Source organism: Stegostoma tigrinum, unplaced genomic scaffold (assembly GCF_030684315.1).
Source record: "Stegostoma tigrinum isolate sSteTig4 unplaced genomic scaffold, sSteTig4.hap1 scaffold_98, whole genome shotgun sequence".
NCBI lineage: Eukaryota > Metazoa > Chordata > Chondrichthyes > Orectolobiformes > Stegostomatidae > Stegostoma > Stegostoma tigrinum.
Window position 1 is genome coordinate 885,998 of NW_026728821.1, and position 72,089 is coordinate 958,086.

Genomic DNA, 72,089 nt, shown 5'->3' on the forward strand with positions numbered 1-72,089 from the left:
TGATATGCAGCCATTTTATTGGCAAATAGCTAAATGATGTTTTCTAAAATTCTATATTAAACCAGGGGAAATCTGTCTCGTGGAAACAAAACGTGAGTTGATGGCTGCACAATTTAACATGCTCAAGATGTTAATTGATCGCTCCATTATGGCCTGCTTCTGGATTGTACTGGTTGTCAACTTCACCTCAAAACGGTAAAGTTCCTTGATTAAAAGCTCTCAGTATGGTTAATAAAGTTCAGGTATCACCTTCCGTGGCACGACAGCTTTGCTGATCACAGAGGGTGACTGAATAAGTGCATTGGCGTTTCTCTATATGTGCTTTATCTATTGTACACAACTCATTGCATTGGAGGTAAGAGAGAAAACTAGCTGATTGCAATTGAAAGTTCACTCCCTCCCGACCTCTTCAACGACCTCCCAAAATTGAGTGAAATTTTCGGAATTTAAATTGAGGCATTCTTTTTTCTAAATCATGATGGTGCTCTTCATCCTAATTACGCTGAGATAAAACAAATTGCTCATATTTCGTAAGGTCAAAGATGACTACTATCATTTATCATTAATTTTCATACCAACCTTTTCTGGTCTTAACGGGCGGGGAGGCACTGAAACACTATCGCATTGAAATGTGAATTTAAACTGCCTGATTTACATTTGTGCTCAATGTTAATTCAAGATGATATCTAACAGAATGATTATATTTAAAGAAGGCATTAAATTGCAGCTAAACTTACGGTCATGTGAAAATGTTAACAGAAATAGAAGTAGCCTCCTAAAGTGGAATTTAATTGCAATCTCATATGCCAGATACATCTTTTTCAGCTGTGCTGATTACATCTGCCGAAAACTACGTAGATGGATCAAAAAAACTGAAAGTACAGAGTCGCTTGACTGTTAAACATTCGAAGGACATCCAATGTGTGGCTTCTTGTGAAGTGTTTTTACACTGTAGAATTGTAATCTTCTGCGTGGGGTTAACGTAGCGGATTTCAGATCCAATGTGAATACCGGACGCATTTCCCAGATTGTTCAAACAAAATTACAGAATCATTGCCATTTGGTGACCATTCGATCCCATGATTTTATGGACGTGCAGTTTTAACATACGAATCCCACAGAATTACCTTTATCCTTCTCCTTGCAGAGTGTGCTCATCTTGTCTCTTCTTGCTTTTCCTCTTGGATAACACACCAGGCACTTCAGTGGATTGGAATGGAGCTGCTGAGACTCCCAGGTAACCCAATAGGAATTCTTTTGAATTCTTGAACAATCGCTTTTCATACAACGCTGTGACATGGAGGAAAAATTGCCCAGCTAATTTCCCTGGTACGTCATCATTGTAACGGGTTTTTTTGTACCAGTTGAAAGGAAAGACGACTGGACACTTCAAAACTCTGGATTTAAGAAAAAAACACCTGACTGGGACCTGAGATCTGGAATCTGAATCACGTGATAAGCAAGCAATAATTCAATTCACTCCTCGAAGTTGCAACACTCTCGTTCTTTCCATCAAGGTGAAACGCCAATCCCACTCAATCCTGAGAGCCCGCATTTAATTTTGAAGCGAAAGAAATTACTGGATTGCCGAAATCAAATTACTCATCTAGTTAGAAATCACTGATCTTGGACCGAAAACTCCACAGGTTCACAACGTGTTGAGTGAAGCATTATCTCCTCATCTCAGTATTAAATGACAAAAAAAGTGAAGAGTATGTGACCATGATTCTTGATGACCTGAGCAGGGTGAACAGTAGATAAATCGGCAACTGTCTCTTAAAGTGAAAGTTTCAAAAAAGATCTAAAGTAGTCAGGAGAACTTTAGATGCAAGGATTATGAACACCTCTGGCTCCGTCAATATTTACCGTCCATCACACAGCAGACTGGAGAAGGTACAGAGCTTAATTATTAAATCAATGCTGTCCTTGGGATTTACTGAACTAACAGTGTAGTGAGAGATATAGTTTCAGGATTGTGCTTCAGTGACAGTGGCGAAGTAACGATGATAACATAGAACATACATCATTACAGCACAGCACAGGCCCTTCAGCCCTCGATGTTGTGCCGGCCTATCATACCGATCTCAAGCCCATCTAACCTACATTATTCCATGTACGTCCATATGCTTATCCAATGACGACTTAAATGTACCTAAAGTTGGCGAATCTACGACCGTTGCAGGCAAAGTGTTCCATTCCCTTACTACTCTCTGAGTAAAGAAATCGCCACTGACATCTGTCCTATACCTTTCTCCCCTCAATTTAAAGCTATGCCCCCTCATGCTCGCCGTCACCATCCGAGGAAAAAGGCTCTCCCATTCCACCCTATCTAACCCTCTGATTATTCTATATGTTTCAATTAAGTCACCTCTCAAACTTCTTCTCTATAATGAAAACAGCCTCAAGTCCCTCAGCCTTTCGTCGTAAGACCTTCCCTCCATACCAGGCAACATCCTAGTAAATCTCCTCTGCACCCTTTCCAAAGCATCCACATCCTTCTTACAATGCGGTGTCCAGAACTGTACACAATACTCCAAGTGCGGCCGCACCAGAGTTTTGTACAGCTTCACCATAACCTCTTGGTTCCGGAACTCGATCCCTCTATTAATAAAAGCTAAAACACTGTATGCCTTCTTAACAGCCCTATCAACCTGGGTGGCAACTTTCAAGGATCTGTATAAATTTCCAAGTTAACCATGTGTATGATGTCACTGGACAGTTGCAAGTGATGGAATTTACACGGATCAGTTATCCTGTTCTTTTAATTGACAGAGGCCATGGGTTGGGGAGGTGGTATCGACACAGCCTTTGGGAGTTGTCGAAGTTCATCATGCAGATAATACACACTGCCACCACATTCAGAGATTGAAGTTGAAAGTTGTAAATGGAGTGTCAATCAAATCGGTTGCATTGGTTTGGAGAACTTTGTTCCATTCTGATCACCAGACAGCATGGAGGCTGCAGTGGCACTCGAGGGCATCCAGAGTAGAATGACCAGGATATGAGAGGTAATGGAGAACTGCAGATGCTGCAGAATCTGAGATATCAAAGTGTGGAGCTGGAAAAACACAGCAGGCCAAGCAGCATCTTAGGAGCACAAAACCTGGCGTTTTGGGCTTCGACCCTTCGGCACAAAAGAGGGATTGGGAGAAGATTTTGAATTAAATAGGGACAGACGGAGAGGCGGATCGAAGATGGATAGAGGAGAAGATAGGTGGAGAGGAGACAGACAAGTTCAAGAGGCAGAGATGGAGCCAGTAGAGGCAAATGTAAGTGGGGTGGTAGTAAGGAGATAGGCCAGTCCAGGGAGCATGTACAGGTGAAGGGGGTGGGATGAGGTTAGTAGGTAGGGAATTGTGGTGCGGCTTGAGATGGGAGGAGGGGATAGGTGAGAGGAAGAACAGGTCAGGGAGGCGAGGACGAGCTGGGCTGGTTTTGGGATGCAGTGGGGGGAGGGGAGATTTTGAAGCTGGTGAAGACCACGTTGATACCATTGGGCTGCAGGGTTCCCAAGCGGAATATGAGTTGCTGTTCCTGCAATCTTCGCGTGGCATCATTGTGGTACTGCGGGAGGCCCAGGATGGACATGTCGTCTCAGGATTGGGAAGGGGAGTTGAAATGTTTCACAACTGGGAGGTGCAGTTGTTTACAACAGAGGGTGATAGAAAGTTCCTTTTCGGACTGAAGGCCTGTGACCAGTGGTGTACTACAAGGATTAATGCTGGGTCCACTGCTTTCTGTCATTTATGTAAATGGTTTGGATGTGAACACAGGAAGTATGGATAGTAGAACTGTGGACGACACCGAAATTGGAGGTGTAGTGGACAGCGAAGAAGGTTACCTGAGAGTACAACAGGACATTGATCAGCTGGGCCAGTGGGCCAAGGAGTGGCAAATGGAGTTTAGTTTAGATAAAGGTGAGGGTCTGCATTTTGGAAAGTCAAATTACAGCAGGGCTTATAAACCTAGCAGTAAGATCCTGGGGAGTGTTGCAGAACAAAGAGACATTGGGGTGCAGGTGCATTGTTCTTTGAAAGTGCAGTCGCAGGTAGATGGGATAGTGAAGAGGGTGATTGGTGTGCTTGCCTTTATTGCTCAGTGCATTGAGCATAGGAGTTGGAAGGTCACGTTGTAGCTGTACAGAACATTGGTTAGCCTGCTTTTGGAATACTGCATCCAATTCTGGTCTCTCTGCCATAAGAAAGATGTGAAACTTGACACGATTCATATACCTGTCATTGCGAGGATTCATTACAAGGATGTTGCCAGGTTTGGAGGGTTTCAGCTATCAGGAGGGGCTAGGGCTATTTTCCATGGAATGTCAAAGACTGAGGGGAGAGATTTTTAAAAATCATGATAGACATGGGGAGGGTGAATAGCCAAGGTTCTTTTTCCCAGGGGAGGGCAGTTGAAAACTACAGCACATAGGTTTAAGGTGAGAGGAGAAAGATTTGAAAAAGACCTAAGGGGTAATGTTTTCACGCAGAGGGTGTTGCATGTATCGAACAAGCTGCCAGAAGAAGTGGTGCAAGTGGGTACAATGACAGTTAAAAGGAATGTGGATGGGTATATAAATAGGAAGATTTAGAGGCATATGGGCCAAATGCTGACAAATCGGACTCGATCAGTTCAGGATATTTGGTTGGCATGGACAGTTGGACCAAACGCTCTGTTTCGGTGCTGTACAGCTCAATGACTCCATGTGTACCAGAGACCAAAGTCCTCCTCACCTCAGGCTTAGGCTGAGGAGTAGGACCTGTCCACTCTGTCCATTTCTTTTCTGCTTCTTCCCTCCTTTTTTTGCTTCTTTCTTCTCAGTAATGTCCTGAATGTCATGCTTCAGTGTGGGTCCGGCAAGGTGGTCTGTTGGCTGACATGCCCTCAGCATGGACTTCTGGCCTTGAGGTGATTCCACAGCAGTCTCCCGGCCTCGAGAGGCTCAACGTGAAGCCTGGCATGGTCGGGTGTCAAAACTCAAACTGGAAGCTCGGTGCCAGCGTGAACTGGGTTAAAATGACTGACATTCTGAACATTACATTTATATTTTAAAATTTATTCGTATGATCTATCATGGTGATTTTTAAAAAAAATTTACTGTTCTCACTTATTCCTCTGATCTATAATCCTGGAACTTTTCTTTCTTTATTTTTCTAATTGTCTTCCTGACCAAGAATTTTTTTGTACTTAAGAATCTTAACCTGGGTACCTCTGTACCTAAAATGGCCCAGTACGTGGCATTTGAGTATATAGGACAATAAAGCTACTTCTCAGATTCAATTCTAACATGGCACCTTATATTTGGGGACTACGCCCTCTGGTCATATAGTCTCCCATGAAGGGAATATCCTTTCAACATTCACCCTGTCAAGCCTCTGAAGAATCCTGTGCAATTCAACAAAATCACATCCTCGTTTTTTTTTAAATTCCAGACAGTAGTGTCCCAATCTGTTTAGCCTTTGCTCATAAGGCCATCCCAACACATTGGAGATCATCTAGTGAACCTTCTTTGTGCTGCCTCCAGTAAAATGATATCCTTTGAATAAGAGAGGAAAAACTGCTGACATAGTCCAAATGTGTCCCACCAGCACACCTCCCTCGTCTGACATTCCAACCCCTTAAAGTAAGGGCCAATATTCGATTCGTCTTCATGTTTACCTGCTGCATCTGTGTGCTAGCTTCCTGTGTTTTGTGCACAAGGAACTCAATTACCTTTGTTGTAGATTTCTGTTTTTTTTTCATTTGAATAAAACAACTCCTTTATTCGTCTTTCCAAATACACCAAATTTGCATTTTCCCACATTATACTCCATTTGCTTTTCGTCTACTCAGATAACAATATTTCATTGTGAACTGTTCGTATCTCTCTCACAACCCACCTTTCTACTTATTTTTATGTTTTCTGCAAATTCGGCCCAGGTACTTACACTTCATTGCTCCAAGTTATTTATATTTGTTGTAAACAGTTGCCGTCCCAGTACTGATCCCTGTGAAACTCCACTGGTCACAGGTCACCAAGTTGAAAAAGAACCTCGAATCCCTGCTCACTGCTTCCTGGCTGTTAGCCAATGCTCCAGCCATGTCAACTTATCACCTCCAACACCATGGTTTTTATTGTAAGGCTGAACCTTTTGTGAGGGACCTTGTTGAACGCCTGCTCGAAGTCAAAATACAACAGATGTACTGGTTCCTCCCTAAGTGCTCGGTTCAGCATTCTTCAAAAAACTAATAGTAAGACATGATTTCTCTTTCATGGAGTCATGATGACTCTGTTTAATTAGATTATTGCTTTCCAAATGCACTGTTATTATTTCCTTAATGATTGATCCCAACGCCTTTTCAACATTACATGTTTGGCCTAAAGTTACCTGCCTTTTGCCTTCCTCTCTTTTTGAATAGGGGTGTCACATTGGCAGTTCTCCAGATACTTCCCCAGAATCCAAAGATGAGGAAAACTACAACAGTACACCCACTATTCCTGAAGCTAATTCATTTATCTGTCCCACCAATGCTTGTGCCAGCACGAGTTGCCCCACAGCGCTGATGTGACAGTCACTGAAAACACCATTATTCAACAGTCTTGCACAGAAACTCTTTGAAAGTGCATCAAGGCCAATGTGGCCTTTGCACTGAAGCTTGCATTTTACAAATGGCATGCGGTCAGTGATGTAAGTGAGTAGATGGATGTCAGAGGCCATTTTTAATGGAGGCACCTTTCCCACATATTGCAAACAAACTGTTCCAATCCTGGCAGAGCCATTATTTGTTCGACCAGTTTCTCCATCAGCTGCCCCCCGCCCCCCAATAGAGATTTCCTGTGTGGTGCCAATGTACCTGCCTTGCTCTCTAGGATTATGACTGTCAATTGCCCCAGATATATGGTTCGTGGAGGTGAGCTCTCAACAGAAATTGCTGATAGGAGGTTATATTTAGTGAAGCAGTGCTAATTAGATATGAACTATACTCCCTCAGCCCAGAATTTGTCTTCTACTTCAAAAGAATGAAACAAAAGATTGCAATTTAAGTTTTTTTTTAATTTAAAACAAATGTACGAACATTGAAAACATTTACTGAACACTATTTTTAGAAACGAAACTTAGATAAAGAACTGAGATGATTTCCTCTTCTACCTGTGGCTGGTATTGTTGGCATAGCCTCGATGTTGAACCATTTTAGTTTTAAAGTGGTTATGTGTAAATGTCGAATTAGTGAATCCTATATCGAGCACCAAGCGATTTACAGAAGGAGAAGGCAATAAAATACATCCTTTCAAAAATCAGGGCGGTGAGCTCCTTAAAGCCCTTCCTCACCAGACCTCATTGATTCACATTGGGAAGGAGGCTTGAACATTGCCTGTGGAAGAAAGGAATGCCAGAAATGTTAAAGTGTTTGTTGTTCCTGGCGTTAATTTATACATAGTGCAAATGTGAATTTGATAGAGACTCAAATACTGTTGAAAATTCCTGATATTTTGCTACTTTGAATGGATTATTGTTTTGGATCCATTTGAAAAGTGAATATACATAACCAACGTCCTGCACGTGAGATGTGATTGCATGAAGATGAAAAGGTCAATGAATGAGTGTCAGATTAGGCTGTTAACCAATGAGACCCACTTGAAACAATGACAGGTCTGAGTAATGGAACATGAGCAGATAAACTAGGAACAACAAGTGTCTTAGAGTATTCATGTCTGAGGTGATCTGGTCCCCTGTGCATCTTTTAAATACCTGTTATCCCCAAAATGGTTCGCACTTTACAAATATATATTCTCTTACACACGCACGCACATCTCACAATATAACCATTCAAAATAAATTCATTATAAAGCTGAGCATTAATTAAAGTCTCAAACAAGTACAATACCACTAGCAATAAGAAACAGTGCTGCTATTTCTTGCAGTTGCAGTGAGTTAAAAACATATCAATGGTCTTTTAATCCAGAATTAGTTAAAACCACTGGAAACAAAAGGTTGGCTGGAGACTTTAAAGGCCGAGCCAAACAGTCCAGCTGAAGTACTCATCATCCTACCTAATGGTCTGGATAAATGGTTAGTTTGTTAGTTTTTTTTCCCTGAGATGGCATGCACTTTACTGATATATCCTCTCATACACACACTCTCTCACTCTTACACTCTGACAGTTTCATTCAGTCTCACACTTACACACACAGTCTCACTCAGCCTGTTATAGTCACTCACACACACTCAGTCAGTCTGACTCACACTTCACGCAGCCTCACTCACACTCAGTTTCACTCACAAATAATCGACTCATTCACACACGTGGACTGACTCACTTCCCACACACTCTCACACAGTCTCATTCACACTCAGTCTCACACAGTCTCAGAAGCACAATCTCACACACTCTCACTCATACAGTGTCACGGTGACTTTGCAGTTTCACTCTCAGAACTAAACGCACACACATCAGTCTCATACGTAGCCTCAATGACTTTTTCACTCACACACATGGTCTCGGTCTCACACATACAGTCCCATACTGGCTTTGCACAGTCTCATTCTCACTTCATACAGTCTCACACACGTAGTTTGACTCACTCCCACACAGACACTGACATTGTGTCACAAGCACAAACTCAGGGTTAAACACACACATGCTCAATCTTGACTCTCTCACACCAACTCAGTCTCACTCACACAGGCTGTCTCTGACACTCTTAGTCAGTCTCACTTTGAGTGCGCAGTCTCACTCGAACACAGTCTCACTCTCTCAAAGTCCCACCCACACACAGGCCCACCCACACACAGTCCCACCCACACACAGCCCCACTCAGACTCTCTCACTCACACACACATTCTTAGTCACACACATGGTCTCACTCTCACAAATGCATGGTCTCATTCACATACAAATCCCGACTCTCTCTCTCTCTCTCTCTCAATCTAACTCTGACTCTCTCTCTCACAGTCTCACTCACACATATGGTCTCACTCACGCACATGCTTTCACTCACAGTCTCACTGACTTCATAGAGTCCCACTCTCTCACACCCACTCACACAGAAACTCTCAGTATTGCTCACACACAGTCTCATACTCACTGTCATTCAGTCTGACTCACACACATGGTCTTACTCTAACTTCACACAGTCTCACTCTTACACATCAGCTCACTCTGACTCTCACTCACACGGTCTCATTAATGCATACCGTCCCACTCTGACTTCCCACAGTCTCACACACTCACACACACAGTTTCACTCACTCTCACTGACTTGGCACTCACTCACACACATGGTCTGACTCGTACTCTCACAATCTCACTCACGTAATCTCACTCTCACACACTTGGTTTCACTACGTAGCCCGTATAATAATTTTATATTAAATTTCTGTAAAACTGAACATTAAGTAAAAACAGTTAAAGTCTCAAACAAGTGCAGTATCACCTGCAGTAATAAACAACTCTATTATTTCTTGTAGTTGCCCTTTGTTGAAGGCATGTCAATGGCATTCTCTCCAAATTAGCTTAAATCACTGGAGAAATAAAAATATTGAAGGCAGGAATGGAGTACTGAAGAGTTTAAAGGCCAAACCAAACACTTCAGTTGAAGTATTCATCATCCTGCCATTGGCTGAACAAATGGCTGGTTTGCTTTGTAACCAAACAACCATTGAGGAACCAAGGAAAATTCAATCACAATTGGTCAACAAGTTTGATACATAAAAGATTCTTTTTCTCATCCAACCGATTGATACATGACTGTGATGTTCATAGAAGACAGGTAGCAAGGTTCAATTCTCCAGCCCTCCAGAAAAAATAGCTGATGTGCAAGATGTTTGAAAAGGACAAACAAGCACTGGACTCAAAAGTTAATGTTAAGCAATTGTCTGAAGTCAAGTCACTCTATCCAAATTGTCCAATAATTTAAAGTAGAAAACTGCCAAAGTAATTTATTCATATATTGCAGGGTTTTTGATACTGAGCAGAGATTTTAGATCCAACAGAGCCCCATGAAACATTATGTTTCTTACAGCTAAAACTTGCATAGACATGAAGATCTGCTTTCAGTGAATCTCAGGATGAAGTCATGATTCACTTTCTTGTTCATTGCGTAATACAGGATGGCATCGGCCGGAAGTATGAGCACTGAAAAAGCAGAGGGAAAGCATATTATTATTCACACATGTTTTCATCATATTGATTGTGCACAGGTCCAACTGCTTCCTGGATATGGAAATATCAATGGCTGGGAGGAACAGAACAAATGTACTGCAAGGATTCAGAATATATTACAAAACACAAGAGAAAATCTTGGAGTTATACCATCCTTAGGTAAACTCAATAACTGAAAACCATTATATATGAGACCCATTCTAAGGATGAGCATTGTTGGCCAAGACTAAAATCCATTTCAAACGCCTCGCTCTCCGATGGCACAGGCCTTCTTCATGACAGTTTGTACAATTGACTGGCTTTATTAGGCCACATATGAGGCTATGAAGAGTCGGCCAAGCATACAGTAGCCCAGGTAAAGATGTCAGATTTTCCTCTCTTTAGAACAATGCAAAACCCCAATTGATTCACGAATGACCCAGCAGCTACAAGGTCACTTCTGCTGATACCAGCAACAAACACAAAAAAGTGCAGTGTGATCAATGCGAAAACACTGAGAAAAGCTATCCTCTCCTTCAGCATTGTGTTGGAATCTTGAAACTAACACCACTGAGGGCACCTAAATCAAACACGAGTTAGTGATCCAGTGTATGGCCATTTTCTGAGGGCAATGATGGATGCAGAATAAATACCAGCTTTGTCAGTGAGACTTGCATCCAGGGGATTGATTTTTCTTTTCTGTGAAAACTGACAGGGATCGCATGCTGCAAAGGCATTGGGACCTTTCATTTTCATAAGGCATTCTGCTTCACACAGCCTGGATGGCACGTTTTAAACCACAGCAGAATTAAACCCATGAGTCCTCGTTTCTACTTTTCACCAGGAAATGGAGTCGGGGGAGGGTTGCGACAGATTAGCAACTTGACAGCAGGGACCCCATCCATGTTTCTGGTCTCTCAGCCACGGGCCAAAAAGAGGGGAAGAACAGATTAATTTCAGCAACAGGAAACATTTATTTTGGAATAACCAGTTAAAATAAGAATGAACAAAGCAATGTGAATACTGCCACAACCAAATCCTGATGTACATCCTTCACTCAATATGGCTTTAAGGAGCTTTACAAAGGACCTACTGGACTCCAAACACTAACCCTGACTTCTCTCTACATGTGCTGCCACTGCTGCTGTGCTTTTCCAGCAGTTTCTGATTTCCAGCATTTGCGGTTCTTTGTTCTGATTTGGCTTTAGGGCAATCTGATGAAATAATTTGCTTTTATTAGGTGCAGATATTAGTTGTTTACTGGCTTTACATTCCTCAGAGTTGAATCCTGCTGAACATGGTTGGATATGTTCAATGATACAAATTTAGCTTTCTTCAGCTTTTTGGTGAAATCAAAAGAAAATATCAATTCCCTTGCAGTGGTTATGCTGTTCAGAAATAGATTTAACTTAAATTGAAGCAATTTCCACTGCTCACCTTTATTTGGTTCAATGATCTGTGCGAGAGCAAATTGCTGAGGATGCTCGGGTTCAAATTTGAGCGTGGTGATGGCTTTGTTGAGAACTTCAGATACACGATCTTGATTAGTCACCTAATTAAAATAACATTCACTTTTCATTAATGCATTATACACACACACACACACCAAATGAAATATGTAAAGCCTTAATTTCCAAAGGGCTTATAAATATAGCTGCTTTCACCCAGAAAACTAATTGGGACATTACACTGAAAGCTGTAAAAGTTACATTAATAAAATAATATCTGGTAGGACTGTTATTGTAAAATCTGCATTCGATGCTCCATAACACAGTTACTGTGAACAGTAAAGGTTGGAATTTGAATGGAAACAGAGCCCAGTGTTCAAGTTTACCTATACACACAGTTTGAAACAAGTAACTAGTGATGAAATTCATAATTTAAATAATCCACTTCCATCCCCTCCCACCCAAAACCCCCATACCATTTGAGATAATGGGAATTGCAGATGTTGGAGAGTCCAAGATAACAAAGTGTGGAGCTGGATGAACACAGCAGGCCAAGCCGCATCTCAGGAGCACAAAAGCTGATGTTTCGGGCACAGACCCTTCAACAGAAAAGCTTTGTTTCAAGGCTGAAGAGATTACAAGAGAGTTGCAGTGGGAAAGAGATCCACTGAGGTTTGTCCGGAGGGAGGAGGGTAACTTCTTCAGGTTAGGCATCCCTGGAAGAGGCTTCCAATGAGGTTAAAATTGTATCAGAGATAATGGGAATTGCAGATGCTGGAGAATCCAAGATAACAAAGTGTGGAGCTGGATGAACACAGCAGGTCAAGAAGCATCTTTGGTGCACAAAAGCTGATGTTTCAGGCCTAGACCCTTCATCAGAAAAGGGTCTAGGCCTGAAACGTCAGATTGTGTGTTCCTAAGATGCTGCTTGGCCTGCTGTGTTCATCCAGCTTCCCACTTTGTTACCCCCATACCATTTGCCTGCTTTTAACATTTATTGTCATGACAGCAAATGGCTCAATGTTGTTTGTGAAGTCTGACATTTCCTAATGCAATGCTTATTCGTATAAATTATTCATAAAATTGCTTTAACAGTTTGAAACATTTAGCAATTTGTGATTTGAAGACAGTGCAAATATTTAATATTCAGTCATAATGTGGCTGTACAGGAATAATATTTGATAGGCAGGATATTGAGAAGACCAACTTTTTGGGGCAATTGTCTGCTTTTGTTTAATTCTGTGTTATGTTTGGAGATTGCTTTTCTCAGCTCAAATTTGAGCAATGACTTGGAAGATGAAATGCACTCGCAAATTTTCTGTTTCTTCTGGAGAACTCCAATGTTTTCTGGTTGAGTAGACTCACACTTAATTCTACTTTAATTGTGCTATAGTTCATGGCGAAAAAAATTACTTTTGCCACCCAGTCAAAAGCAAAGATCATAATAAATATATTAATGGATAACAAATCTGAAAAATCCAACAAATGTAGTGGAGTTAAATTCCTGAGGAAGTGGCAGATGTAGACACAATTACATTGTTTAAATGACATTTGAATAAGTACATACATAGGAAAGGCTTGGAGGGATATTTTGTTCGGTATGTCTCTACAATTCTATAAGTGGCAGAGTCAAATATTACACAACTAGAGATTGGATGAACTACATTATCTTTCTAAAGAAGAGTCTAGGCCCGAAACGTCAGCCTTCCTGCTCCTCTAATGCTGCTTGGCCTGCTGTGTTCATCCAGCTCGACACCTTGTTATCTTACATGAACTAACATCCCCTAAAGTGATCTTTTTTGAATAACCAATACCTTTTCCACTCTGTATGCTCACACTTTAAATGATTAATCGCTAATTCTAGTGATTAATTAGTGATAAATTGGATTTTCTAAATTATGTTCGAAGAAGTGCCACACAAGTGTGCAAGCAAAATTGAAGTCTGTGGAATGAAATGGGCAGTGGTGGTATAGACACAAAATTGGGTGAGGATTAGAACATAGAATCATGAAGAACAGTCATTTGCTCAGGCTAACTAAAGTAAATGAGGGAAACTGTTTACTGGCCCTTCTGACACTATGTACCAAGGTCAAAATCTAAGGTCATTGGTGGGGAGAAAAAGCAAAAACAAAAAAGAATCCTGCTTTTTCCAAACCGCAATATCTGAATAGGTGGTTAAAGCAGATTAAATTACTTTCATAAGACGACTGAATAATTACATGGAGCAAAATTTGCAGGGCAGGGGTAAAAAGGGCAATGGTGGTGGTGGTGGGTGGCGAATTCAGCTACTTCTTACTGAGATTTAGCACAGACACAATAAGTCAAGCTTTTTTTTTGCTTTGTGATAACATTCCACGATTCTCTAGTTGGCCTCTCATGACTGTATTAGTTGGCAACAATTTGTTGCACATTCATCAGGAGACATTATCGTCATTTTGGTTGAGAATTTTGTTTTCTGTGTTTCATAGATGTCCAATTTAAATAGGCTGTTTGCCATTTGCTTATCCAAGTTCTGCTTCAGATCTTAGGCTGGTTCTGCCCCATCTCCAGCTCACTGACAAGCTAACAAATGTTCTCTTCACCAGAGTAAAGAGGCGCTGTTTGTTAACAATATTTAAACACCAGAAGCAATTTCCACGCATCACACCGACCTCTGTGGAGGCACAATCAGAGTATGACTGATCCTTTCAAGGAAAATACATGATCAAACAAAACAACCGATGTGCCTTCTAATTTGGCCAATATTCCTTCGGCTTTCCTGAACTAGCCAGTAGGCAGCTGTTCTCTTTTGGATTGCACTCTTGCTATTGGAACACTTTGCCTGCAACGGTAGTAGATTCGCCAACTTTAAGTACTTTTAAGTCGACATTGAACAAGCATATGGATGTACATGGAATAGTGTAGGTTAGATGGGCTTCAGATTGGTATGACAGGTCGGCACAACATCGAAGGCCGAAGGGCCTGTACTGTGCTGTAATGTTCTATGTTCTTCTCCAACCCATTTTTGATGTGCTTTCTTCCATGTACCAGCCTTTTAAATTTCACATGAGCCAAAACCAGGAAAGAAATACTCAATATCTCTGCTAATATTACTCGATTAGTTTATAGATGGGCCAAAGTGCTTGTGGTCAGCTAACTGAAGATCTGGTACCTCCTTGCTGATTTATTGTACAGTTAATGATACGTGTTAATTTGTGATATTTCCTCTTCAATAGTTATCGGTTCATCCATAAAGTGGGGCAACAGAGTGCTGCACCTTGCCAGGAGAAATGCAAAGAAAATGTGTTCAGGCCTAAAACCTAAACATTGCTAGTGCATTACAAAACAGGATCAAAATGACGGTCAAAGCACTCCTATTGACCAAAAAAGACTTCAGCAATGTGGAAAATACACACTGAATATGACTGCATCGCAACAAATAATTGGGATAAAAATTCCTCTTGCGATACTGGCAGAAAGCAATGGCAATTATTTGGACCGAGCATGACGACAGCAACCAGTCCAGGGACTTACCAAAATCATTTTGAATTGTTGTGCTCTGTCCTCCTCTAATCTGACTCGGATGAGGCAGCTTTTCTCATTCTGGCGGTTGTCCCTCCGACGTGTTGCACACCAGCAGCTGCCCAAACCCGCACGCCTACGAGACTTGGCTGTGTCGTAATTTGGTTTTGCTGGTGCACCACTGTTGGATGAACCTCCAGAGGAGGCAGTATCCACGGATTTTAATGACTGTGGAATAATTATTTTGTTTAAGAAGACGTTTGCAATTGTTGCATATTAGAAACTTCCCCTTTTCCAGTTATATTTATTATTACACAAAATGTGCTCTCCTGCTGCCCATCATGGTGAAGGCATTCTGCGCAGGACAGCTTAATTGCAAGAACATGATGTTGTACATGAATTCTTGGTCGTTGCTGTCTTGTGAAGTGTTTTACTTGCAGTTCTTTCCTCTACCAGTAAAGATCACTTCTGAGGAATTATACTCCTGTTTGTGTTTACTAGCTGTTCAGTCAACATCAACAATTCAGTACTTAGCATGCCCATAAATTACTAATTAGTTTCCTTCAGCACAATAACATTGTGGTCATTTCACTTCACCATGTAAACTGCTGCTTCAATTCTAAGTTTGTCAGATAAACCCTTTGGGGTTTCAGTTTGCACTCAGTATGTGAACATGCTTACATAAATATTTATTTGCCAACTTCACCCTGCTTTGCACAGAAATCTTGAAGACAACTACAATGTTTGAAGTTAAAACACACATTTATGAAGTGTGGGTGACTGCGAATGGGCCAACAAGTGTATGGTGCAGGTCAGAATGTGTGAGGCACAGCACCACTGGCAGAAAGAAAGAGAGAGATAGCAACAGCAAACCACACAGAGATAGAGAACTAAAGAAACCAGAAGCGAAATCATCCAAGTCACTGCAGCTCTTGGTTTATTATTAATATAGAGGCAGTCACAACACTAAACAGGAGAATCTATAAAAAGGAAGAGGGTATTTTAAAACAAAACAAATACCACTCCAAAATACCCAAATGTGACCTAATAATACTTAGCCCAATTCATGGGAGAATACATTGCGAAAACATTCCTGGGACAAGTCCTAGACATATTCTATAAACAATAACCATAACACAACTCTGAAAATCATCCAGAATACAATGGTGTTTGGAAGAGAACACACTAATCAACAGCTAAAAGCCCAAATATTGAAGAAAAACAAAACATGCAGTCACGAGGACTCCATGCAGAGAGCTGCATTACTTTGTTGCAATTGCTGGATCAAGACCTGTCCAACATACTCTAAATACTGTTTTTGTGGGCAGTGCGCTTCAAGCTGCGACAGATGTACCCCATGCACTAAAATTTACTGTGTAGAAATTAAACATGCTGTGAATAATTAAAGATGAAATATTTTGGTTGTTGATATGGCGATCTTTAAAAAAAAACACGTACAGCTTCCTTTGTACATTTTTAAAACCATATAAAATATCTAAACAAAACAAAGCAAACCACATCTGACAAAAAAAAAATCAGCTCTCACTTCGTGAGCGAATAATATCTTTTCTGGAACCAAATGCTTCAGTAAACAGCACTAAGGTTGAATTTTGCTGGGAATTGCACAGCTGTCTTGCCTTCGTTCTGAAAGCAAGTAACCCAACTTTGGCAAGTGGGACCTGGGATGGAAAATTGCTGGCAGCAGCCATTTATAAAGATGCTTGATGGAACGGCATTCAAATTAAGGATTTCAGTCTGGCTGAAACATCAAAATGGCTATTAGGCTAATAGCTCTTAAAAGAAGAAGGAGATTGGCCAGGCAGTCATCCAGCTCCAGTGGCTGGGACGGTATCACTGAGTACCCTTGTGTTCTCTTGACTGCCAAAGTGTAGTCAGGATAATAGACGGCAGGAAGACAGAAGAAAGGAAGGAAAGAAGAAAAAAAGTGTCTGGACATTATTAAACAAACCAGTGTCTCCAAGAACAACATATTTTATGTGATGAGTGCCTCACTGTCTCACCTTTTCCAGCGCTTTTTGCGAGGTGCTTGGCTGTTCCATTTCCAAGTGTCTGGCTGAGGTAATGCTCTCGTCTGAATCCTCATTCCGAAGGGATGCTGGCTGCTCAGAGCTTTTAGTTGGAGCGCTGTGTACTTTAACACCTCTCCTTGAAAACAGGCTGCACAAGGGAAAGGGGACACAACAAAAATATGGAAACGTCATTGCATTCTAGACAAACTGTCAAAAAATTAAACTAGAATGAAGGTATATTGATGATGAGAGTACCAGGAGTTTGATGTTCGCCACATTTGACCTGTGAGAAATTAATAGTGGCACACTCATACCAAGAGCTCGCATTACTAGTACTGAACACCGTTACATTGTCTAATAGTTAGGGAGTATATGAATAGGTGATAATGTTTGCATATTCAGATGGCACGAAAATCTGGACTTCTTGTAATGTTATTCAACCTAGATCTGATGAAAGCCAAAATGTGGACTTGAATACCCAGAGAGTGGAAAATTTCCCCCAACCTGGCCACATGCTAGTGTGTACATAATTTCTTCCCGAAAGCTGAAGTTTATTAAAAATAAAACATAAAATGTAAAACAAAGTAACACCATTGATAATTGATAGTAAACTGTACACAGCACTTTGTAAGGTAGGACAGTGAACTCTGAATTTGGCCTTCAGTATATTGGTACTGCAAACATTAGGATTTCTATTCAGTAACTTTCATTTATATTGCACGTTTAACATAGAAAATTTTCGAAAACTCTCAAAAGAAGTACAGCAGATGGTATGATAAAAAATTCCTACACTGAAAATCCTGATTGTTGGTATATTGGGCATTAAATAGTACAGGGAGCAAGAGCAGATGGCTGCTGAAATGTGAGATTGCACACTAATGCTGCAATGTTGATTGCCTGCACTTCGAGAATCACAATTAAGCCATGGAAGCCTAAATCACATTCATGTAACATCCACATTGATGTAAAGAGAAGATATCCCAGGAAGTGAATAAGTGTTTCCCTTCTCTTTCTTGGTTTCTGTATAACAATAGTCACATGTCACAGTCCAGATTGCTGCAAGGCACAACACAGCAACAAGGCATGGTTTTTTCTCTGAAACTCTACACGGGTCGGTGGGGGAAAAACCTGACTTTGCTGAGTTCTGGTTCGTCCTTGCCTATTGAACAGCAATATAAGATAATATCTCCAACTCAGGAACATTACTGAAAACAATAACTTTGAAGTCTTTACACATGTATGCACAACGACACAAACACATAATTTCATGTCAACTTCCACATGGAAAGAGATTTGAGTTTTGAGGTGGAGTTTCAAATGTGAGAAGCATGGCTGATAATTTTTCAACAGAAGATATTTCTGCTGCCTGCTGACCCACAAAGTAGCACACAAATCTGATTTTTCACTCAAAATTGTTAAACATTGCTAGTTTTCATTATAAAGGCCCACAAATATGAAAATTTAATTCACTGTAACACCGTTTTTGCTTACTTAGCTCTCATAAACAAATTCATAAATTTAGCCATGGTGCAGAAACTTCTCAGTGGATAAATGAGAATCGTGAGGCAATACCAAGCTCATCACAGGTCCACATATTACATTCATGGCCATAGCAAAGAATCTGTATCAATCAGTCTACACTAGACACATGCACGAGGTGAGAATAACACCACCACTCCTTGCATCGTCTCAAATTACTCGACCAGTTACTAAAAACATCCCACTCCAATGAAACAACAATGACCACGCATCAAATGTCTCTATTTGTCAAGGAACAGATGTACTTATCTTTCTGAACAATCATCCCGATAAAAAAGGAAATAATGAGATATCTGAGGTGCTTAACATGGGATACTTACCAGCTGAGGCGCTTCAACACACTCTTTTTGGGCTTTGGCGATTTCTCGAGTTCAGAGGAGCTGCAGGACAGCAGATAAACATGTTCAGACAAGATTCATTTAAAAAGAATCAGGTGCCTTTGTTCAATACTCTGAATATTTTTGGCAAAATGAATCATTTACAGAGAATTGAAACTGCATGAATGATAATTTTGTTTGCAAAAGGCACGTGTTTTCAGGCAAGAGAACACTGAACATTACTTTGACTAATGAGCAACAAAATCTCTTCTGTGGGCACATCAATCTTTTCTGCTTTATGAACAGCAGATCAAGACAACAAGAATTCTGAAGAAGTGTCACCAGACCCGAAAGTTAACTCTGCTTTCTTTCCACAGATGCTGCCAGACCTGCTTAATTTTTTTCAGCAATTTCTCTTTGTGTTTCTGATTTCCAGCATCTGCAGTTCCTTTTGGTATTTTTTTTTACCAAGACGATAACCGTCTTAGTCTTTTTGCAGAACACATGGAATTGAAAAAAATTTGATACAACACGACAGAATTGATTCATTGAGCAACTGGCTTTATCCTCATAGGTCAGAATTCATTGTCAAAACTTTGAAACCAAGGAAAAGGAAGACAGTAAGTAAACTGGCAGCTCACTAGCATTAAACAGCAATTATAACTAGAGAAGATTTCACACACAACCCTTAACTGTTTTACCTGCACACTCCTACAATACCAGTTACATACTCGCTATCCTCACTTAAGTATTGTTGCATAAAGAACAAGTCTAGAAAATTCTCGTTTGGACGAAGGGTGTAAGATGAGCAAGCAAACTGCAGGGATTTGATACCCAAAATTATTTCATATTCCTGAAAGAACACAACTAAATAATGAGCTGTTAAAGAAAGTTTAAACTGCTATAATTGTTCCTGCTAAATCCTAGTCCGTGGTATTTTGAACAGCATCGATAACTTTATTCAAAGTGCACAGTACATCATGTCACAAAAATATTTCTGCTTTGGAAATAAATGACACAAACGTGATTTTTGAAGGAGATATTTCTGCACAAATTATCCAGGATGGTTTCAGGACACTAATTCCCAAAACAGTGCTTCAAAGATGGATTTTTTTTTAAATGATTCACTTAAGAACAATACGCTGATTTCGGGTGAAGACAAGAAATGTTATGAAAGATCATTCATCGACGCAAAAGGAAGTCTGCCAAGTACAAAATAAGTGGCTGATCTATAGTAACTGGTACCAAGACAGACGGTGAAAATGTTGAGTTAATTTTTCAAAGTTGCACCACCACGAAATTGAATGGACCATGAGCAGCTTGAAGTTACAGGACGATTTTCCTTCAACCACAGTGGCTTCTTGGTTGAATCTTGTCACAGTTTGACATGTAAAAAGGGGCAGGCCTCTCTAAGTCAAACTCTGACAACATGTTAGAACATAGAACAGTACAGCACAGAACAGGCCCTTCAGCCCACAATGTTGTGCCGACCATTGATCCTCATGGATGCACCCTCAAATTTCTGTGACCATATGCATGTCCAGCAGTCTCTTAAATGACCCCAATGACCTTGCTTCCACAACTGCTGCTGGCAACGCATTCCATGCTCTCACAACTCTCTGCGTAAAGAACCTGCCTCTGACATCCCCTCTATACTTTCCACCAACCAGCTTAAAACTATGACCCCTCGTGCTAGCCATTTCTGCCCTGGGAAATAGTCTCTGGCTATCAACTCTATCTATGCCTCTCATTATCTTGTATACCTCAATTAGGTCCCCTCTCCTCCTCCTTTTCTCCAATGAAAAGAGACCGAGCTCAGTCAACCTCTCTTCATAAGATAAGCCCTCCAGTCCAGGCAGCATCCTGGTAAACCTCCTCTGAACCCTCTCCAAAGCATCCACATCTTTCCTATAATAGGGCGCCCAGAACTGGACGCAGTATTCCAAGTGCGGTCTAACCAAAGTTTTATAGAGCTGCAACAAGATCTCACGACTCTTAAACTCAATCCCCCTGTTAATGAAAGCCAAAACACCATATGCTTTCTTAACAACCCTGTCCACTTGGGTGGCCATTTTAAGGGATCTATGTATCTGCACACCAAGATCCCTCTGTTCCTCCACGCTGCCAAGAATCCTATCCTTAATCCTGTACTCAGTTTTCAAATTCGACCTTCCGAAATGCATCACCTCGCATTTATCCAGGTTGAACTCCATCTGCCACCTCTCAGCCCATCTCTGCATCCTGTCAATGTCCCGCTGCAGCCTACAACAGCCCTCTACACTGTCAGCGACACCTCCGACCTTTGTGTCGTCTGCAAACTTGCTGACCCATCCTTCAATTCCCTCGTCCAAGTCATTAATAAAAATTACAAACAGTAGAGGCCCAAGGACAGAGCCCTGTGGAACCCCACTCACCACTGACTTCCAGGCAGAATATTTTCCTTCTACTACCACTCGCTGTCTTCTGTTGGCCAGCCAATTCTGTATCCAAGCAGCTAAGTTCCCCTGTATCCCATTCCTCCTGACCTTCTGAATGAGCCTTCCATGGGGAACCTTATCAAATGCCTTACTGAAGTCCATATACACCACATCCACAGCTTGACCCTCATCAACCTTACTAGTCACATCCTCAAAAAACTCGATAAGGTTTGTAAGGCATGACCTACCCCTCACAAAGCCGTGTTGACTGTATTTGATCAAGCCATGCTCTTCCAGATGGTCATAAATCTTATCCCTCAGAATCCTTTCTAACACCTTGCAGACGACAGACGTGAGACTTACCGGTCTATAATTGCCGGGGATTTCCCTATTTCCTTTCTTGAAGAGAGGAATTACATTTGCCTCTCTCCAGTCCTCAGGTACGACTCCAGTGGAGAGCGAGGATGCAAAGATCTTCGCAAGTGGCGAAGCAATTGCATTTCTCGCTTCCCAAAGCAGCCGAGGACAAATCTGATCCGGGCCTGGCGACTTGTCAATCTTAATGTTTGACAAAATTTTCAGTACATCAGCTTCCTCTATCTCTATCCATTCCAGCATGCACACCTGCTCTTCAAAGGTTTCATTCACTACACAGGTCGTTTCTTTCGTAAAGACAGAAGCAAAAAACTCATTTAGGGCTTCCCCTACCTCCTCAGGCTCCACACACAAGTTCCCTATGCTATCCCTGATCGGCCCTACTCTTTCTTTGACCATTCTCTTATTCCTCTGTGCGTACATTAATGTTACTGCCAAGTTGTAAAGTGCCAGCCAGTTTTCAACAGGTCAGTGAAAAGAAACACTTGACTACATCCACATCAGCCACTACAAATGGCGGGCCATTTGACAGATTACATTCCAAGCTGGTGAATTGGAGTCACACAGCGTTGGATGCCTATTTTGCCACCCAGCTGATTTTACATCACATGGCCCAGTTTGGCAAATTCAGCATCAGCTGCTTCTGATCGGAACCTATTCTATTCATAGGGATCTCAAGTTACAGCTTTGTTTGTCATAAGGTCAAATTCCTCTCAAATTAATATTCCCAGGTTGCCTGCTGAATGTTGCAGTACAAGATGAAAATACAATCTGTGTGGGTTTCCTCTGGGTGCTCTGGTTTCTTCCCAAGGTCCAAAGATGTGCAGGTTAGGTGGGTTGCCCATGCTAAATTGCCTGTCATTCCCAGGGATATTTACGTTCAGTGGGTTAGACGTGGGGAATGGGTCTGGGTGGGATGCACTTCAGAGTGGCCATGTGAACTTGTTGGGCCGCATGGCCTGTTTCCACACTGTGGGGATTTGATGATACCTTCAACAGTAACCATGGCAACAGGGATGTTTGAGAATTTGGTATTACCAAATTCAGAAATATGGAGTAAAAAATACTGCCCAGTCAGTGAGAACCCCAACAGCTGCAATCCCTCAATTTTTGACATCCCATGACGAAATGATGCCTCTCATATAAAGGAAAATACTAATTTTGAGGGGCTTTTCGGCAACTTGATGCTTTCATCCAGCAGCATACCAGAGGGTACAGTAATAGTTCTTACTGTGCGTACATTAATGTTGAAGACACAAAAGCTCCAAGTATGAACAGCCGGTTCACAGATGACACAAGAATTGGACGGTTGTAAACAGCAAAAAGCCTTAGTCTCTCGGGTTACACATATGGGCTGGTTAGAAGGCTTGAACAGAGGCAAATAGAATTCAATCCAGAAAAGTGTGAGGTGAAGCATTTTGGGAGTCTAATAAGTCAGGAGAATATATGTTCAATGAGATAATAAGGTGTGGAGCTGGATGAACACAGCAGGCCAGGCAGCATCAGAGGAGCAGGAATGTTGATGTTTTGGGTCTGTATGACAGAGGATCAGAAGGACCTTGGTGTGTGCATAAACATATTCTTGAAGGCAGGAGGACCTGTGGATAAGTTAATAAAATATTGGATACTTGCCTGAATATAAGAGTAAAGGGGTAATGATGGAACTGTAAACAACATTAGTTGAGCCACAGCTGGAACAATGTGTGCCGAGAAACTAAGGCATTTTGCTACTTACTACCGCTCCAATTCTTGTGTCATCTGTGAACCTGCTGTTCATACTTGGAGCTTGAACATTAACGTACACACAGCAAGAACTACTGCGGTGCCCTGCACCACTGCCGAAGCACATTTGTGTAAGATGCTGAAAGATTAGCAAACCATGCACTGTAATTCACTGCATAATCTGGGAGAAAGCTTTATGGAAGTTATACAAATGTCCAATCATGAACTCACATTTTCCCCTATATACTTACAGAATTTTGCACCACAAAAACAATCATCATGCAGAGCACACATTTTTGATTATAAAAGCAAACCTACTTTTAGATTCAATCTAGATCAGAAAAATATGTTGAAATTCAGCACAGTGCACCAATCACAACACACAATAAACAAAGTGTGACAGCAGGGCGGTAGAAATTCTGGGGCAAACATCTGGAAAGCAATGTAAAAAGATAGTTCACTGCAACTAGAACATTGAGCAGTTTGAAACATGGAGTGTCTGTCAAACTGACAACATGCTAGCATGATTACTGCATTTCTCCCTCTTCAAACACCAGCTTAAAAATGCTTCAATTCCATCTATGAATGATTTACAGAATAAGAAAACTTTGACTATTTTCTGAGCTGGACAACTAGTTTGGTAAAGTGGCACCAAAATATTTATATCTGACCAATTATTTTGTTATTTTGTCAAATTCAGGAGCAAAATGAGTGGACAAAGAGCATGATAAAAGGAGTGAGGAGGAATGGCTAGAAACTTGTCAGTTTTGGTCCAAGCTAGTTGAAACGAGACAGTTGATGTCTGAAATACTGAACAAACAAAGAGATATGAATATCTCTCCATTCCTACGCAGCAAATAGTTCTTACTGCAGAGAACAATAAAAGGAAGACATGCTAATTGAGTAAAAACACTTATGAGAACCAGTTAAATCTCTTAACGTTTGCCTTGGCCTTTATTAATTACAAGGCCCTTGAAGTGTACAAAGCAAAAGAAAAAGAAATTGGCACATATTGCACTTTAGACATTGCTTCAGTTCAAATTTCCAAGATAATGAACACTGAGAAAGATAATCTATGAAGGCTGCATCACTGCATCATAGACATCGCTTCAGTTCAAATTTCCAAGATAATGAACACTGAGAAAGATAATCTATGAAGGCTGCATCACTGCAGTATAACCAAATTAGATGTTGATTAAAATGTTTACTGCAATATCATCAGCAATTATAAGAATCATAGCAAAACAATCTTGGAAGACTTGAGCCAAGCTAGACCACCTGGACTGCAATACATATATTCCTGTTGCAGTATTGATTGACAGAATCTGTAAGCATTCAGTCACCAACTGAGTTCATTGCAGATATTTTACTTGAAACTATTGATCATGCCCTGAATATAGTCACACTGGGCCAAGTGCAACGCCTTACCTCCATTAGCAGCTCTCTACTTGCTATAAAGTTATCTTCTTCATTATTTGAAAGGTCTTCAAATGTTATCTTACTGCTCCTAGTCAAGAGAATGAGACACATTACTCTTGGCAGAATAGAGTCAAGATAACAAACAGCTGATACGGAATCTGACAAATAAGCAAGTAATACAGACAGTGAACAGCAGTGAAGCATTTTTACAATAAGTATAGTTATTTTAACCAAATTGTTCAGAAATGTTTTGGCAATCTCTGGGGCAGGTAGAACTTGAACCCTGATTGTTGAAACCCAGGGATGGGGATACTGCCATTGTGCCGCAAAAGCTCTTGTGTGCAGTCGTTTTGGTGAATCTCATTGCAGCAAGAGAGATTTCATTCCCAAGCTGCCTACAAAAACACAACCATGATCAAATGGTCTGAGGCACACAAACATAAACTACAGGTGTGCACTTCAAAGTGTTATAGAGTGCTTTCTTGGGAGATTAAAATAATTGTTGTCTTTGTATTTTAGTATCCCACACAAACCTCTGGCTTATATCACCCCATCACAGCATATCCACAGGAAACTGTGTTACGTTCCATCCAACAGCAGATCAGTTTTGGAACACGATAGTTAAATATTTCAAGTTGCCAAACAGTTTTCTTTTTCCACTTAAACAAATTAACTCTTCGCTCCTTCGTGAAAGAATGAAAGATTCTGCCAATTAGCCAATTGTTAGGATTGCACTGTAGTGCCTCTGGTAATCCTGTTAATGCACCGAGCGTGTGAAGATCACTTGTGCAAGTAAACCTGGAGGTCAAACCTGCAATTTCCTCCCTCATATTTATTAAATAAAAATTACATGGCTCTTTCTGAACAATGACTCACTTTGATACGGCTGCCCAAGTCTTCTTCAAATTGAACACACTATTCGATTGCAATGCCGTGGTAATTGCATGCACTGACGAGAAATTCTGCAAAGTCCTACATTCCTGTCAGAGAAAAAAAGCCGTGAGTTCTGTGGAAAAAGCAGTGACTCCCCATTACCCAACACCTCAGACTTTTTAAAAAGGTTCTATCAGAAAAATGTTCGCTGATAAAATAACAGCATGAACAAACAAACTTTTTGACGGAAAGAATTCCATGATACTTGGCAACTCAAACCTTGATATTCATTTTGTATCCCTCTGAGACAACCTCTTCAGTTCACTTGCTGCCAGCCTGTGACTGATTGGATATGGTGACCGACAGCAAAGGAGAGCTTAAAATGAGTAGGATTGAGACATGGACATCTGAGTGGTAGAAGTCGCGAAGGTAGGGGGGTGGAGGCGGGGTAATCATCTTTGTTATATCCATCACATTTAGCTCATAAATGAATGATAGGTTGTATTATCTGACAGAACAGGAGGGCAGGACCAGTCACGTGAGATACTCATTCGAGGGAAAACAGACAAACCAGGAAATTGGGTCTACTTTTATGAATCACTACGTTATTGATACTGAGTTAACTAATCTTACCTAGATTAGCAGCTGAATGTCCTTCATCTGTTTCCACCACCCACCCCCCCAACCTGTTGGAGGCAGGGAGAAAACTGGATCAAATCAAACCTCCCAAATGAGTACTTTGGGGTGTGGTGGAGACGAGGAGGAAGCCTGCGAGTGTTTGTTATCAGGTCTCAAAGCCACTTCTGCTTGGGGAGGAAGGCCAGGGAGGGGCAGGGTGATCACACCATTTGGGATTTCTTTGAAGGTGCATCAATTGGCATAATCATAAGAGCCTTATCTGATTAAGGCCAGCAGGTAGGTTCTCAAGCCCAGAGTCTTCTGGCTTCAGGGAAATAAAGCTGCTGCAGTAAAATGGAAGTAATGGAGGGCATTTCAACATGGAAGCCACTCCTTGTCAACTATTGTAAAAACTCAAAATCAGAACTAGAAAAGTCAGCCAAGTGATCAAAGTAAGGTGGTGATTCCTCTTCAGAATAGCCTTTGATAGCACCAGTGTATATGTCAGGAACTCTTTCATCCATGTCTACTACTGGGTTTCAGCCTACATTCGGTTGAACTTCTCCATATTGTGAAACTGGAGACAGACTTTCAAATCCCCATCAAGGTCCCATTAATACCTCAAGACTCTTAACAAGTCAAAACTGATGCAGGCAGTGTTGCCAAGACCCAAACCAGACTTCTCGAAATTAGCTGGCAACAGAATCATTGTGAACTTTCATTCCAAACCTTACGAATGAATGAATATTTTGTTGTCACGTGTATACGGGAAAATACATTGAAAGTACAGTTTTGTTGCAAAATCCAGTGCAATTTTGGATTATAAAATCAGTAAGAATCAATTACTTCCTTTACTTAAATAGTTAATTACTCAGTTCCTATCCTGATCCTTTCCAAATGTACGAGTGGGAATGCCACATGTTGGCGACAAGTACAAACCTGGTATCAGATCTGACAGCCCTTCCTCACTCTTTTCCCGATTGCTGAATAACATGCTGAGACAAATTCCTTTGGCAAACACATAGGAAACAGACAACCAGGCAAGTTACTGGAGGGCCATCATGTGGGCACACAGAATGCAGAACATTGGGAACAAAATGTACACTGTTTAGTGGCCAGTAAAAACCTGAAATCAGTTTGCCTTTTTTATCCACATAAATATTTTTGATTAGAAAAAAAACATTAATATTTCAATGCAACTGTAAACTGAGGCAAGAACTATTAGCAGCCAGCACTACAGAAATTATGAATGCTCGGATTTTCCATGAAGCATTCAACTCTTATTCAGAAAAGTATTCTGCTCGCCAATTCAAGAGGCTTTCAAACCTTGGACATATCAACACATAGTATTAATGGCTTGCTCTCTTCCACCATGGTTGTTTCATGCACTGTGGACTTTAACATGTCACAAAGGCTAAAAACCAATAAAGAATAATTGAGGTATACAAGATAATGAGAGGCATAGATAGAGTTGATAGCCAGAGACTATTTCCCAGGGCAGAAATGGCTAGCACGAGGGGTCATAGTTTTAAGCTGGTTGGTGGAAAGTATAGAGGGGATGTCAGAGGCAGGTTCTTTACGCAGAGAGTTGTGAGAGCATGGAATGCGTTGCCAGCAGCAGTTGTGGAAGCAAGGTCATTGGGGTCATTTAAGAGACTGCTGGACGTGTATATGGTCACAGAAATTTGAGGGTGCATACATGAGGATCAATGGTCGGCACAACATTGTGGGCTAAGGGCCTGTTCTGTGCTGTACTGTTCTATGTTCTATGTTCTAATAGTGTACCTGGGCAACATCAATCCATTTCTCAATGATTTTAGCCCTCTGCCGTGGTTTCAGCTGTTGAGGTCTTAATATGGTGCTGGTGACACATTTTGTAACATTATTGAACTGTGTAATGGTGGCCTGGACGGTTGATACCAGATGCTGTTTTTCTTCCTTCCCTCGTTGAGACCAGATGGACCCTAAACATTGGCTGGGCACAAGTTTCCGAAAAAGATCCTGATCAAAAATAAAAAGGAAACAAAGGTTAAAGGTGTCAGTCGTGCCATGTTTTTAGCAATGAACGACAAACAAGATTTGTCCGTCCATGGGTACATTCGTCCTGCTAGTTTGCAATCGTACATTAAAACTGCATGCTATATTGTCAACGACTGGCTACATAATACTCACATTGATGCACAAGGGCACATTGGCTATTCAGACAGATCAAAACCCTCGAATTTTCAGTCATCTGCTTCCTATTTGTAGGTTAGATTTAAAATCACTGGTTATCTCCACCCAACTCCGACTGTTGGCTCCACGCACACCATCAATGCATGGCTCTGCTGGCAATAGTCACTGCTACAGATGCTCAGCCCTGGTGGCCCACAGGCTAGACAGGCTGGGCATCAGTATAGTGGCCCTGCATCATGTCTACTTCTCGCACCAAGGCAGGTTGACAGACACAATGGCAGCCCAGCCCTCTGTTGGTTCAACAGATCTCAATGTCAACACTTCCCCACTGTTGGTTTCATGCTGAACACGAATATTGCCAAACGTCCAAGCTTGTCAACTGGCCATTCAGATTGCATAATGTGCTTCTGTCTCCCTCTTCAAGATGAGCAACTCTCATCAACAATTATGCCCCAACAGTGAAAGTTAACACAACCGGCAAATAGTTCCTTCAGATCCCCATAAACTCATTCAGAATGGAGAAATTTGTCAGTCTCGTCTCTTTCAAAGCCACAGTTGGCTGTGACAGGTTGGAATAGAATGGAATGCTCAGAAACCATCGAGTGGGAAACTGTTGCATGTTTATGCAAGCATGGTGGGCTCTCACTTTTAACAGTCTGATCACGTCACAATGATGTCATCGATCATTTCCGGCAAGGAATAGCTTAGGCTAACCCTGCTGCCTCGACAGTAAACTACATAATAAAACTCCTGCTGTTTAATGCTTCAGCCCCCTGGACCTGTGCGGTAAAGGGAAAAAAAAGAACTGGCAATGAGGATCAAAAAAACCGCTTTGAGATTCATCAGGTCAAACCACTGATTTGAAAAAAGACTCACAGCCCTCACTGCAGATCTCTATGATTCAACAAAAGAAAAGCAGCTACATTCCTCGACAGACACCCAACGAGGTTGCTTCCCACCAAAAATGGTTGTTGTCATCATTATGTCACATGATTAGACTCTAAGTGCCAGTCGGTATATACATACACATACGCAACAGAAACTGCAGTGAAAACAGACAGTTACCTTTGGAACTCTGTGCAGAAAAGCAGCTGCCCCTTAACAAACTGAGATAACAAAGTGTGGAGTTGGAGGAACACAGCAGGCCAAGCAGCATCTTAGGAGCAACTGTGCTCACCCAGCTCTGCACTTTGTTATCTCGGGTTCTTCAGCATCTGCAGTTCCCATTATCTCTTATCCCATAACCAAAACCGACTTTTGACAAAGTGGTCACTTCCAGATGAGATCGCTGCACCCCTGTTCTGAACACTAACATATGCTTGGGATTTTTGAGACCTAGAGGACTACTTACATTCTAGAGTCACACCCAATGCTGACATACAGACCACTGAACTTCCACTTCAAGCCTAAGCCTCTGACCAGACTTTGACATCACTCAAATTTTGATTCAGCAACTACGAGTCTCATTTTTTAGAGGTAGACATCAAGCCACCTTGCAGACGAGACTGGAATACCCCGTGGCTGCTTCCCCTCCAGAAGATTCTGGGAAAACAACAAAATTGCCATACTGGATACTTCAAACAAAATCAGTGGACTCTTGAAGAAACAGTGACTGTTATGATGAAACAATTAAACTTTTACCCTGAAATACTATTCATTTTGTAAAGGTTCAACACTAAGTTACAAAGGATTTTCAGTGCTCTCTCAGGTCACTTATTTCACATGACGTTCATTCAAAACAAATGACAAGTGCTGAAGTTTTAGTTGGCAGGTATTTCAAGCGAGATACTGAAGTTACACGTCAAACAACACATTTTAACATCTTGGAAGACTGCATTTTGAAGGGAATTCAGTTATAACGACTGGTGGAGCAGTAATAGCATTAAACAATACAGAGAGATTCAGATGCCTACTGCTGACTGAAATATCTTATTCAGAATGACTGGGCCCCAGATTCCTGTTTACTCACAGCATCCATAAAAGTCAGCTGCTCTGCAATGAAGCGTGATGGGTAGGACAGGAGCTTTTCGTCAACTTGTTCAATGGTTTGGTCGTGTTCTTCTCCAATATAGAATCTAACTCTTCTACGGTAGCCTTCTGTGCAAGTGAAGATAGACATTTATTTTGTGCCCAAAGTTCACATTGCTCTAAAATATCTCACAAACATGCATTGGTTTACAATAGTTATCTAATATTCATACTTCTAAATCTAGATTTGGTGAAATTAATATGATATTGCACTGAAATCCTCTTGTTGGGAGCATCTCAATTGCAAAAGAAATTGTATTTAATGACAGATTCCCATCCCAATTTCCAGCTTTAGGAGATCTTCCGAATCACAATCTATTGTTTCACAATAACTTGCAAACTTATTACATCAGATTATAAAATAAAATGTCATTGACGGCAACAGTTCAAAAGGAAATTGTCCAGAAAGTCGCATTACATGCTGCTGGGTCTTATCGGACCATATTAGAGTATCAATTCTATGCAGAATTTGGTCTTGTACATCATGTAGTACAGGGGTAATCACTCAGCAATAATTTTAATTAACTTCGTTTACCCAAAAATTTGGGAGTAATTTTGAAGCTTGTCAAAGGAAACCAAAATGAACTAAATCCTGAGACAGAAGGCCAAGCCGCACACAAACTTGTAGGGAGGCACCCTGAATTAAAGCCACATTTTTGCAACATAATTATAAATCTTACTGAACATCTCTTTCTCCGCTGTTTCCTCCGCCAAAAACCGACTCAGGAGTTTCTGGGCCCGATGTTCAGCATCTGACCCCGGCACTGTCTGGTTCAAGTAGGAAAGCACCTTCCGGAGACAAGAGTAAGTTGGAACTTGACGAAAGTCTTCGGCAGACTCCTCCAGCCAGATTTCGAGAATTTCAGGTATAGCACTGGAAATAAAGTCAGAGTTTATATCTGTTCATCAGGGAAGCAAAACATGTGGGAAAAAAGCTTCTAATTCTACAAATGTAAATGCAATAGATTAAAGTTGGAATATGGGGTCATCGTGCTCGCACAGGAGATGAGCTGCCATCTTGAACTGCTGCAGTGCACATGGCAATGGTGATCCTGCTGTGCCATCAGAGGGGGGCTGTGTGGCACTTTGACCCAATGATGAAGAAATGACTGTCCAAGTTTGAATTACGCTGGCCATGGATGGAAACTGCAAGTTGGTCATGTTTCCAAGTTTTCTTCTATGTAGATTGCACAAGTAAGCTTAAGGCTCACATATAAAGTGATTTCACATGTGTCTGAGGTTACTTATTACACCAGCAGGACCTCTTGGTGTTTAGAGTTTGCTAGTAGAGAGAAAGTGAGCTTTAACAAAAAATCTTCTTTATAAAAGTCAAATGGGAGAAATCAGATGAACAAAGAAAAACACAAGGATAATGATGATTTGTTTGGCTTTGTTCTGGGAGTTGCATTGCCAGTACTTGGATACCTCGGTAACATGGATAAATTGGGTCCAGCTGAGGATGAATAATGAAATACTCCAACATAGTCAGCTTTCAATTCACTTATTTTAACTGCCTGGCTAATACTGAGAGGCCACGTAGCATTATTTCACAGGTAAATTATTGGTTACTTTTTTGCAACAAGACGTCAGCGGCACAGCGAAGTCATCACACCACTGAAATCGAACCCTTTGCACAGAAAAACTCCCCAGGGCACCTCACAGCAGATTAACCATACAAAAACTGACAAAGGAGGAGATATTCAAACAGGTGTCCAAACATTTGGTCATAGTGACTCTTCATGAGTTTCTTAAAGGCGAGAGATGGTGATGTCTAGAGGAAGAAACTATACATCTGCAGGAAGTAGCACTAATGGTGGTGGGCTGATGAAAAAAATAAGAAGTACACAGCACACTGGACGTGGCAGAACAGTAATGTACCAGGCAAAGTTTGGGACCTAAAATAATTCCAGACAAAAGCAAAATAAGAACATGAAAGGATGTGAACACAAGAATTGAAAGTTTTTTCGAAAAAAAATCTAAAGTTCAGACATTGGTCAACCGAGAGACAACGTGGGCCAGCAAACATCAGAATGATGAGTCTTGTTGTGAATTGGGAGATTGACTGAGTTGCAGCTATGGTCTATGATGCAATAGGCAGAAGAAACCTTTGACGTTCCAAAGACTCCAAAAAGTAAACATTTGTTTGATTAGCATCCCCAATTTACATGGAATATTTTACACTGAAAGTGCTGTTCTAGTTTTTAATTTGGAATTTCCTTATCTGCAGCCCTACACTGAAACAGATGATCACTTATTTGAGTCCGTTCATAATAGATCATTACTGCACAGAAATTATATGATGTGAAACATTACACACAGACATTGGGGCTTGACTCAGACTTTACCAGCTCCATTCCTGTTAAACAGTGGTTGGTATAGGAAGTGCGAGGCAGCCATAGTGCCATATGCAGCCTCTTGTTGTTTGAGAAAGATATACGACTTAGAAATAGTTTACACTGGAGGGACTATTTTCACTTCATCTGCTTTCAGGTCAGTTGCCATAGGTCATACTCTTTTGCAATGATTCAAAAACACAGCTGTCCCACACTGCTAAGGTGCTGAATGATATTAACTAGTGAACATGGCAAATTAGGAAATGAAGTGACTCATTTTTGGAAATGTCAAGAGATTGTTTTTCAGTGAGGTCAGAAGAATTATGAAAAGCTTGATAAAAGGTGAAGTTTTTAATCAGCTTTTTAAAAAATGGAGAAAAGCATACTGTGCATTTCAGATTTTAGACTCTAAACAGCTGAAGCCATGGCTGGTAACAACAGGACAAACATAATCTGGGATAGGCAAAAAAGTGTAACTGGACAGGAAAAAAGAGAAACGTCTGAAGTGGACACAAGGAAATTGCAGAGATGGAGGGACAAGGCTGTGGAAATCTTATTTGTTATGTTACCTCTCGGAAACAGTGACTAACTGAAACACACTGGTAACGTGACCTAAGGAAGTTGCCTGGGCTCATTTGGTCCTGAATCTTTCAGAAATGCTTCGATCACATTACAAACACTCGAACAGTAACCCTCCAAAAATATATATAAAGAAAAATCAATTCAAAAGATCACAAAACCAAAAAATTCCATATCCTACTGAAAGCCTTCGTGGCTGGGAAATAAGTTGCTGAGCTGAAGAGCCTCCACCCTGCTGACAATATGGTAGAACTTAATTAGTACTGTGCAGAGTCCAAAATTTGACCTTAAACTCTTTTCTGTCATCCCACTAGAATTAAAGTCTCTGTTTCCAATAGATTCATTAACAAGTTACGACATCCCTAACGAGTAATCTGAAACCTCTAATCAGCTGCAGTGTACAACATCATTTCATTTAATTACTCATTATCATCCTTCCACCATCTAAAAGGATCATTTCCTAAAGCGAGCACAACATAAACTTAGATTGCAATGGCACTGGAGAGAAGTGTACTCTTAAAGTATGAGAGTATTCCAGAATTGAAATAATTATGTACAGGTGCACTTTTGTCTTCCTTTTCAATTCTGGCCACTTGCGCATCTGAGATTAATTGTTTCATCGATGACAACTTCACTGGATATATTCCTGCCTCTTCTGCCCTCACTCAAGATGTTCCTTTAAAACCATGTTTTGACCATGCTCTTACTCAACCCCCAAAATATCTGTGTTTTCTTCAATGTCAAACTGACAGGTTGTAAGCTACTATCCTGGCGAAAACAAAAATGATAATTTTCTACTTTACTCAACCCAAAAAACTTGAATTCAAAAGGAGATTAACATACCAAATAACATGCCAAACCAGCACATTACTTTCATGAGGATTAGACTGTCCTCAATCAGGGATCAGGATAATTTAGGTTCCTTCATACACTTCATCCCTATATGACTCTTGAGACATTAGTACAGGAATATTGTGAAATTAATCAGGACCAATTTGGGATCCACAATTAGCTGTGTTCATCCAAACATGAATAGCTCGGTGTTGGAGAAAAATGTCCAGATAACCACTAATCCCTGTGGCTTAGATTTCTAAAACTTTGTTTCATTTACCCAAAAAGACAACTGGGTGGGTTAGAGTGAATAGCAATGCACAAGGCATCCCAACTGTGTTCTGAGTTAGTAGGTCCTGCTGATGCTGGAGTCTGAGATAACAAGGTGTGGAACTGGATGAACACAGCAGGCTAGCAGGCTAGGGGCTCAGGAAATCTGGCATTTCAGGTCTGGACCGTTCTTTAGAAAATTTCTGGTGGAGGGCCCAGACCCGAAACATCAGTTTTCCTGCTCCTCTGATGCTGCCTGGCCAACTGTGTCCTATTTGTTTGATTAACAAGAGGGATTTTTCCTTTGCTGCATTTTTCATAAATTGTTTGAGCTTTCTTTCAAACTTCAGTGCAGCCCAGTTGTGAACGCTTGCTATTGCATCTGAAGTAAAAATATTCCCTGAAAATCCTCACTCCCTCAAATTGACCATTTTTCTCAATGCAATACTGCAAAAATTTGCCTTTGTATTTACTCACAAGTAATTTATCTGTGCTGGGCCCTTCAGGCATTGGCTTTCTTGGTTATAAAAATGACAAACAATATCAACTCAAGAAAACAAAATAAATGAATAAGCAAACCATGTACAAAAGAAAATAAATCACTGTATATATAAAGATTAGAATTTCAAACTTTAAAGTCCCCAAGTCCAGTCCAGCACTCAAATCTATTGGATAAATGTTCTTTTGTCTTAATCAAAAAGCACAGAGTTTAATCGAACGGCCAGACAAACCAGAATAATCCCATCTTTAATCCCATGCTGCCAAAGTGTCATGCAGGGCAGCATGGCGGCTCAGTGGTTAGCACTGCCACCTCACAGCTCCAGGGTCCCGGGTTTGATTCCAGCCTTGGGCGACTGTCTGTGAGGAGTTTGCACATTCTCCCCATGTCTGAGTGAGTTTCCTCCAAGTGATCCAGTTTCCTCCCACAGTCCAAAGATGTGCAGGCTGGGTGGATCAGCCGTGTGCTAAATTGCCCTTCGTGTTCGGGGAATGGGTCTGAGTGGGATGCTTCAAGGGACAATGTGGACCTGTTGGGCCGAAGGGCCTGTTTACACACTGTAGGTAATCTAATCTTATTCAGAGCAGTAAAACAACCTCAGCAATCTGGTATAGCTCAAAAATAACTAGAATTCCAGCTAGAGATGCATTTGTGCGATGCTTTCTACAGTCAAATATCTTTGAAAGCACTTCGTTGACAAACTTCAAACATGAAAAATGATTTCACGAGATTATTTGGATTTCATAGATTCAGGAAGTATTAATTCAAGATCGATTATGTGCAAAACGTACAACAGCAGCATGGAGTCAGAGGGCTACCAAAGTCAGGACACCACAAACAAACCACGTGCCAAGTATCTGACTGCTCTAGATAGCGGTATCATTCGGTTTCAACTATTCACAGGAAGTTTGCAGGATAACTACTAATAAAGTGGTGTGAAGAGGAAAACCATTCCTGCAATAATGCATCATTATCACAAACTAGACGAATGACAATCTGAGATAAACAACCCCAAAAGCGTGATAATGTAGGACAAACAATTCCAAAAGACAAAGAATTTTGGATGATTGACACTGAAAAATATTAACAAGCCAATCTCTAGGAATAATGCAATCATTGGACATGCAAGGCAAGCAGCTTCTTTAATGCAAAAACAGAGTTAACATTTTGGGTCCAGCGACCCTCCCTCAGAACTGGAAGGGTCACCCAGACCTGAAACATTAACTCCGTTCTTACCTTCACAGATGTTGCCAGAAATGCTGAGCTTTTCCAACAACTTTGTTTTTGTCCCTGAGTTGCAGTGTCCGTGATTCTTTCAGTTATTATTTAGCTTCTTGAATGTGATTGTTATGGGTTGGAGTGCTGTTTGCCATCCTGTTCTGGGTGCCTTATATCTTCATGACAAAGGCTCTACATTATTTTACAGGTCTTTCTGGCTCTCCAGCAATTCTTCTCACATTCTTAAATTTCACATTGAAAATACAATTTCACTACATGTCAAATCAAACTTACATTTTCATTAGTGTTTCCTTTTCTGCAGGACTGAAATTATATTCTTCTAGAAAGCTTGATCTGTTGAAGTCTATGCTTCTGCAATTGATCATAAACCACAAAAGAAAAAGCAAATTAAAATGGTGTTTAGGTCTACAATTGCTTGCCAGCCGTAAAATAAAAAAATGAAGTCTCAAAATTCAGCATCCCAAACTGTGATCAGCTAACTTTATGAAACAAGGTCACACTCTAAATGTAAAACTGCATAAAATAGTGAATACGTTCTTTAAATTTCCTCAGGAAGTTTACCAGAAATGCCCTTGAGGGCCAAAGCAGCTCACCAGCAGTGGTGGCGGCTGGTGGTAACAGGGGAAAGGAGCAGGTGCAAGGAGTGAAGCCACTTCTTCAATAGCTTACATTTGCTACTAGTCCAGAAATTTCAGTCTGAGATAAACTCAACACCTTCACACGCAACTGCTGCTTGTGCTTTGTATTGCTTGTTCCTCAGAATTAGGGAGAGAATAGGAAAAGAACTCAGAAGCTGTTTCTTCATCAATGTGCCATGATCTGGAATGATATCCGTGTTTTTGTTTCTGTGGTATGTGTTACAGAGTCAGACAGCATGGAAACATCTCTGCCTTCATGAAGAGATTTCTGATTATCCAACCTATGGCCACCAGCTCTCCAGCCATTCCCTTTATACACTACTGTATTGCAAATGAAGCATAACATGGTCACATTTTGGATCAAACTCACTTCTTGACTGTTGCTCCCTTTTCTGGTGAACTTAAATTCTGAATTTCATCAGTATTCGGACAGTGTTCAGACTCAACGCTTTCACAGCTGCAAATGAACATGAAGAACAATTTAAAACACCTCAAGCAAACCCTTTCATCTTCAGTTAAATCCAGTAAAATACCCATGAAAATTGAAGATTCAGAATTACAAGCCTCCATCAGATGGTTTTATTAAACAAGTTACACACCAGATGGTGAAGATTTCTGAGTCAGCATAAAATGTTAGCCCATATGCTCCCCAAGTATTCTTGCTTGAGACTGGGATTACAGTTCCTGTGATGCTGTCCCACCAATAAGATGAATCTAGTTGCTGGATTTATCCACACACTTCTGAACATAAACATAGTACATGTTGTAATCCTCCAGTCCTCTGATACCACCCCTGCATTCAAACAGCATTAGGTTGTTGTGCAAAGTGCCACTGCAGCCTCAAGCTATTTTTTTCTTTCTCAGTATCCTCAGTTGTCTACAATTCACTTCCTTCTGAGTTACCAACACCAGGGACAACCAGCCGTTCTAATCAAAGCAGAAATTGCTGTAAAAGCTCAGTGGTTCAAATTACTCAAAAATGTTAACTCTGCTTTCTCGCCACAGATGCTGCCAGACCTGCTTAGCTTTTCCAGCAATTTCCATTTTCGTTTCAGTTTTCCAGCATCTGCAGTTGTTTTATTTTCACATTTCTAAAATGCTGTTTAACTTCAGCTCATCCTTGTCTCAACTATTTACTTTTCATCGTGAATTGGACATCAACTTCTTCTGACTAGTATCTCAGCCAGGCCCTTACATCTGTGAAGATTAAACAGTGATTTATGACCATTAGCCCCACTTTTGCGACCCTTTCACTGCTCACAAAGGAGGACGACATTCGGATTCCCTGTTAACATTAGCTGCCAGCATCATTTAGTTCAACACTTCCCTTCTGAACTACTTATAATTAACTCGGTACACATTGGGGTCATCAATAATCCTCATCATTTGTACCATTTGTCACTCTTTCCTGCTTGTGGAAACACTCTGAGACTGTCACTAAACAACCTCCTGCTGTAAGACAGACTATTGTTTCATTACAGTTTTGCCTGAACTTGTGTTCAACCTTACTTGCTGCAAACGCCTTCTTGCTCCTTTTGAAGTTGGACCTCCTCCAAATCAAAATTATTCTGGATTGTTCCTTCCTCTTTTCTGTAGCCAAAATAAATATCTTATGATATGGTGCTTCCTGAAATGATCCATGTCTGATATTTGATCGATAGTGTGTGTGTATGTGTGTGCACAATAATTATAGAAGTGGTAGTGCAGGTTGAAGATATCATCAGGATTCTGAACTTTAAAAATTGGAGCATTGTATGAAAAACAAATATGTTCTGACTAATCATGATTAAACAAAAACCTCCTGATTTCCCCTCAACTCTGGTATTTACCAACCACACTTCAGGAAGGGATTTGAGAGGGTGCACAAAACATCCACAAAAATATTACCAGAGATGACAAACTAGACAGCCCTGTGGAGAGGCTGAAGGAGCTTGGGCTGCTCTTGGAGAAGACTAAGAAGTGATTTTAAAAGTGTTCAAAATTATAAGGGATTTGGTTGGAATGGATAAGAACAATCGGTTCCTTGTGACAGAAGGCTTAAGAAGAAAAGGACACTGATTTAAGATGATCAGCAAAAAGAACCAATGGTGACAAGGATTTTTTTTTAAAAATAGCATCATTAGAAATTGGAAAGTTCTGCCTAAAAGTGTGGTGGATGCAGCTTCAAATGAGGTCTTCAAAAGTGAGCTACAATTTTCTAAAGGAGAGGTTTCGCAGTATTACACAGTAAAAGGACTTAGGAGTGAACGTAGGCAAGTCCCTCTTTGAGAGCTGGTACAAACATTATCAAATCATTGTCTCTGGGCTATTACCATTTGATGGCTGTACAACATTGCACAAACTGCTAGCTCCCCAGCTATTTCCTACCGCTTTGTCATATTCTGAATAATGATTCATTTTGTCATGCATGCAATTAAACTTACTGAGCAATTATTTCGCTGGATCCTGAAGAAACACAACTTCCATTTTCCTCACCATTTGCACTGTCAACATTTCCAGAACTGCAATTGATCAAAGAGCACAAATTAAGTCATTTAGAACAGGCAAACTCATCCAGAATCAAATCCAACTCAATTCAACACAAAAAAATCACAGTCGAGAGAGATGGATTGTTTTGACTTCCACAGGATGCCCACAGGCCTTCATACTGAGGCAGTGCTGGGGTGGGGTTTGGAAGAGACAGAGCAGGGCGATAAGGAGAGAAAACCATTTCTTCAGTATTTCACCCTTGTTGAAAGCCGTTCCTGCGCTGTGCAAGAACTTGACACTGAAAGACAAGCAAAATTCAATCGACCATTGAAAAGCTTTGAAAGCTTTATGCTAATTCAACATTATCTCACCTCCCAAAATAAGCCAAACATTGCAGAAGCAGTCAAGCAGTTGCTTCATGTGATTGCTATTGTCTGGATTGGTGCTCACTGCACTGCCAATTGGGGTATCTTCCTGAGGCAACCCTGACATAATCTTACAGCAAATCCCAACAGTTTGCTTTCACAGTATTAGATCCCAAATACCATACAACAGGTTTAATCTGTCGTCACATCAAATTTACTTGTCAATTACTCCTTCAGTTTCTGACAAACTTAGGTTTCTACCCACCACACAGTGTGACATGTCAATATTTTCACAGCTGCAACTGGTCACAAAACACCAAATAAATCATTTTACTTGTGCACATGATCACATTTTTAATTTCTGGCACTCTTATCTTATTTTGGCTGTGAGGGGGAGCCAGTGGGTAGATGAGGTGTAAAGATGTCAAATAAAGAACCTCTGCACTGGGACAGACAATAAACATCCCAAAAGAAAGGATTTAAGTTTAACTTCCTCATCTCTGAAAAAGAAACACAAGCTCTTTACAGACTATTGACAATTCAACCCTCACAAGCACAGCTTGTAACTCAAAGTTTGATTCGGAGCACTGATGTAGGAATTTGTCTTTGCTCAAATTCACTGAAGCTTAAGGTCAGATTAGTCACCATTGGCTGTTTTGCTGAAAAAAAAATCATTTTTCTATCCTAGATAATAAAATGTGAGGCTGGATGAACACAGCAGGCCAAGCAGCATCTCAGGAGCACAAAAGCTGACGTTTCGGGCCTGGACCCTTCATCAGAGAGGGGGATGGGGGGAGGGAACTGGAATAAATAGGGAGAGAGGGGGAGGCGGACCGAAGATGGAGAGTAAAGAAGATAGGTGGAGAGGGTATAGGTGGGGAGGTAGGGAGGGGATAGGTCAGTCCAGGGAAGACGGACAGGTCAAGGAGGTGGGATGAGGTTAGTAGGTAGCTGGGGGTGCGGCTTGGGGTGGGAGGAAGGGATGGGTGAGAGGAAGAACCGGTTAGGGAGGCAGAGACAGGTTGGACTGGTTTTGGGATGCAGTGGGTGGGGGGGAAGGGCTGGGCTGGTTGTGTGGTGCAGTGGGGGGAGGGGATGAACTGGGCTGGTTTAGGGATGCAGTGGGGGAAGGGGAGATTTTGAAACTGGTGAAGTCCACATTGATACCATATGGCTGCAGGGTTCCCAGGCGGAATATGAGTTGCTGTTCCTGCAACCTTCGGGTGGCATCATTGTGGCAGTGCAGGAGGCCCATGATGGACATGTCATCAAGAGAATGGGAGGGGGAGTGGAAATGGTTTGCGACTGGGAGGTGCAGTTGTTTGTTGCGAACTGAGCGGAGGTGTTCTGCAAAGCGGTCCCCAAGCCTCCGCTTGGTTTCCCCAATGTTTCAAAATCTCCCCTTCCCCCACTGCATCCCTAAACCAGCCCAGTTCATCCCCTCCCCCCACTGCACCACACAACCAGCCCAGCCCTTCCCCCCCACCCACTGCATCCCAAAACCAGTCCAACCTGTCTCTGCCTCCCTAACCGGTTCTTCCTCTCACCCATCCCTTCCTCCCACCCCAAGCCGCACCCCCAGCTACCTACTAACCTCATCCCACCTCCTTGACCTGTCCGTCTTCCCTGGACTGACCTATCCCCTCCCTACCTCCCCACCTACACCCTCTCCACCTATCTTCTTTACTCTCCATCTTCGGTCCGCCTCCCCCTCTCTCCCTATTTATTCCAGTTCCCTCCCCCCATCCCCCTCTCTGATGAAGGGTCCAGGCCCGAAACGTCAGCTTTTGTGCTCCTGAGATGCTGCTTGGCCTGCTGTGTTCATCCAGCCTCACATTTTATTATCTTGGAATCTCCAGCATCTGCAGTTCCCATTATCTCTCATTTTTCTATCCTGCTCCTTTAACAGTTCTGAGTTTAGTTAAAGATCTGGACAGAATAAGCTCAGGATTAATTCCAGGTCTCTGACTTGGGAAAGTGCCTGACTCCATGGATACACATGGCAAATGGCCAAATTAGATAATTCAAAATGCAAATTATTCAATGGCAATATTGTATGGGAGAAATACCAAGGCTCGGACACGGGGAGCAGGTTACATTCTTAATTGACGACATATTTCTTCAAATGTTACGGACATTTGGAGGACACTTCAATGAACTTGGAGGAAGTTTGTGGGGAGGGTGCAGCTGAAGCAGGAAGGAGGAACACAGAGAAGTGCTGAGGTGGGGTAGAGGAGATTAACTCATTTCTTTAGCAATTTGACCATAGCCACATTGTCCAGAAATATAACCTCAATATTGATCTGAAAACAATTTCCCATCTCAGTGTTTTGGATGCTTCAATGGTGATGCTATCATTTCAGACAACTGTCTCTGTTATAAATTTTCGAGGGAGGCAGCCCAGCAGACACTTTATTGTGACTGCTATAGTCTGGAGTGGCACTCATCACATTGCACTAAAAATTTTGAAGAAATCAATGGTTCCCCATCATTCCCTTTTCACACTGCTGCATTCCAAATGAAGTATAATTAAAACACATCAAAATTATTTCTGATCAACCTTGCTTCCTCATGGTTACACAGATGCCTGGCAAACTTTGATTCCCACCCACCCGACAATCTATACGGCCAAAATATCTGCAGCTGCAAGTGCTCATGAAGCACAAATTAAGAAAAGGATTTGCATCTACAACTGACTTGTAAACACTGAAAATAAATTTTGAAGCCCAAAATGCTCAGTATTTCAAGTCCTCATTCGGTTAAAGTCCAGATGAATGACTACACCAGATGGTTTGCTTTCCAAATTTTCAGAGAAAATATGTAGTTCACTCCAGTTACATCGGCTGGTGCATTTGACGGGAGGTGGGAGGTTTCGCAGTTTAGCATTGTTGCAAGTTAGACCACCAAGGTCTGGATGTTGAGGGCCAATCAAATTTTCACTGAACATTTTTGAATGTTTTCTATAGATCAAAGGCTGAAATGTGTCATTGATTTAATTACTGGCAATGGCCTCGGAGGGAATAAAGCTGTTTCTTTAATGTGATTTTTATCGTCTCGAATGGCGACATAATCTTTCAAGAGCTACTATATTCACAGCAATTTCTTTTCATGTTATGTATTACGAATGAAGCACAGAAGGATCAAACTTACTTTGAAATTTCTGCAGTTGCTTTCGGTGAACTTGGTTCTTCAACTTTATCAGAGTTTGGGCTGTCAAAGGTTTTGGACCTGCAATTCATTAAGACCATAAGACCATCAGACATTGGAGCAGAAATTAGGCCATTCGGCCCATTGAGTCTGTTCTGCCATTCAGTCATGTGTGATAAGTTCCTCAACACCATTCTCCTGCTTTCTCCCCATAACCCTTAATCCCCTTGATAATCTGTCTCAGTTTTAAATGTACTCAATGACCTGGCCCCCACAGCCTTCTGTGGCAGTGACTTTCACAGATTCAACACTCTCTGGCTGAAGAAGTTTCTCCAAATCTCCAATTGAAAAGATCTCCTCTTTATTCTAAATGTGGGCCCTTGGGTCCTAGTCTCTCCTACCAATGAAAGCATCTTTCCAACATCCACTCTGTCCACGCCATTCAGTATTCTGAAAGTTTCAATTAGATACCCCTCATCCATCTAATCTCCAATGAGTGTAGTCTCAGAGTCCTCAAATGTTCCTCATATTTTAAGCTTTCCATTCCCTGGACCTTTCTCATGAACCTCCTCTGAACCCGTTCCAGGGACAGTGCATACTTCCTGAGATACGGGGCCCAAGTCTGTACGCAGTACTCCAAGTATGGCCTGACCAGAGCCTCATAAAGCCTCAGAGGTACAGCCCTGCTGTTACATTCAAGTCCTTTCAAAATAAATGCCAACATTACATTTGCCTTCCTGACTATATAAGGCAAAAATTAAAGACATTGTAAACAAGCACTTGCACCCAGAAATGGCTTCCTTACAAAACGAACATTGAAAAATTTCATGTGGAATCCATAAGACCATAAGATATGGGGGCAGAAATAGCTCATTCGGCCTACTGAGTCTGTTTTGCCATTCGATTCTGGCTGAGATCTTTCTCAAGCCCAATTTCCAGCCTTCTTCTCAAAACCTTGATCCTCTTATTAATCAAGAACGCTTCTCTCTCTCTATCTTAAATAGACCTAATGACTTGGCCTCCATGGCTTTCTGCAATATTTTCCTCAGATTAGCCACTCCTTGACTGAAGAAATTCTTTCTGACCTGAGTTCTAATGGTTGGTCTCTTCACTCCACGACTGTGCCCGCATGTCCTAATCTCTCCTACTCGTGGAAGCATCTTCTCCGTTCCACGTGCAATCCTTCCAGGCCTCTCAGTATGCTGTAAGTTTCAATGAAATTCCAACCCATCCTTCTAAACTCCATCCTGTACAGAACCAAAACCCTCAACCACTCTTCAAATGAGAAGCCCTCTCAAGTTTTCAAGTACTTATCAACTGGATTTGTTAAACAGGCAACATTTCTGATGTATGTAACTACAATAGATCGAGATTTATTTTTCCCCTCCAAGCTTTAACTGGTGGTATACAATTGATTGTGATTGAGTCTGGAAGAGTAGCTGGGGGGAAGCTGCAAGGAAGAAGGAATTTCACCTTTCACACAAGTTTTCAGAACACCACCGTCTGTTTATTTTTGGGCAATGGGGGGAGGTGGGGCATGTAATAACATTGGAAAGCAGAGAGTTAGAGAGTCAAGTTTTTCAAGACTTTTACCTGCATTGCATAGTCCAATGTTTGGAAAAGAAACATTCCATTAAAGACCGTGTGTTAATGCATGCCCAATTATTCACTGGCAATTAAATTGGAGGTGAGAGGATTAGGATAATGGCAGGGAGGGAGTTTGCCACCAACACATTGCAAAGCTATGTTGAGATGGGTCAGTTCTCTTTGACACCTGGACTCTCCTTGACTTCTAAGGACTGCCTCCCTCATTTCCCTGATGGCGTCCACATACACAACCTCAGTGACAATCAGCATTAACAGTTGGGCTGAGAAAGATGCTGATCTGCCATCCCCTTCACTGGACCAGCAGCTGTCAAAACTGAGCCAAACCGTCAACTGGTGAGTAACACCGGCAGCAATCTCTGTATTGGTTCCTGCTGGAATCGGCCAAGGCCTCCAGGTTGCAGTTCCAGCAGAAGGCCTGCAGCAAGAACCACAAGCTTCCATCTAAAATTTCTTTTTACAACACTAGGAACAGAGCAAATATTAGAACAACAGCCAATTGTTTCTTTAATGTAAAAAAAACAAACTACGGACACCGACAACCTGAAAGAAAAGCAGATGTTTCTGGAGAAACTCTACAGGTTTTGCAGCATCTACAGACAGAAAACAGAGTTCAAGTGAAGCCAGGTGACACTTCTTCAGAGATGTGAAGTTCTGAACAGGGGAACCTTAACTCAAAGCGCCCACTCTGCTTTCTCTCCACAGATGCTGCTCAGTTTCGGGAGATAGCCTCTACGTAATGCTCCTGAAAATGCCAGACCTCCAGCAGCTGCCCTTCACATAGTTGTATTCTGATTAAAGCATCATTTCCTCACACATTGGATCAATACTTACTTTCTGATCTCTGCAACTGTCTCTGGAGGAATTGGATTTTCAAGCTCCTCACAGCTCGGAATGTTAGCATTGTTCCCGCTGCTGAAATTAGTTGTGAAGAATGTCATTTTAAACAAATACTTGTACCCAGTAATTCTTAGCTCATCGGCAGTTTCCTTTGTATTCCTTGTACTCTGAATAAAGCAAAACCTTAACCACTTATTGTATTCAAACTTACTCTTTCATGACAGATTTTAGAGTGCAAGGTTTCCCATCTACCTTGTAGTTTGCACTTTCAGGTGATCTGCAAATGGTCCTAAAATTGTTATCAAGTAAATTTGAGCAAACATCCACATCCACAAGAAAATTATCTCCATACACCTGAAAGACATTGAGTCGGCATTTTGCGCCATTGACAGCTAATTTTCGAACAACGGGTCAAGACGCAACTACAGAATATGGTCATTGGTCTCCCCGAAACCCTCAACGGTAGTTTGCAAGATAAGACCGTGAGACTGGAGTAAAGAGAGAGAGAGAGAGAGAGGGAGAAGGATGTAACAAATCCATTTCTTCAACATTTTATATTTGTTGCAAAGTCTAAAAATATCTCAAACAATGAGCTCCAGGCCCAAATATAGAAAGGCAACCAACTTTCCAGTGAAGAACTTCAGACAGCGTCTCTACATACAGGGCTGAATGTCCCAAGTCAACTGGCCTTGGCCTGAGACATGAAATTCTTGGCAAAGTGGAGGGGAGTTCAGGAGGAAAGCTGAACTCTCTTCTGCACCATTATACTGTATTGTCAGCGGTGGGAAAAGTAGCTGGTTTAATGACTCACTGGGCATGAATCACGTCACCAGCTGACAGTCACTTGTGTCTGTCTGTCTCTCTGGTAAATATTAGAGTTCCTCAACTCCCGCAGTGGACATTGGCCTGCAAATCTCTTTTCTATAAGCTCGGCAATGACAATTGTAATGACAGCAAAGAAAAGATTGCAGCTCTGCCTCTATTTCATCCTTTTGTCAATTGTTTTTATGAAAAAAGATCACCCTCCAGATTTAGTGTGTTCATGGACAGCAGTAGGTTTTTCTTCAAAACCTTCACAGGAGATTTGAAAGACACCAAAGGCAGACTGAGGGTAGGGGATGAGGTAGGAACCTCAATTCTTCAACATGTTGTATCCTTAATTCAGAGTTCAGCTATCTAAATGTTTGGCGACAAATGAAGATCTGAATAGTGAATGGATGAGCAATTTTTTTCACTGAACACTTTTGGATCTTTTCTGTTGATACAGCTTTTCTTTTCAAACAAACAAAATCTTGTAGATTTTTGATACAATCAAGCAACTTTGTTAATGTGACTGCTGCTGTCTAGTGTTTGCTGCATTGCTGTGGGAGGAAGGCCCTCCACAGATCTTACAGGAAGTGCCAGCAGGTTTTTTAACATTGTTGTATTTTGGATAAAACTTAATTAAGTCACACATTAGAGTAAAGCTTACTTTGTGCTCACTGAATCGATTACTGGAATCTCTTCTGCCTCTGAGGTGTCAAAGCTTCCATATCTGCAATTGGTCAGACAGCACAAACTAAGTGATTTTAAACAAGCTTGAATCTACAATTTGCATTCAGCCACTGAAAAACATCTTAAGGTTCGGGATTTCGGCATTTGACGCCTTGATTACCGAGTTTGTTAAAACATTACATTGAAACTCCAATTTGGCATTTTACAGCATACCTGCCGCATCCCATGCAACAGAGAAGAGTAAAACATTCAATGTGGTTCTGCCTCATCTGATCGTAACTTCAAAAATACATTCCTGCCTATCTGAGTGACCTTTCACTCCCTTGCTCTCAACAAGTATCTATTTATCTTTGCATTTACAGTATTCCAGTGCTCTCCTTTTACCATCTTTTCAGGAAGAAAACTTAAAAGAATACCCACATTTTGAGATATTTTTAAAAACCACTGTTTTAAGTTGACAACCACTGAATTTTAGACACTCGCCCTTCATTCTAGTCTCTTCTGTAAGGGGAAACACCGTCTGCATATCTACCCTGTACAAATGCTCAGGTTTTTTTCTTTCAATCACATTGCGCCTTCCGCCCTAAACACCGACTGATGCAAGCCTTGTCTGTACAAATTTTCCTTGTGAGGCAAGTCACTTAGTCTCGGTATTATTCTGGTAAACCTGTTCTGAACTGCCTCTCATATATTTACTTCCATCCTTAAATAAGGCTGACCACCACAAAGAAAAACATTCAAGATATGGGCTCACCAGTGATCCCGAATTTTGTGTTTAAGTTCCTTCATGATAAAATGAAAACATTTATTTGCTTTCCTAATTACTTCATGTGTCTGTACATAAGCAATTTGTGATTCATGCATGAGGATACCCAGAATCCACTGTATCTCAGAGCTATGCAATCTCCTTCAACAAAAAAAAACTGCTATGCTTCCTGCCAAAATGGACTTCAAATTTACCCATGTACAACTGTCTTTGTCAGATCTTTGACTACTTGCTCAACCTCTCTTTCTCTGCAGTATTCCAATGTCCTCTGAGGTTAATTTTTAAATGCATCTTTGTCTCTTCAGCACATCTGTCAGCCATAAATTCATTCCTTCGTAAGTCATCGACTGTTCGTCAATACTTCGAAAACTTGGCCAGAAACAGATTATTAAAATTATATTGAAATTATGTGATCCGAACAATTTTGAGCTCCAGTTAATTCTCTGTCTCAAATAAACACCTAAGTAAATGAGAACACTCATGCAAAAAGGGATGAATTCCTTGGATCTAATTACAGAAAACTAAAATAACTGTAGCATCTAGTCAGCCTGTTTCTCCCTTTCACTACGGATACAGGAAAATCTTGAAATGTAGGATGTGTGTCAGGTGAATGGATACTATTAGCATCCATTGAATTATGATGATCTTTTAGCCGAATTCAAATGGTTGACTCAAACACGAATCTTAAACACAACATCTGTCCAATTAGTAAAATGGATTTGAAATTTCGAATGGCATGGAAGCCATTTTGTTGTTGACTTTTTAAAATCTCGCAAGGATCTCCCTGCAAATGGAAACATTCACCAAAAGACAATAGACAAGTCAGTGATCTAAGCAGCCAAAGTAATAAACAGTTACACTGTGAAAGGAGGAGACAGTAAATATAACAGATGATTGTCTTAACCAGAACTATCTCAGAGCTTAATGAGAACCAACATCCTCAAATTTCAACAAACCACATTTTGCTGAGATTCCTTCGTTTTACAAATTTTTCGCTTGACCTTTAAAAGAATACCATCATCTAAGACGACTACAGGCACAACACAAAAGCAAATAAGAAAGTAATTACCTGCGAAGAATTGCACTATTGAACCTCTGAGAGATAATGTGAGACACATGAGTGAGCTGTCATGTTTAAAATTCGAGGGCAAGTATGGGTCATCTTTTTCTTTAAAACTCAAAAGCTTATTGCTGGAATTATTCTGCTGGAACATTTATTTACTTGGGCAAAGAAAGAGAATATTTTGGCCACAGGCAAAAAGAGAAACCCAAATTCACTTTTGAAAGGACCAGCTGGATCATTCCTGCAATCCATTGGGTTCATGCAAGCCAGCTCATTAGCTTACTGCTTTGAAGAAAAATCTAATCACCTCTGGTTATTTGCTGATCTTCTCAAATTTTATAAGCATAGCACATTTGTGAAACTTTTCATCCCCGGGGTGTCCCTATAATGTCAGAGGCACATCAATTGAAGGTCAGCAGCGGTGAGAATCGCTTTGTCTCTGAACTGAGTTTTGATCAGTTACCCCAAAAAACCATTTGTGATTGCATAAACTGTTAAATACTCACCAACATTCAGAAAACTAATGTATTAAAAAAAACTAAGGTGACAAGAGAAACCATCACTGATGTCATTTGAAAAATATGCAACCCATTATTACAGAATTGCGGTACTCCTGCATATTTCAGTGGTAAACAGACATTCATTTGACCAACATTTCAGTTTTGCAACAAGGCTCCTCATGCTGCATTCAGCTTCCAAACTTTTATTGTTATGCCCAACACAGACTTACAGAAATTGATAGATTTTTTTCAATTAAAATAGCACTCTTCCATTCACTACATGCAGAAACCTAGACATCCCAAACATTGTTTCAGGAAGCTCCAAACTACATAAAAAGCATTGAAGGAAGTCAACGTTACATTTTATCCTTAATCTCAAGGTCTAGTCATTGTCCTAACACATTCACCGCACTTATTAAACTTTGTGTTGTACTGGGTCAAAATCACTTCATTATTGCGAAAAATTAATCAAAAATACTTTGCCACCTGTCTCTGTATTATGTTTTGTGAGTATGTTTTATTCACTTTTGTCCCAAACCACTAGCGGGGTGCTTAATCATGATTTGTGCCACCATTTGGGATCAGGGATATTGGAAGGGGATAGGGGCACAAAACAGGAGAACTGAAGGACTGCTTTGCCTTGTTGTAAACAAACAAGTTCATCACAGGATGTTGTCAAGGATTCCTGCAGGAAATGGGAGAGCCCAAAATAGTTACAAGTTCATCTTCGAGAAAATAAAATCTAATGTAAATGTCGGGGAAGCAGAATGAACGTCACACACTGGATTCCACATCTCTTTTCTTTTCATTTTGAAAATTAGAACAGTTGTGTATTGCCCGTGAAATCATTCTGACTGCATTAATATGGCACAATATTTTGTGGGTCCTTTAAATCTCTTATGCATGCAAATCCACATTTAGCAAGAGATTACTGAATGCTGCAAGGCACCTGAAAATGTTTGCCAGTCTCCTTTCCTTCTACACTTCCCTTCTGAAGTACCTATATTTAACTCTGTACACATTGGGGTCATCAATAATCCTCATCATTTGTACCATTTGCTACTCTCTCCTGCTTGTGGGAACATTCTGAGACTGTCACTAAGCAACCTCCTGCTGTAAGACAGACTGCTGTTTCATTGCAGTTTTGCCTAAACTTGTGTTGAAATTTACTTGCTGCAAACGCCTTCTTGCTCCTTTTGAAGTTGGTCCTCCTCCAAATCAAAATTATTCTGGATTGTTCCTTCCTCTCTTCTGGAGCCAAAATAAATACCTTATGATATGGTGCTTCCTGAAATGATCCATGTCTGATATTTGATCGATAGTGTGTGTGTATGTGTGTGCACAATAATTATAGAAGTGGTAGTGCAGGTTGAAGATATCATCAGGATTCTGAACTTTAAAAATTGGAGCATTGTATGAAAAACAAATATGTTCTGACAAATCATTATAAAAAAAACTCCTGATATGCCCTCAACTCTGGTATTTACCAACCACACTTCAGGAAGGGATTTGACAGGGTGCACAAAACATTCCCAAAAAATATTACCAGAGATGACAAACTAGACAGCCCTGTGGAGAGCCTGAAGAAGCTCAGGCTGCTCTTGGAGAAGACTAAGAAGTGATTTTAAAAGTGCTCAAAATCATAAGGGATTTGGTTAGAATGGATAAGAACAATCGGTGCCTTGTGACAGAAGACTTAAGGAGAAAAGGACACTGATTTAAGATGATCAGCAAAAAGAATCAATGGTGACAAGGAATTTTTTTTTTCAATAGCCTATTCAGGAACTGGAAAGCTCTGCCGAATAGTGTGGTGGATGCAGCTTCAATTGCGGTCTTCAAAAGTGAACTACAATTTTCGAAAGAAGAAGTTTCGCAGTATTACACAGTAAAAGGACTTAGGAGTGAACGTAGGCAAATCCCTCTTTGAGAGCTGGTACAAACATCAAATCATTGTCTCTGGGTTATTACCATTTGATGGCTGTATAACATTGCACAAACTGCTAGCTCCCCAGCTATTTCCTACTGCTTTGTCATATTCTGAATAATGATTCATTTTGTCATGCATGCAATTAAACTTACTCAGCAATTATTTCGCTGGATCCTGAAGAACCACAACTTCCATTTTCCTCACCATTTGCACTGTCAACATTTCCAGAACTGCAATTGATCAAAGAGAACAAATTAAGTCATTTAGAACAGGCAAACTCGTCCAGAATTAAATCCAACCCAATTCAACAACAAAAAATCACAGTCTTGAGAGAGGGGTTCTTTTGACTTCCACAGGATGCCCACAGGCCTTCATACTGAGGCAGTGCTGGGGTGGGGGTTGGAAGAGATAGAGCAGGGCAATAAGGAGAGAAAACCATTTCTTCAGTATTTCAAGATAATAAAATGTGAGGCTGGATGAACACAGCAGGCCAAGCAGCATCTCAGGAGCACAAAAGCTGACGTTTCGGGCCTAGACCCTTCATCAGAGAGGATGCGCTCCTGAGATGCTGCTTGGCCTGCTGTGTTCATCCAGCCTCACATTTTATTATCTTGGAATCTCCAGCATCTGCAGTTCCCATTATCTCTTCAGTATTTCACCCTTGTTGAAAGCCGTTCCTGCGCTGTGCAAGAACTTGATACTGAAAGACAAGCAAAATTCAGTCTACCATTGAAAAGCTTTGAAAGCTTTATGCTAATTCAACATTATCTCACCTCCCAAAATAAGCCAAACATTGCAGAAGCAGTCAAGCAGTTGCTTCATGTGATTGCTATTGTCTGGATTGGTGCTCACTGCACTGCCAATTGGGGTATCTTCCTGAGGCAACCCTGACATAATCTTACAGCAAATCCCAACAGTTTCCTTTCACAGTATTAGATCCCAAATACTGAACAACAGGTTTAATCTGTCGTCACATCAAATTTACTTGTCAATTACTCCTTCAGTTTCTGACAAACTTAGGTTTCTACCCACCACACAGTGTGACATGTCAACATTTTCACAGCTGCAACTGGTCACAAAACACCAAATAAATCATTTTACTTGTGCACATGATCACATTTTTAATTTCTGGCACTCTTATCTTATTTTGGCTGTGAGGGGGAGCCAGTGGGTAGATGAGGAGTAAAGAGGTCAAATAAAGAACCTCTGCACTGGGACAGACAATAAACATCCCAAAAGAGAGGATTTAAGTTTAACTTCCTCATCTCTGACAAAGAAACTCAAGCTCTTTACAGACTATTGACAATTCAACCCTCACAAGCACAGCTTGTAACTCATAGTTTGATTCGGAGCACTGATGTAGGAATTTGTCATTGCTCAAATTCACTGAAGCTTCAGGTCAGATTAGTCACCATTGGCTGTTTTGCTGAAAAAAAAATCATTTTTCTTTCCTGCTCCTTTAACAGTTCTGAGTTTCCTTAAAGACCTGGACAGAATAAACTCAGGATTAATTCCAGGTCTCTGCCTGACTCCATGGATACAAATGGCAGATGGCCAACTTAGATAATTCAAAATGCAAATTATTCAATGGCAATATTGTATGGGAGAAATACCAAGGCTCGGACACGGGGAGCAGGTCACATTCTTAATTGAAGAAATATTTCTTCAAATGTCACAGATGTTTGGAGGACACTTCAATGAACTTGGAGGACGTTTGTGGGGAGGGTGCAGCTGAAGCAGGAAGGAGGAACACAGAGAAGTGCTGAGGTGGGGTAGAGGAGATTAACCCATTGCTTTAGTATTTTTACCAGAGCCACATTGTCCAGAAATATAACCTCAATATTGATCTGAAAACAATTTCCCATCTCAGTGTTTTGGATGCTTCAATGGTGATGCTATCATTAAAGGCAAATGTCTCTACCATGAATTTTCTCGGAAAGCAGTCCAGCAGACACTTTAATGTGACTGCCATAGTCTGGAGTGGCATTCATTACATTGCACAAAAAGTTTTGAAATCAATGATTCTCCATCATTCCCTTTTCACGCTGCTCCATTCCAAATGTTGCAGAATTAAAACATATCAAAAGTATTTCTGATCAAACTTGCTTCCTCATGGTTACACAGATGCCTGGCAAACTTTGATTCCCATCCACCCGACAATCTATACGGCCAAAATATCTGCAGCTGCAAGTGCACATTAAGCACAAATTAAGGAAAGGATTTGCATCTACAAATGACTTGTAAACATTGAAAATAAATTTTGAATCCCAAAATGCTCTGTATTTCAAGTCCTCATTTGGTCAAAGTCCACATGAATGACTACACTAGATGGTTTGCTTTCCAAATTTTCAGAGAATATATGTAGGTCACTCCAGTTACATCGGCTGGTGCATTTGAGGGGAGGTGGGAGGTTTCGCAGTTTAGCATTGTTGCAAGTTAGACCACCAAGGTCTGGATGTTGAGGGCCAATCAAATTTTCACTGAACATTTTAAAATGTTTTCTATCGATCAAAGGCTGAAATGTGTCATTGATTTACTTACTGGCAATGGCCTCGGAGGGATTAAAGCTGTTTCTTTAATGTGATTTTTATTGTCTCGAATGGCGATATAATCTTTCAAGAGCTACTATATTCACAGCAATTTCTTTTCATGGTATGTATTATGAATGAAACACAGAAGGATGAAACTTACTTTGAAATTGTTGCTGTCTCTTTTGGTGAACTTGGTTCTTCATCTTTCTCAGAGTTTGGGCTGTCAAAGGTTTTAGACCTGCAGTTATTTAAGACCACAAAACCGTAAGACATAGGTGCAGAAATTAGGCCATTCGGCCCATTGAGTCTGTTCTGCCATTTAGACATGGCTGATAAGTTCCTCAACACCATTCTCCTGCTCTCTCCCCATAGCCCTTAATCCCCGTGATAATCAGGAACCTATCTGTCTCAGTTTTAAATTTCCTGGCCTCCGCAGCCTTCTGTGGCAGTGAATTTCACAGATTCAAAACTCTCTGGCTGAAGAAGTTTCTGCAAATCTCCAATTTAAAAGGTCTTGCCTTCATTCTAAGGCTGTGCCCTCGGGGCCTCATCTCTCCTACCAATGGAAGCATCTTCCCAACAACCATTCTGTCCAGGCCATTCAGTGTTCTGAAAGTTTCAATTAGATCACCCCTCATCCTTCTAAACTCCAATGAGTATAGTCTCAGAGTCATCAACCGTTCCTCATATTTTAAGGTTTCCATTCCCTGGACCATTCTCATGAACCTCCTCTGAACCCGTTCCAGGGACATTACATCCTTCCTGAGATATGGGACACAACTCTGCATGCAGTACTCCAAGTATGGCCAGACCAGAGCCTTATAAAGCCTCAGAGATACAGCCCTGTTTTTAGATTCATGTCTTTTCACAATAAATGCCAACATTGCATTTGCCTTCCTGACTATATAAGGCAAAAATTAAAGACATTTTAAACAAGCACTTGCACCCAGAAGTGGCTTCATCACAAAAGGACCAATGAAATATTTAGTGTCAAATCCATAAGACCATAAGATATAGGGGCAGAATTAGCTCATTCGACCTCCTCAGTCTGCTTTGCCATTCAATTCTGGCTGTGATGTTTCTGAAGCCCAATCGCCAGCCTTCTTCTGAAACCCTTGATCCCCTTATTAATCAAGAACCCATCTCTCTCTCTATCTTAAATAGTCCTAATGACGTCGGCTTCCTGCAATGTTTTCCTCAGATTAACCACTCGCTGACTGAAGAAATTCTTTCTTACCTTAGTTCTAAAGGTTGGCCTCTTCACTCCGCGACTGTGCCCGCATGTCCTAATCTCTCCTCCTAGTGGAAACATCTTCTCTGTTCCATGTACAATCCTTCCAGGCCTCTCAGTATTCTGTAAGTGCCAATGAAATTCCCTCCCATCCTTCTAAACTCCATCCTAAACTGAACCAAAACCCTCAACCACTCTTCAGATGACAAGCCCTCTCAAGTTTTCAAGTCCTATTCAACTGGATTTGTTAAACAGGCAACATTTCTGATGTATGTAACTACAATAGATCGAGATTTGTTTTTCCCTTCCAAGCTCTAACAGGTGGTTTGCAAGTGACAGGAGTTGAGTCTGGAAGAGAAGCTGGGGGAGTTGCAAGGAAGAAGGAATTTCAACTTTCACACAAGTTCTCAAAGCACAATGGTCTGGATTTTTTTGGGCGATGCGGGGAGGTGGGACATGTAATAACACTGCAAACAGAGTTAGAGAGTCAAGTTTTTCAGTATATTTACCGGCAGTGCACAGTCCAATGTTTGGAAAAGAAATATTCCATTAAAGACTGTGTGTTAATGCATGGCCAATCATTCGCTGACAATTAAATTGGAGGTGGGAGGATTAGGAAAATGGCAGGGAGGGAGTTTACCACCTACACATTGCAAAGCTATGTGACATGGGCCAGTTCTCTTTTTCACCTGGGCTCTCCCTGACTTCTAAGGACTGCCTCCCTCATTTCCCTGATGGCGCCCACTTAAACAACCTCAGTGACAATCAGCATTAACAGTAGGGCTGAGAAAGGTGCTGATCTGCCATCCCTTTCACTGGACTAGCAGCTGTCAAAACTGAGCCAAACCGTCAACTGGTGAGTAACCCGGCAATAATCTCTTTATTGGTCACCGCTGGAATCCGCCAAGGCCTCTAGGTTGCAGTTCCAGCAGAAGGCCTGCAGCATGAACCACAATCTTCCATCTAAAATTTCTTTTTACAACACTAAGAACAGAGCAAATATTAGAACAACAGCCAACTGTTTCTTTTATGTAAAAGAACAAACTACAGAAGCCGACAAGCTGAAAGAAAAGCAGACATTGCTGGAGAAACTCAACAGGTTTTGCAGCATCTACAGACAGAAAACAGAGTTCAAGTTGAGCCAAGCGACACGTCTTCAGAGATGCGAAGTTCTGAACAGGGGAACCTTAACTCAAAATGCCCACTCTGCTTTCTCTCCACAGATGCTGCTAAGTTTCAGGAGAAAGTCTCTAAATAATGTTCCTGAAAATGGCGGCCTCCAGCGGTTGCCCTTCACATAGTTGTATTCTGATTAAAGCATCATTTCCTCACACATTGGATCAATACTTACTTTTTGATCTCTGCAACTGTCTCTAGAGGAATTGCATTTTCAAGCTCCTCACAGCTCGGAATGTTAGCATTGTTTCCGCTGCTGAAATTAGTTGTGAAGAATGTCATTTTAAACAAACACTTGTACCCAGTAATTCTTAGCTCATCGGTAGTTTCCTTTGTATTCCTTGTACTCTGAATAAAGCAAACCTTAACCACATATTGTATTCAAATTTACTCTTTCATGACAGATTTTAGAGTGCATGGTTTCCCATCTACCTTGTAGTTTGCACCGTCAGGTGATCTGCAAATGGTCCTAAAAGTGTTATCAAGTAAATTTGAGCAAACATCCACATCCACAAGAAAATTATCTCCATACACCTGAAAGACATTGAGTCGGCATTTCGTGCCATTGAGAGCTAATTTTCTAACAACGGGTCAAGATGCAACTACAGAATATGATGATTGGTCTCCCCAAAACCCTGAATGATAGTTTACAGGATAAGACCGTGAGACTGGAGTGTGGTAGTAAAGAGAGAGAGAGAGAGAGACAGAAGGATGTAACAGATTCATTTCTTCAACATTTTATATTTGTTGCAAAGTCTAAAAATATCTCAAACAAAGAGCTCCTAGCCCAAATATAGAAGAACTTCAGATAGTGTCTCTACATACAGGGCTGAATGTCCCAAGTCAACTGGCCTTGGCCTGAGACATGACATTCTTCGCAAAGTGGAGGGGAGTTCAGGAGGAAAGCTGAAGTCTCTTCTGCACCATTATACTGTATTGTCAGCGGTGGGCAAAGTAGCCGGCTTAACGACACACTGGGCATGAATTAAGTCACCAGCTGAGAGGTGCACATGTCTGTCTCTCTGGCAAATATTGGAGCTCCTCAACTCCTACAGTGGACATTGGCCTGCAGATCTCTTTTGTATAAGCTCAGCAATACCAACCGGAATAACAGCAAAGAAAAGATTGCAGTTCTGCCTCTATTTCATTCTTGGTCAACTGTTTTTATAAAATAGATCACCCTTCAGATGTACTAGGAGTAGGTTTTTCTTCAAAACCTTCACAGGAGATTTGAAAGACACCACAGGCAGACTGAGGGGAGGGGAGGAGGTAGGAACCTCAATTCTTCGACATGTTGTATCCTTAATTCAGAGTTCAGCTATCTAAATGTTTGGCGACAAATGGAGATCTGAATAGTGAATGGATGAGCAATTTTTCACTGAACACTTCTGGATCTTTTCTGTTGATACAACTTTTCTTTTTAAACAAACAAAATCTGTGTAGATTTTTGATGTAATCAAGCAACTTTGTTAATGTAGTATCAGAGATAATGGGAACTGCAGATGCTGGAGAATTCCAAGATAATAAAATGTGAGGCTGGATGAACACAGCAGGCCAAGCAGCATCTCAGGAGCACAAAAGCTGACGTTTCGGGCCTAGACCCTTCATGTGCTTGGCCTGCTGTGTTCATCCAGCCTCACATTTTATTAACTTTGTTAATGTGACTGCTGCTGTCTAGTGTTTGCTGCATTGGCCCTCCACAGATCTTACAGGAAGTGCCAGCAGGTTTTTTAACATTGTTGTATTTTGGATGAAACTTAATTAAGTCACACATAAGATTAAATCTTACTTTGTGCTGACTGAATCGATTACTGGAATCTCTTCTGCCTCTGAGGTGTCAAAGCTTCCATATCTGCAATTGGTCAGACAGCACAAACTAAGTGATTTTAAACAAGCTTGAATCTACAATTTGCATTCAGCCACTGAAAAACATCTGAAGGTTCAGGATTTCGGCATTTGAAGCCTTGATTACCGAGTTTGTTAATACTTTGCATTGAAACTCCAATTTGGCATTTTACAGCATACCTGCCACATCCCATACAAACAGGGAAGAGTAAAGCATTCAATGTGGTTCTGTCTCATCTGATCGTAACTTCAAATCTACATTCCTGCCTCTCCTAATGACCTTTCACCTCCTCTCCCTCAACAAGTATCTGTTTATCTTTGCATTTACAATATTCCAGAGCTCTGCTTTTACCATCTTTTCTGGAAGAAAACTCCAAAGAATACCTACATTGTGAGAGATTTAAAAAAATCACTGTTTTAAATTGACAACCACTGCCCTTTAGACACTCACCCTTCATTCTAGTCTCTTCTACAGGAGGAAACATTGTCTCCATGTCTACCCTGTCCAAATCGTCAGTTTTTTTTTGTTTCAAACACGTTGCCTCTTCCTTCCCTAAACACCAACTGACGCAAGCCTTGCCTGTGCAAATTTTCCTTGTAAGACAAGTCACTTAGTCTCGGTGTTATTCTGGTAAACCTGCTCTGAACTGTGTCTAATATATTTACTTCCATCCTTGAAATACACTTCCCAATACAGAGAAAATCATTCAAGATATTGGCTCACCAGTGATCCCTAATTTTGTGCTTAAATTCCCTCATGATAAATTTAATTGCTTTCCAAATTACTTAACGTGTCTGTACATAATCATTTTGTGATTCAGGCACGAGGATACCCAGATTCCACTGTATCTCAGAGCAATGCAATCTCCCTCAATAAAAACAAAACTGCTATTCTTTCTGCCAAAATGGACTTCAAATTTACCCATATACAACTCTATTTGTCAGATCGTTGACTACTTGCTAAACCTATATTTCTCTGCAGTATTCTGAAGTCCTCTAAGGTTAATATTTTAGCGCATCTTTGTCACGTCACCAAATCTGTCAGTCATAAATTCATTCCTTCAGAAGTCATGGACTGATCATCAACACTTGGAAAACTTGGGCAGGAACAGATTTTTAAAATTATACTCATACTATACGATCCTAACCATTTTGAACTCAAGTTAATTCTCACGTATAAAAGCACACGTAAAAAGGGATGAATTCCCTGGATCTAATTACAGAACACCAAAATAACTGTAGCAACTAGTCAGACTGTTTCTCCCTTTCACCATGGATAAAGGAAAATTTTGAAATGTAGGGTGCCTGTAAGGTGAACGGATGCTATAAACATCCGTTGAATTATGATGATCTTTTCGCCGAATTAAAATGGTTGGCTCAAACACTAATCTTAAACACAAAATCTGACCAATTGGTAAAATGGGTTTGAACTTTTGAATGGCATGGAAGCCATTTTGTTGTTGACTTTTTAAAAACTCCAAGAATCTCCCTGCAGTTGGAGACTTTCACCAAAAGACAATGGACAAGTTAGAGATCTAAGCAGCCAAAGTAATAAACAGCTACATTGTGAAAGGAGGAGACAGTAAATATAACAGATGATTGTCTTAACCACAGCTACCTTAGAGTTTAATGAGAACCAAACTCCTCAAATTTCAACAAACCACAGTTTGCTGAGATTCCTTGGTTTTACGAAATTTTCGCTTTACCTTTAAAAGAATACCATCATCTAAGATGACCACCGGCCTAACACAAAAGCAAATAAGAAAGTAATAACCTGCGAAGAATCGTTGTCCACTATCTCACCTCTGAGAGATAACATGAGACATGAGTGAGCTGTGATGTTTCAAATTCTACGGCAAGTATGGGTCACCTTTTTTTAAAAACTCAGAAGCTTATTGCTGGAATTATTCTGCTGGAACATTTATTTAGTTGGGCAAAGAAAGAGAATATTTTGGCAACAGGCAAAAAGAGAAACCCAAATTCACTTTTGAAAGGTCCAGCTGGATCGATTTCTGCAACCCATTGGGTTCATGAAAGCCAGCTCATGAGCTTACTGCTTTGAAGAAAAAACTAATCATCTCTGGTTATTTGCTGATTTTCTCAAATTTTATAACCATAGCACATGTGGGAAACTTTTCCTACCCAGGGATATCCCTCCAATGTCAGAGGCACATCAATTGAAGGTCAGCAGTGGTGAGAATCGCTTTGTCCCCGAACTGAGTTTTTATAAGTTACCCCAAAACACCATTTGTGAAGTACATAAACTGTTCAATCCTCACCCAACATGCAAAAAAACTAATGTATAAAAACTGAGGTGACAAGAGAAACCATCACTGATGTCATTTGAAAAACATTTCACCCATTATTACAAAATTGTGGTATTCCTGCATATTTCAGTTGGAAGCAGACATTCATTTGACCAACATTTCAGTTTTGCAATGAAGGTTCCTCACCCTGAACTCAGCTTCCAAACTTTGATTGTTATGCCCAACACAGACTTACAGACAATTGATCAGAGATAATGGGAACTGCAGATGCTGGAGAATCGAATTAACAAAGTGTGGAGCTGGATGAACACAGCAGGCCAAGCAGCATCTTCGGAGCACAAAAGCTGGGTCTCGGCCTGACACTCAGCGTGTGTGCTCCTAAGATGCTGCTTAGCCTGCTGTGTTCATCCAGCTCCACACTTTGTTACTACAGACAACTGATAGGCTTCTTTCAATTAAAATAACATTTTTCCATTCACTACATGCAGAAACTTAAACATTCCAAACATAGTTGTAGGAAGCTCCAAACTACATAAAAAGCATTGAAGGAAGTCAACGTCACTGTTTATCTTTAATACCAAGGTCTAGACATTGTCCTAACACATTCACCACACTTTTTAATCGTTGTATTGTACTGGTTCTCGATCGCTTCATTATTGCGAAAAAATAATCAAAAATACATTGGCACCTGTCTCAGCATTATGTTTTGTGAGTATGTTTTATTCACTTCTGTCCCAAATCACTAGTGCGGAGCTTAAACATGATTTGTGCTACCATTTGGGATCAGGGATATTGGAAGGGGATGGGGGCACAAAACAGGAGAACTGAAGGACTGCTTTGCCTTGTTGTAAACAAACAAGCTCATCAGTCCCACTGCAGTCTCTCTTTATGAAGGACTTCAAGTCTAATTACTTTTAATCAAGTTATTCAAACTTATTTTGACACATGACATAGGAGATAGAATTTGAATCTGGACCTTTTAGGCAGAAGGTGGAGGATAAAACCATCTGTGTGGAGGATAAAATCTTCCAGAATACTTTAAAAAATGTGGACTTTTCTGATGAAACTGGATGAAAGTTAAAGCCCAAATTTGCAGAGCTTAACGTCCAAGGGATTGGGGTGCAGGTAAGTTCGTGTCTTCAATGAACAAAAAATCGTCTCCCTTACTGAGGGTTGGATGGAGATTCTCAGTTTCCTGAGAGTTGTTTCCATATGGCTAGTTTCAGCGATTCATTGCCAGAAGGATTAATAACAAAAATTACTCGACAGAACATACTTTTCTATCATTACCATTAAACAAAGGAGATGCTCATTAGATTTATGCTCACTTGTCCAGGAGGATGTACAACACACTTTCAGCAGTGGTATATGCTTTGTATGTCGAAAAGAACGTGCGGATGTAGAAACGCTCCTTGTTCATGAGAGCGATTACAAAATTTTCGACAAGTTTTTTTGAGGTCTCAGAGTTAAGAATTTGAACGTTGGAGGTATCGACAGTGAGATGGGATGGAAGCTCATCTCCTGATGCCTGCAGAGAGTACGAATTTAAAAAGTAAATGTGATGCAGGAACAACGTTTATTTGTATAGATCTCTGACATGGTAGAAATATTTCAAAATGCTTCACATTTACATAATCATTTAAAAATCGCTCCAAGATTCATGAAGCTAAAACTAGGGCAGGTCACCAAAAGCTTGGTCAGAAAGATTGGTTTTGAGGACAAAGAGGAGATGTTTTGGAACAGTGTCCCAGAACTGGGTAGCTGAACACACCAATGACAGGATAAAGAAGATCAAGCATGCAGGCAAGATCAAAGTGGCCGGGATTAGAAGTGCAAAGATATGAGCATTGAAGGGTTGGAGGGGAATACCATTGATGAGGAGATACAATATGTTCAATCCAATGATAAAGCAGCTGGTAACTTCATGTATTGCTTGAACCATTAAAAAAAAACACAAAGTTAAAGTCAAAACATCACAGAAACATGGCCAGCTAGATTCATACAAAACAGAAATTTGAGCCTTGGAGTTATTTTGTATCGATCTCAAGAATATTAAACCATCATTTTAAGTAAATAAACATTTAATATTAAATCCCTTCAGCTGACTACCCACTATTTCTCAATTTCTACTTTAATCCAGTCATCAGACGGGCCAGAAAGTTTCCACAACAGACAAAATGTGGAATTATGTGCAGCAACTTCTGTCTACAGCTCGAGGCCACAGCAAGCAACAGGAAACATGACAGTCTGGCTTCAATCCTGTTTGAATTCTCTGCTAACAATATCACTGACTTCACATTTCTGAACAATATTGTTTTGAGGAATCTAATTACTCTTGAAAGCAAGCTTACATAACTGGAAGGAAAGCAGAGAGGTGTAAAATGTTTGCTGACTTGGCGGTAAATAGAAGGAGGGAGAAACTGAAGAAAAAGGAAACCTCTTTTTTTTTGTTCCACAACTCGTGCCATGCAAGGTTTCTTCCAATGTGCTGCCTAAGGGTTATCATACTTGATACTGTGGAGTGTGCAAAAGAAATTAAGAACTCTCACAAAGAACTTCATAGTTCAAATCACATCAAGCACCCCTATATCAAATTCAGTTTCCTTCATGTCAGCAGATGAATATACCTTTGGGATTGGGCAGGGGTCAGGGTGGAGCATGTCAGCAAAGGTGGGAATTGGAGCACTCTTGAAGGAGCCTGATTTGAAATTTGAAATCCAATGTGAACCTCTCAACTTTGCCAGATTAGCTGGCCGGTTCTGTCAGAATTATGAATCGTCTGTATTCACAGGAAATGTATTTCCAAGACTTGTTCCAAGTAATAGAAAATTGTACAAAATGTGTTTCAATTAAATGAAGTTGCCGTTTTAAGAACTTTACCCCACACAAGTATAAAAAAGCATGACTGCAGAAAAGCATAACCTTCAAACAAAGATAACAAAGTGTGGAGCTGGATGAACACAGCAGGCCAGGCAGCATCTTTGGAGCACAAAAGCTGACGTTTCGGGCCTAGACCCTCCATCAGAAAAGGGGGAGGGGGAGAGGGTTCTGAAATAAATGGGGACAGAGGAGGAGGCGGATCGAAGATGGGTAGAGGAGAATATAGGTGGAGAGGAGACAGACAAGTTTCGAGGCAGGAATGGAGCCAGTAGAGGTGATTGTAGGTGGGGAGGTAGGGAGGGAATAGGTCAGGCTGGGGAGGTCGAATAGGTCAAGGGGGTGGGATGAGGTTAGACAGAAGAAAATGGGTGTGTTGCTTGGGGTGGGAGGAGGGGATAGGTGAGAGGAAGAACAGGTTAGGGAGGCGGGGACCAGGTGGGCTGGTATTGGGATGCGGTAGAGGAAGGGGAGCTTTTGAAGCTCAAATTGTTTATGTGTCATCATATTTTGATCCAGTAAGACAAATAACATTAAAAATAAATTGATGTTTTATGACCATGATGACAATCTCAGTAAGAGAAATTATGTAATGTCCATGTTTAAATATTAAAAGAGCAAAACTATTGAATGTTTGCAATACATTACTAAAATAAAGGCTACCAGCTGTCAATAAATTGCCTTCAACATTTTTAACGGTGAAATCTCTGTTCCTTTCTCTCTCACCCTAATACTCATTCCTTCCATCTGTTCTGCTGTTGTGGTAAAAGGCTATCAGCTCCCCTACTCAAATTTACTTCATCATCATTCTTCCCGCTCCTTTCCTTCCCATTCATTGCACGGTGTAACAGAAGAAAGGGCAGGATATCTATGGAAGGATGTGCCCTCCAGTGTTCTAAGTTTTCACAATGCCAGCAAAAAGGAAAAAAAAACAATCGAGCGCAGTAAATCACGGTCCCTCAACGCACAGTTTTTGCGGCGATAAATCAAAACTGGTGTGTTTTCTCAGTATATTGTACACATGCAGTCAGTAAGCAATCAACAGGCATGGAGGAAATCTCTCAAGCAGGATGGAAGAGTTGAAGTCAATTATGCAGCGGAGAGAATCAACTGAAGTGTGCACATTCAGGTTTCAAATATTAAGTAGAGTTCCGCATGAACATTGTTTTATTTCCCTCTCGTAGTCAAAATGCCACAACACACTAGCTTGCCTGACAGATGACATGTTCTTTTCTTGTTTCGAATTCAGGAATTGGTTTGCAAATCTGGTTCAAATTTGGACTTTGTTCACTGAAGGTTGCCAGGCACAGCATGTTCCAGAGCAGTGGAAAGTGGCCAGTGATTGAAACACCATCTAATGCCCACAATTAACCCCTATTAACACACTCCAGTTTGTGGCTATAAGTTAGTTCTAGTCATGATGATTATCAAAAATTTATGAAAAACATGACAGTTATTTTCACCACCCCCACTACACTACATCAAAGGACACAATTCCTCTTCATGATTATATCGTTGCTCTATGTTCATCACGAATGTAAATTGGGTGACTATTCTATCTCAGTCTTAAATTGAAAAGAAGAATTTGCACATGTCGCTTACTTAATTAATACCAATTAGAAAAGTTTGAACAGATCTCTATCCTAGTACACAGCATACTTTTGTTACTCCATTTGTCTTACAGTTTGCTTGCTGAATATCTCAGAACTTAAACTATATTTTTTGAATTCATAGGAATAAGGTCTCTTGAGCTTGCTCCATTGTATCACATCATGATGCATTTCTCTCTTAACTCCATTTATCCATTTACCGTGAATACACTAGCATAACATAAATGGCAGTCTTGAAGTTCTGAATGAACCCAACAGACTCCAACTTCAGAACCTCCAATGGACAACATTTTTTGGAAAAACGTCTGTCGCCAGATTTCACACCCATCGGACGTAGCTCGGATTTGAAAAGTGCAGCAATAGATATTTCCTGACATAAACAGTCAGTGATTATCACAAAAAAACCCAGCTTGTCTGTTCCAAAGTGACCCACCTTCGAAAAAAAAGTCACCATTACCACACCACATCATTGGGCTGTGCTCACATGAGCAAGAGAGAGAGAGACAGCTGGTGATTGTTTAACCAGCATGTCAGGCACGGGGAGAAGTTGATCAGGACAAACCCTCATGGTCAACACAAATGTTTATTTACTCTTTCAATATCACCTTGCTCTTCCTTCGAACAATTGAAACTTTAAAAGGCCAAGTGAGCAGATCAGAGCATCAGCCTTCAAACATTTCAGCTCCCTCAAAATGAAACGGGACAAACCTGTGACTAAATATATAAAACATCTTGCACATCGTGGAAGAATGTGCGAGTGAGTGAGTGTTGGACGGTATCTAGGAATATGAAGAATAAGTAATCAGGGGATTGGAATTTGTTGTGTGTGAAAAAGCAAGGATAGTACATACCATTTTTATTCTGAGTAGTATGACGGAAATCTGACTGCTTCGGCAAGCTGACTGACCGGAATCAACAGTCAAATCTGTAAGATAAATGAAAACATCATGAGAGACCAAACCAAATTCAACATGTAAAGAGAAAGACTGCCATAAAAAAATTAAATACTGGACCAAAAAAGATAAAATGCTGACTTCAGTGTAGTTACATGTGTCCATGATCTGTTTGCTCTTCTGATACCATGTTGCTCTTGCTCAGAAAACACAACTTTAAAATCCTAACTGAGCCAACACGGACGTCAGGATTCAGACTTTTTAGGCCACTCAAAATAAAAATCAACAAAGCTTTCACGTCAATTATGAATAAAAATCACTCTACACACCCTGGAAGCACTGTCTCAGAATCTAAAGGGAGTAACCCAGAGTCAAAGCAAGGGAGGCTGCCTTCATGCAGGATAGGTTCACCAAGAGCAGTCTCTTGCATTAATACAGGGTAATGGGCTCTGCCAGATGGACACCCGAGGCAGTCAGCTTCTCAGAGTCCACACCTCTGCAGTCCAGTGAGTGGGACACAGTCAGCCCAGTGGGAGACCGAACCCGGTGTGGGGAGTGGGGAGAAAACAGCTGGGAAACTGGAGAGACATCAGTTAGATGTCGGGTCACCTATTGCTCAGTCTGTCAAGGTCGCAAAAGGGGGCTGCCACATCAGTCCAAATTGTGCTCAAAGATATTACACTGAGAACTGTCTGACTCCAGGGTCAGGCTGCTGTCATTGATGCAAGGCTGACAACTACTACTTTTCACAGGTGTCATGGACCGCTGCTGTTTTAATCTCGTTGGATATGGGAGACACGGTGGCTCAGTGATTAGCACTGCAGCCTCACAGTGCCAGGAACCCGGGCTCGATTCCAGGCTCAGGCTGACTGTGTGGAGTTTGCATATTCTCCCCGTGTCTGCATGGGTTTCCCCTGGGTGCTCCCACAGTCCAAAGATGTGTCGGCTAGGTGGATTGGCCACGCTAATTTGCCCGTAGTGTTGAGGGGTGTGTGGGTGAAAGGAAGATGGGTCTGGGTGGGATGCTTCAAGGGGCGGTTTGGACTTGTTGGGCTGAAGGGCCTGTTTCCACACTGTAGGGAATCTAATCTAATTTAATATGTCAGATATGAGTATGAGCAAATGGAACAAAGGAGCAGGAATATTTCCAAGATAACAAAGTGTGGGGCTGGATGAACACAGCAGGCCAAGCTGCTGCAGTTCCCTGCTGTGTTCATCCAGCTCCACACTTTGTTATCTTGGATTCTCCAGCATCTGCAGTTCCCATTGTCTCGAAAGGCAAATTTCCATGTGAGGTCTGGAATAAGTGAGTCAATGCCTGACTGAACACAGGGAGACAAGGAACTGGATTGAAGCTTCTGCTTGGTGAAAAATTAATGCTAACTCATACCTTTCAGAATCAAAGTGGGTTGGAATCTGAGGAATGAGAAAGGTGAAGTATTGTCAAACCTAAAAGACAAATGAAAACACCATAACAGTAAAAGCCAAATTCAACATGAAAAGAGAAAGAGTACGATCACACTTAAATACTAGACCAAAAAATATGCTGACTTCAGCCTCATTACATATGTCTAATATTCATTTGCCCCTTCACTGTCTACTTGGTCTTCCTTCAACAATTTAACATTTTAACTTGTCAACTGAGCAGCCAGGACATCACCCTTCAGATACTTCAGGTCAAAATGAAACTCAACAAAGCTTTGCTCTAATTCAACTCCTTGAACATTTGGAATGATTTCCCAAAGGGCCTTTTTCATCTAAATACTATTTTTTGGCTGCTGTAATGTAGGAAAGGCACTGGTTAATGTGCAGAAAGCACGTTTTCATGAATAACAATTGGTAATGATTAGCTTTTCCATTGAAACAACATTCACTGAGGGATAAATCGCAGATGATTTATACGGGAGAATTCCATTCTTTTTTTTTTGCGAATTGTTGTGATAATGGGATCTAATGGTCATCCGAGATGAACATTTTCCCTGCTAATATCACCTTCAGCAAAGACCAGAAGAAACATTTTGCTCCATCAGAGTGGACACAAAAATGTGGCCAATATAATTTTGGTTTTGGCAAGTACTGGAACCATTGTGACCCAGAACATACACGCATTAATTCAATCAGGTTACCCCATATTCACATCATTTTTCCAGTTTTCCCGTCTTTGAAATTCGTACTAAAATCCAATTTCTTTACAAATAGTGTCCAGTATATATTGAATTCAAATTACCTCAAAACTCTTCTCACAACCAAGAGTGATACCACGAAGGTATTGCTCCTTTCCCTCCGCTTCAATTAGTGTTAGTTCTAATTACACTGACGAGGGAGAGAAAAGAAATAAGCGATGCGCACTTGAAACTGCAGAGCTACAAGTCTGCAATGTTCACCTCACGTTGTCTCAACATGAAGTGAAGACACACAGCAGTTATTGTTTATTCTTGTTTGTGTTTATGACATCACAGGCAAACCATTGTGACGTCACTGGGCTTATTCTTTTTTAAAAGAAAACCTTCCCGAGAAAGAACACAAAACCTGTTCGAGCAGTTACCTGCTGTTTTCCACTTCATCTCTGTGTACGCGGTTGTCATGTGGGGAGGGCTTGTTTGTAAACGTGGGCATCATGTCATGGATGCAGTTTCCCATCTCCGCCATCTTCCCTTAACAGCCTTCCTGGTATATTGTCCATGGGGGTGAAGGCACCAGGAGGCCTGCCAATGTGACCAATACATCTATTAATTTATTTGGTGGCCAGACTGGCTGGTCAGCTGTCAAGAGGATGGATGGTCTCATCTGTCCTGAAAATCCATTAAAAACATCCCGGAGGTTAATTCAACCTTTACATTGACCTTCGAATCCTTTGCACTCCTCTCATCACAGTCACAACAACACTTAGTGTTATGTCCTGCATGTTCACCAACTCTCTATTCATGCTCATACATTACCTTCAGTTCCAGAGCCCTTATCTTATCTATTAGCCACCAGTGTGACACCCTACAAAATGCCTCTTGGGAATCCAAGTGTTATGCAGCTGTTGGTTTCCTCTTTGCGACCTCACTTGTTTGACTCTGAAAAAGGAATGAAATTGTCAAACATGCCTGGCCCCAGGGTGGCCTTGAACTTACCTGCAACTGCCCTGTCTCCATCATGGAATGTCTTCTTCTGGATTGACCACGTTGATTTAATCAGATGATACGATTTTTGTTTTAAAAGCATTGCTGAAACATACTTAATGAAGTGACATTATTAAGCACTTTCCCAACTGATTGAAATCATGGTAACTGGCTTTATTCCTTATTTTTGCTCCTCCTTCTTTCTTACATAGCAGTGTTACAACTGCTAATTTCTACTGAACTCAGACTTTTCCAGAATCCAGGATGTTTTGGTAAATCAGAAACCAAAATCTCTACAATGTCTGAAGCTGGGCTCCAGGCATATTCAGTTTCTTGGAAGGACTGACAAGAAGGAGGAGGTAGGTTAGCATTGCTGGTTACGGAATAAAATTAATATGGTAATGACAATGGATATTAGTTCTGGTGAAATGGAGTCTGGGTACAGTTTAGAAACGTCAAGGGACAGAAATTGACAGTGGTCGATGTACATACACCCCAGTCAACTCCAGTGGTAATTTTAGCAGAAGGGACTAAAAAGGAAATTGAAGACACCAGCAGAAAGGGAGAGCTCTAACTATGATGAAAGGTCACTGACTTCAAGAGTCAGGTGACTTCAGTCTGCATAAAGATTGGGCAAAGCAAATCAGTTATCATTGCATACAGGAGGAATTCCTGACGTACTTTTTAAATTCATTCACGGGATGAGGGCATCACTGGCTAGGGTAACATTTATTACCAATTCCTAAATGACCAGAGAGCAGTTAAGAGTCAACCACATTGCTGTGGGTCAGGAGTTACATGTAAGCAAGAATGCCAATTTACTTCCCTTAAAGGATAACGGATTCATGCTCATCATTAGACGCTTAATTCCAGGTTTGTATTGAATTCAAATTCCGCCGTCTGCTGGAACTGGATTCAAACACAAGTCCCCAAAGTACTATCTGGGTCTCTGGATTAAGTGTCCAGTGATAACAACCTCAGGCCATTGTCTCCCCAATGAAGTGTGTGCTGTGCGGGTTTCTGGGTCAACACTTTGAGGAACCAACAAGCAAAATTGAAGTTTGAGGTGGGAAGACTGTGTTCATGCCCCCTCGGGGAAGTGACCCTCATTTTCACCCACAGAAGGAAACTAACAAGGACACCTTCCACCGAGAGTGCCAGAGGCTTTCGGAGAGAGCAACCCCCAGAAAGCAGAACGTCACTCACTTGGCTCTACTGTCCCACTCCAGACTCCAAAACTAGAACCTATTTACAGCAACAAATGGAAGTATTTGATGGATGCCCTGGGTTTGTGCTCCTCCCCCATTGCTCACCTACAGTTTTCCTGCTTCACCTTGTACTTCCAGCCAAACATCACTGATGTCAGCTGCTTCCTGCCATTCCAAATGCTGCTCCTCAAGTGGAAGGACAAACAGCAATGTGGAAATTCAAACACATTTCCGACCTGTGGAGGAAATGATACTGTTATAATTTCAGATAATTTTTAAAGGGCTCTTTTTGACCTTTGAAGCAGGGGGTGTACAAACACTATCACAGGCTCGAACTCACAACCACTAGTTTCTGAGACCAGTGCTCTGACCACTGAGCTGTGGGGCCAGGCACAAGACATGGAAAGAGGGTCTCATGTATTGGAAATGGCAAAAGAATAGATAACTGGAGACTATTATATATCAAGACGTAACAAAACCGAAACAGAGCAGAGGGGCATCATGTGCAGAAGGTTGGGAGAATGCAAGGCCGAATCAGACAGTGTCCTGAGTGCCATAAACTGATCTTTCCTGCTGGTCCAGAGATTACGATTCAGTGCCTTCACTGTCGTAGCCTGTTCATGGTTATCATTTAAAGTAATAAATCTGAAATACTGACTGATCTTGAGAAGGAGAATTATGTCATTGATCAGTCAAAATCGATTCACTCCATGTTACAGTTCCACAGCAGCAATGCCAGCTGAAACTGCCTGGTGTGCAATCAGTTTTAAAAAAGAATAGAGGGGAGGTCAGGAAAAGTGAAGTGCCATGGTAGTTTGTGAGAGGTGACTGGAGGCCAAGTGGAGCCAGGTTCAATGTGGGTGTTGAAGACCAGTCTTCACTGTTACCCTGGCATACAGATCACATTGGATCAATCACACAAGGATCCTCCTTTGTGTGTTGTCCTTTGCACATCACAACTCGGGTCAGTGCCTTGAGGGGCTCGGATAATTTTAATTTTGAACATCAGCCGGCAGCAAAATGACATGACAAACTTTCCCTAATATCAGTACACCCGGATAATGAAGGCCATCAGTTTAACTGGGACAACATAACCGTAGTAGTGCAATCCAAACATAGCCACACATGGGAATTCCTAGAGGCATGGTTCTCAATCCATAATGCAGTCGGCAAACAAATAGAATTGGACCCCATATGCAACCCATACAGAACAGAATGCGAAATGACACAAGTTGCCGGAACAGACCGGGCAGTATAAATTTCAAGTGGAGGAGAACAACATCGCTTCTTCGGAAGTCTCACTCATGACGTTACCTTGCGTGGTGACGAAAAGTCTGAACGAAAACAAGCCAGCTGGGCGAGCAAGTTTACAACTTTACTTGTTATCTTTACCGTTTAATGTGTGGCTCAGTGTCAGTCTTATACACACAGTGTTCTACCCGCTTCTCCTGCTGTACACAAGGTTTCCCAGCAAAAGGCAGCTTTGTGTGGAACACATGCAGTTTCTCCTGACAATGGGTACTGTTGCCATGAGCTGGGATATGAAATATACAATGAGCTGAAGTAGCCCCACACTCAAGTTACTCATTTACCTTTTAATTTCAATTTTCAATTTCCAAAACCCAGCAATCCATTCACTTAAGCTGCTGGGAACCTGACAAAAACAGCGTTGGCCAGACATTCCTCTTCGGGAGTGTCTGTCAATTTGCAAGGGTAGAAAAGCTGTCAACTTCACTCGAGTGAGAGAGGATACAATATTCCAAACTTCCAATTCAAAATCAGATGCCGTATCAATTACACCACTGGTTCCACACGTCTTGCTGCAGCTTTCATCCTGTCGATTGCGATGTAATCAGGGATACTGGCGGAAAACCCATTTGCAAGGTGAATATCCTGCAAAATAATCACCGTCGCTGCTGCACTTCAACGTTCTCCACTTTGTGAAGCGGTGAATGTCACTGGCAAACGAAACACATTAGCCCTCACATGCCTGGCTGTCACCTGTTTCTTTGCCACCTGTTTCTCTGCTGCAACTTGCCATTGCTTTGTTCACAGTCACTGCAAAGTTCTGCCTTGCATTTTTTTTTATTAAATTATCTCCTCCCAACTTAAAAACATTCCCTAGTCTTGAAATCTCCCATCCTTGGGAAATGACGACCACAATTCATACTATCTACATGTCTCATTATTTTATGAAC

At 41.1% G+C, this 72,089-nt stretch overlaps 1 protein-coding gene across 1 annotated transcript; it reads right to left on the minus strand.

The window, feature by feature from the left end:
* Positions 1-17,130: 17,130 nt before the first annotated feature.
* Positions 17,131-54,188, minus strand: LOC132209463 (ral guanine nucleotide dissociation stimulator-like 1). The gene is made up of 15 exons (XM_059644521.1): positions 53,838-54,188; positions 51,299-51,376; positions 46,868-46,930; positions 45,391-45,471; positions 42,955-43,032; positions 39,394-39,471; positions 37,341-37,427; positions 36,606-36,683; positions 31,262-31,455; positions 30,523-30,650; positions 28,164-28,379; positions 25,764-25,867; positions 24,897-24,975; positions 18,958-19,017; positions 17,131-17,246 (listed from the first exon to the last, which is right to left on the minus strand). The coding sequence occupies exons 1-14, from the start codon at positions 54,026-54,028 to the stop codon at positions 19,009-19,011; spliced, it is 1,464 nt and encodes a 487-aa protein (XP_059500504.1). The 5' UTR covers positions 54,029-54,188; the 3' UTR covers positions 17,131-17,246; positions 18,958-19,008.
* Between the last annotated feature and the right edge of the window lie 17,901 nt (positions 54,189-72,089).

What these genes read in the sequence shown, in the direction of transcription:
- LOC132209463 (XM_059644521.1), bottom strand. Translation starts at nt 54,028, where the DNA reads ATGGTGTTGAGGAACTTATCAGCCATGTCTAAATGGCAGAACAGACTC. An exon ending in GAGACAGCAACAATTTCAAA is followed by an intron (nt 51,377 to 53,837) that starts GTAAGTTTCATC and finishes GATCAATTGCAG; the next exon opens with TTCTGGAAATGTTGACAGTG. An exon ending in AGCTGACTTTTATGGATGCT is followed by an intron (nt 28,380 to 30,522) that starts GTGAGTAAACAG and finishes ATTTTTGATCAG; the next exon opens with GATCTTTTTCGGAAACTTGT.